General features: G+C 48.5%; 2 protein-coding genes and 3 pseudogenes across 2 annotated transcripts; all 5 read right to left on the minus strand.

The window, feature by feature from the left end:
- Nucleotides 1-10,462: 10,462 nt before the first annotated feature.
- On the minus strand, nt 10,463-19,681 carry LOC144274976 (von Willebrand factor A domain-containing protein 5A-like; annotated as a pseudogene).
- Nucleotides 19,682-19,693: 12 nt separating this feature from the next.
- LOC144274977 (von Willebrand factor A domain-containing protein 5A-like) lies at nt 19,694-20,789 on the minus strand (annotated as a pseudogene).
- A 3,252-nt stretch (nt 20,790-24,041) lies between these two features.
- On the minus strand, nt 24,042-33,092 carry LOC144274978 (olfactory receptor 6F1-like; annotated as a pseudogene).
- Nucleotides 33,093-48,303: 15,211 nt separating this feature from the next.
- On the minus strand, nt 48,304-49,233 carry LOC144274246 (olfactory receptor 14A16-like). Its single transcript, XM_077832905.1, has one exon. The coding sequence runs from the start codon at nt 49,231-49,233 to the stop codon at nt 48,304-48,306; it is 930 nt and encodes a 309-aa protein (XP_077689031.1).
- A 15,191-nt stretch (nt 49,234-64,424) lies between these two features.
- LOC144274430 (olfactory receptor 14A16-like) lies at nt 64,425-65,384 on the minus strand. The gene has a single exon (XM_077833258.1). The coding sequence runs from the start codon at nt 65,382-65,384 to the stop codon at nt 64,425-64,427; it is 960 nt and encodes a 319-aa protein (XP_077689384.1).
- Nucleotides 65,385-71,625: the final 6,241 nt, after the last annotated feature.

Here is a 71,625-nt window from a genome sequence, read left to right on the forward strand (position 1 = left end):
GAATCTACTTTATTAGATAGGAAAGGTGACAATGAGTAAGCTTAGGCCCTAGTTTGTGCTTTATGATTTTGTTTTCTATGTAGCCATTTGCTTCTGTCACTCACTCTTGTTTCTGTGTGAATCTCTGTTCTTTATTAAATAAATTCCCTTTTGTTTTACTGTGACTGAACTCAAGTGCTGCGTGACAGAGGACCAGGGGCGGGGGTGGTAAGGTGAAACTAAGGAACCCAGCGATCGGGGTGGATATCAGAAGGGGACACTTTGAAGGGACTCAGGAGCTGGGGTGCATCGACTGTGAGGCTGCAGGGCTGGTGGAGACCAAAGGAGAGCATCTGAGCGGCCAGTTGTGTCCGGAGCTCTCACTCAGTCAGCACAGGCAGGACTCCCTCGTGCTGGAGGCAGGGGGTAACAAGGTGACTCCCAACCCTGGGCTCCCCGAGAAGCATCATAGTTGTAAAAGTCTGGTTACATTTTACAGGGCCTGGCTCAGCACTGAGGGCCAGGCAGCTGTAGATATACCCGTCCATTGCCGTGACAAGGCAGAGAGGCAGCGTGTGTATTATGGTCATGGGGGAGGGGCAGCACGCACTGAGGGCAGAGTTAAGGTGACTTGGGCTTTTACCTTACCTGAAGTTTGAGTTTTGCTGAACACAATGGTATGGAAGGGCACAAGCTTTCCCCTTAGCCGCACGGTTGCTCTGTGATTCCGCAGTGTTCCTCCCCATACTTTGGTTATAGTGAAGTGGCTTTCAACCTTTATTCATTGCAGACTCCTAAAAAATTTCCAAGGAAGGTATGCACCCCTGTGGAAATCTTACGCAGACTACGGACCCCAAAGGGGTCTGTGGACCACAGGCTGAAAACCACTGGTTTAGTGCAATAGCAGTGCCTCGCAATGTTTGCAGTTGCTACCAGGACTACCATGGCAAGTTTTAACACAATCTGCATAAGCATGTGAATTTTAGAGCACTTGGAGTCATCCACTTAACAAGAAGGGCTTCCCAACCTTGGCTAGGGCGGAGCTGCCCTGGCACTCCATTACTGTATGAAGCAGGGGGAGAATGAAGGAGAGAGAATCCACCCATCTATCTGCAGCAGATTGGGCTCAGAGAGGTGGGAAGTGGCCCACTCATCTCCCTGAGAGGTTCTCAGCTCAAAGAGAACACCCAGGAGGGCTCAATACAGCCTGAAAGCACAGCTCTGAGGCACGTGAACTGCCCCTGTTCACTTTAGTGGGGGTTCCCCTCCCCCCACCCCAGGGCTGGAGGGTTTCTGGTGTGTCAAGCACCCCCCTTCTCAGCAGTGTGTCCTTGGTACATGCCCCAAGCCTGCCTGTTCTCAGCTCCCCCATCCAGAGGTGCAAGGGCTCCCCTGATCCTGGCCCACAGAAAGGCAAGCTCCACTTGAACCTGATTCAGGTAGGAGGAGACTAGAAGAAGGGGTCAGTCCCCCATAGGCAGGCAGGCAGGGCCCAAAAAATACTGCAGAGCTGTGTGGGGACCATAAATTGGAGTGACCAGGACATCTCTGTAAATGCACATGAGCTAGCCCTGACCTTAGTACAGACACACACAGACTTTCACTGCCATTCAGCTGGTTGTGGACATCCAAATCCCCTCAGCACTTTTGAAATCTCAGCCTGATCTCCCTGGGAAGGGAGTGACTCAACACAGGCACACCTCCTCCTAGCTGGTCTGGGAATCAGTTCTCTCCCCATCTGGTGCCCTCTTCCATGAGTTGCTCACATTGTTACCCCTCCCTATAACTCAGGGTGCTCCCTTCTTGTGACTCAGCCCTCCGGCCAGGTCACTATGTGGCACCTCAGGGTAACGCAGTCCCACCCGACAAGCTATCCATCTGCCTTCTCAGGCAGCTTCTGTCCCAACGCCAGGTCCTGAGCCACTTTACCGGTGGGGGGACCCAGGCACCCTCTGACTTGCAAGCTAGGCCTGCTCAGTCTCAGACCTGGTTGCTGCACCCAGCGCTCTATCTCCTTGCCTTCCCCTGGGTTCACCCCTGGAGTTTCCTCCATGCCCCTTTGCTACTTCACTCCTCTAGATCTCTTGTCAGACTCCCTGGCTCAGAGCACAACTCCAGGGCTTCTTTATCCCCCTGGATCTCCTCCTTGTCCCAGGCCAACTCCCTTTCTCTCCAAGGAACAACTGCAGACATCCTGCCTCCCAGCAGCTCGTTCCTGCATGGGCTTCCTGGCTTGATAATGCTCGCCCAGCTCCTCCCACAGCTGGGCTTCACCTGCCATTAGGCCCTATCAAGCCCTGGTTGCCCTCCAGGTGCAGCATCGAAGGTTAATTGGCCCCTCCCAGCCCACATTAACCCACTCAGGGCTTCTGTGGGGTGGACACCCCATCACACCCACATACCCAGTGCAATTTTCTTGAGCTCAAAGTCCTTACAAGAAAGACAAGCATGGCTAACCCCCTTTTGCAGATGGGGAAACTGAGGCACGGAGGAGTCATGTGATTTGCTCAGGGTCACCCAGCTGGTCAGTGGTAGGCATGGAAATAGACAGCAGGCTCCCAGCTCCCCAGCTACTGCCTCCCAGGATATAAACACCAAGTTAGTGAAGAAAATGATAGAGCCCAGGATTGTCAAAGGGCCTCACGGGGGCCAGCTGAAATTCCAGGGGAGCTGGGCCTCTATATCCCTCTCAAAGCCCTTTTAAAATCCAACCCTAATAGAGGGGATATTATGTCAATGTTTGGGTTTGTTTTTCTTTTTTTTTTTTTGCATGTGTTTATTCTCCTTGACATGAGACAGGAGAGATTCTCTTGCCGTGAGCACCCTGACAGTGCTATGAACTAAGGTGAATGGACGTTAACTAACAGAGATACATGTGTGGTTAATTCAAAAGTTGACATGGGAACATGCAGGTTTTTGGGGGGGTTTCCCCAAGGTCAGACTGGCAGAGAGCCTGGGGGGTTTTTGCCTTCCTCTGCAGTGTGGGGCAGGGGTCACTTGCTGGCTTGAACTAGTGTAAATGGTGGATTGTCTGTCACTTGAGGTCTTTAAATCAAGATTTGAGGACTTCAGTAACTCAGCCAGAGGTTGGGGGTCTATTCCAGGAGTGGGTGAGGTTCTGTGGCCTGCGATGTGCAGGAGGGCAGACCAGATGATCATGATGGTCCCTACTAGCCTTAAAGTCAACGTGATCTCCGGGGGGAAGACAGAAGCAGCACCCAGCAAAGCCCCACTCAGCTGCAAGGGGTGCTGCAGGAGGCGATGGTGACCTGCTGTACAGCCTGGATCCATTTCATTTGAAACACATTAATTTCACTGACGCTCTGCTTAGGACAAAAATATTTAAAAAAACAAACAGAAAAACAAACCAACCCAAAAGGCTGCTTCATTCTGTGCTCATTAAAACCATTCCTGTTAGCAAAGCTCCTTCTAAAAAGAACTCTCTCCAATTAGCCTTGCAGCGTCTGTGAGTGTACCAAGACCGACAGGAGGACACGCTGGTCATTAAAACTTTGCTTGTCTTAATGAGCACTCGGAGAAGGGCTCAGCCCAGCACAGGGCTGGGCCCGGCCTGGCGAGCTGACAACCCTCTTGAGGAGTTATGGGCCAGCAGCAGAAACAAAGTTACTCGTTGCTTTAATGGGTCCCGCCGCGGGCCATTAGAATGGCAACACTGCGGGAAATGCCAGTCTCGGTGGCAGTCTCGTGGGGGCTGATTAGAACAGAAACTCAGAGGCATTTATTAAAGTTAGACAAAGGAAGGGACAGGCCTGTTCCTATGCAGATAGCCCTGATGGGTAAAGCCAAAGGAGTCAAGACGTTCATTCCCAGTGCCTGTGACAGGTGATCCACCCCTTCGTAAATTCCATCAGACCCTCAAGTAGTAAGGGAATGTGAGGGGCTTGCTGGGGGGTGGGGTGGGGTGCAGTGAAACAGACATGTAAACAAACCTCAGTTTCCCACGAGGTTAGCAAAGGCGTCACAGCCCAGGGGCATTGAGCAAAAGGCAATTCCAGGTTTCTAGGCCTCAGTGACTGACGGGCATTGCTGTCCTGCCCGCAACCCCTACCTCTGCCGACGTCCTCGGTCCTAACCCACAGCCCCCTTCTCCCCCCGCCCCCCGTTCCATCTCTGGGCTCACACACACTCTTAGGGTTACAGAGTAACAGCCGTGTTAGTTTGTATTCGCAAAAAGAAAAAGAGGACTTGTGGCACCTTAGAGACGAACCAATTTATCTGAGCATAAGCTTTCATGAGCTACAGCTCACTTCACAGTATGCATCACATGTCTCTAAGGTGCCACAAGTACTCCTTTTCTTTTTGCAAATACAGACTAACACGGCTGTTACTCTGAAACAAATACACAGGAGATCCCACAGCCTCCGGCAGGGGGAACACCCTCACACACATACTGTCCCAGATCCACAGGATCCATGCTGCGCCCCCAGCTTTGGAACAGGCCCTTGGCGGATCCCCTTCAATGGACCAGACCCCCAAAGGGTCTCACTCTCTCTTCAGGGGAGGCCACGTGGTCTCACCACCTCCTGGACTGACCCTCTGGGGCTCCAGCCCCCCTGCTTCATCCCGTGAGCTCTGTCCAGCAGAGCCAGACTCCTGAGAGAGACGTGTCCATTGTGCAGGGACCCGGGCGCCTCCCCCAGGATTCGCGGTGACATTCGGGCAGTGTGTGCAAAACAGCCAGGTTTATTAGTCACGTGGACACAGCCTAGGAAGCTCTTAGGTTAGCACAGAGAAATGAAAGTGAAAACGTCGTCCTTTCTGGTCAGCCCGGGGTCCCAACCAGCCGCAGTGAACCCCATGTCCAGGCTGTGTCTGTGTGTCTGTCGAACCTCTGTAGTCAGTTCCCAGGAAAGAGAGCCTCCGGAAGTCACCTCTGACCCCCCAGCTCACCCCTTCCCAGTCCTCCGTTCTCCAGCTGGCAGGTGGATGTCTTGGCTCAGCTTCCCTGCGAGAAGGGGGGTAATCCAGGCAGCGCTGGCATTGTCTCGCTGGCCCCCTTGTTCATCTGGGTCAGTTTCAACCAGTTCCTTAAAGACTCTTCGTGCCCCCCAGACAGGGAGCTGACAGGCACACTCCTCTGTCTTTTAGCCTTTCCTGAAAACACACTCTGACTGTCTTTGCGACCTCAGCCAAATCACTTAGGCAAAAGTTTTCAAACTCAGGTGCCTAAAGTTAGCCAGCAAAAATCCCTACTAATCAAAGTGGCCAGACTTGTAGGTGTGTTGGGCACCTGCATTTCTCAGTGACCTCTCTGGGAGCCAGGGCTGCCCAGCAATCCTGAAAAAACACACCCAGACTAAAACAGAGACGTTAAGGCTAAGATTTTCAAACTGCCGAAGGGATCTGGATGCCCAATTTCTCTTCATTTCTAGGGGAGTTAGGCATCTAACTTCTTTAAGCACTTGTGAAAATTCCACAAAGCACCTAAATACCTTTAAAAACCCGTCCCTCTGGCTACTAGGATTAGATGCTTTGGAAAGTGTGACCCATCTCCTCCCTGTGCCTCAGTTTCCCCAAATGGGGCTGAGGTCTACGGTTGGGCCAGATGAGAGCGAAGTTTGGCACTTTGAAAGCAGCTTTATAGAAGCTAGATGTCCAAATCCCATTGAAATTCAGTCGGATTTAGGTGCCTAATTCCAGCCTAATTATTATTAATTTTAGGTCCCCCAATTTGAAAATGTTGGCCACAAATCAATCTTCCTAAAGCTGTTCATTTGGGAAAAGCAGAGGTTGCAATTTTCATTGAGGAGCAGGACGCTTAGTGCTAAACGATTCTTTTGAACAGCCATGGATCAGTTTCGCTAGGAGACGCATAGGTTCCCAGCTGTTCCAAGGCCGGAAGGGACCCCTGGGATATAGTCTGTTCTGGGCATAGCACAGGCCAGAGACCCTCACCCACGGACCCCAGCGTGACGGTGACGGCTGAGCGTGTGTTGGAGGCATTGGACTGGCCCTCGGAACTCCCAGCTCAGTTCCTGGCTTTGCCCCAGACTCCCTGTGTGGCACTGAGCGCGTCGCGTAGGTTCATGTTTTCAAACTAAATGTGATGGGAATTGTGTGCCCAAATCACCTTGTCAGGATTGGAAAATATCAACCTTAAACTCTGGCTCCAGCTGAGGATCTGGCCCACAATCAGTCGTTGCTCCATTGGAGTCACTGGGCAGATCCCCAGTTGCTGTGACCCGGCCGTAGCTCCACTGGACTCATCTCATCCCTGCGTGTGCTCAGACATGACAGTGCTCAGAGGCATTTACCTACCTAGATAGACAGTGAGGGCAAAACCTGTCCTCACTGAGATCAAAGGTCAACCTCCCATTGGCCCTGTCTCACCAGGATTGGGGCCTACGTGCGTTCCCTGCTGGTGATTTAATACAAAGGCAAATCTCAGCGGGTGCCTGGGGAGCTGCGATCCCATCCACAGTCCAAGCGCCCCAACCAGCCCTTGCTGCTCAGGAGTTTTGACTGACAAATGGGAAGCATTTGGAAGTGAACCGGTAAAGAGAAAAGATGGAGAATACAGCAGATCTCCATGAAATTCTGGCTGCTTCATGCGGTCGCCAGAGGGCAGCAAAGGATAAGGAATGAGAGGGAAGCAGCATTATAGGGACTGGACGGGAGGGGATGACTCCCTGGTCTCTTCTGGCCTTGGAAACTATGGGACCATCTCATCTTCCCTCGTGTGTAACACAGGCCCTAGCACTGGTCGCATTCTGGGCTGTATTAACAGGAGGGTCGTGTGTAAGACGCGGGAGGTAACTGTCCTGCTCTACTCGGCCCTGGCGAGGCCACAGTGGGGTACTGTGTCCGGTTCTTGGCACCACACTTAAGGAAAGATGTGGACACATTGGAGAGAGTCCAGAGGAGAGCAACAAAAATGACCAAAGAGTTAGAAAACCTGACCTGTGAGGAAAGGTTAAAATACTGGGCATGTTTCGCCTTGAGACCAGAAGACTGAGGGGGACCTGCCAACAGGCTTCCAATAAGCGAAGGGCTGTTCTGAAGAGGACGGTGATCCATTTTTCTCCATTGCCACTGAAGGGAGGAGAAGCAGCAATGGGCTTAATCTGCAGCAAGGGAGATTCAGGTTGGATATTAGGAAAAACTCTCTCTCTCTCTCTCTCTCTCAGGGTAATCGAGCTCTGGACCAGGCTTCCAAGGGAGGTTGTGGAATCCCCATCACTGGAGGTTTTTAAAACCAGGTTGGACAAACACCTGTCAGGGATGGTCTAGGTTTACTCTCGCTGACTCAAAGATTAAAGGATTTATTCCAAGAGGAGGTGTGAAATATACATTTGATAAGTGAAGTTTCTTGCTCAGAACTATTTCTGCTGCAGTAACTGACCAAGATGTTACCCTTCACGTATCTACCCTAGGCATTATACCGCACCCAGCACTGTCGTATCTGACTCCCAAGTATTTTTCGAGTTATCCTCATAGCACAGCTGTAAGTGGGAATATCATCATCATCCTCATCCCTATTTTTCAAAGGGGAAACTGAGGCACTAAGCAATGAAGTGACTTACCCAAGGTCACGCTATAATTAGGTGATAGAGCTGAGAATTGAACTCAGCACCCATGTTCCCCAATCCAGTGCATCACTGGGATACTCTCCGCAGGTCAGTCTTAGATAGTGCACCCCATCAATATTTTGGTGACCACACTGTACTAAGTTTATGTATCATTGTGGGCCAGGAATTGTACATAACTCCACGAGGGAGGGCTATGCCAGCTCCTCCAGGAACCAAAAATACCAGGGGAGGGGTGAGTAAAGCAAAGCAACTCACCATCTATGTCTACACTGCACCCTATGCCCGGGCTCTGACTCATGTCTGAGCCCAAGGCCCCCTTCTGCGTGCACACAGGTCAGTCTGACTCAGCGCAGGAAGCACTCAGGGCCAGGGTCCTAGGATGCTGCTCGGGGGATGGGTCAGAACCTGACTCCCACTGAGACTCGGGTCCAAGCCCTGTCATTGTGCAGTGTGGACGCGGCTCAAGCCGCAGACCCAAGTCAGAAGGTCTGCACAGTGCAGTATGGACATGTTAGCACAGCTAACCAAGACCCAGGTCCAGCACTGTAAACCCAGGCTTCCAATGAAGCCTGGACACTCAAGCACGGGCTTGGAAACACCGAGTCCACAAGCATGGGTTTAAAATGCAGTGTAGACACCCCACCGCAGACTGATCCGCTCAACAGAAGTTCCACGCCCTCAGGGGGGTTCGCACACATTGGGTCAAGCTGGCTTTTCCAGAAACGAGGAAACAAACAAAGGACTTTTGCTCTGAAAGGATGAGCTTGAACTGACTCGGACCCATCGACGGACAGGACCTTCTGGGCTGGCGGAAGCGTTGGAAAGACTCTGACCTGCTGGGGCCCCATAAGACTGACGGGTGACTCCTGCTATGCTCAGTGTGTTTACATCGGTTTCTTGTCTTTATTATGGTTTCTCTGTGATGCTTTTACCACAGTAGAAGCCAGAAGTCCTGAGTCCCAGTCCCCCCTACTCAACCCACTAGGCCACATTTGCCTCCAGGAACCAAAACAGAACCCGGGAATGCCATGGGCCAGTCCCCTGCTCTCGTCGCTAGCATGCCAAGTCCAGCCAGAGCCAAGGAGAGGACCTCGGACCCAGGACCAGACAGGAACGGATGGGGCATTACAGGCTGGAGAGTTCATACATTAATGGGTGTGCTACAGTACGTGAGGCTGTTTATGGTCACATATGTTTGAGTACAGATGGTCGTATGCTTTTATTTTGTTATTCTGTGTGTGGATTTTCTATCTATCTAAAGGCTCAGGTATACAGACTGGCTCTGCTTCAAAGTCCACTGGAGTCAGCTAGAAGCTGGGATATCCAAAGGCGCCGAAGGGAGCTAGGCAATCGGCTGCTACCAACGGAGTTTATCTAAAGACCACTGGAAAGACTTACTCCGGCTGGAGTTTCAGAGAGAGCTGGGGAACAGCTCCAATTGAAAAGAGCCTTTCCTCTGACTTCATTGGGTTTGGAACAGGATAGTAGGTTGGGATTTTCAAAGAGGACAAATCCCCTGGAACTGGGTGCCTCAACCACTTCTTCCAAAATCCCAGCCAAAGGGTTTAATTTGCAAAAGCCTCGTAATATGGGCTGAAATACTGTGCCCGTTGAAGTCGAAGACAAAACCGCCTTTGATTTCAATGGACCAGGGTGTCACTGCTGGTATTCAAGTTCAACTATTCATAGCGGGAAGTGAGAATTAAGATCTCTGAATTCCGTCTGGCCTTTGGGGAAATCTCCATCCCAGGGCAGCATTCCTTCAGGCCTTAAGGCAATTAATCCATTACCTGGTATCTTAATCCTTCCCTGGAGTCGCTGCGCAATGTGGCTGTAAATTGAATTTATTGAGTTGCCTTCTCGGACACAGAAAGACTGAAATAGGGACACCACCCAGCACAGAGTCATATGCTGAAAGCTGTTCAAAGGAGGTCAGTACTGGCTAACATGAAGTGGGAAAACTGTTTGCTTCTTCCTTATGTTCCTGCAGTTTCTTGATAAAAATAGCACTTTCTTTCCAGGGAATTAACCAGCTGAGGTCTTTCATCTTTTGCTTGAGTCCCAGGATGTCCTGAGAAGGGCCCGGTGCTGCCCAGGATGGACACAGCGTGAGCATTAACCATCAAGATGGACGGTCAGGTTTTGAAGCATTTCTTCCTGTGGTAGAGAATTCAGCAGCTGGTGAACGGGGAGGGATTCACAACACGCAGCACGGGGCAAGCTTTCTCCATCTGCTGCCTGATTCCACCTTTCAGCCTTCACCACAGAATTGCACTTGCCAACACAGCACTGTTCAGCTGGAAAATGACTGACCAGCTCTAGTCTGGACCTAGGCAGAGAGGAAATGAAGAATTAAGCCAATCACTGTGCTCGTGTTTGCGTTCAGGATTGTCCAGCGAAGAGAAAACTGCCATTACGACAAAAGGAGGTCGTGTTTGGACAAGCAAAGATCCGGTTGGTCTGGCTGGCTGTCCAGTAGCTGAACTCCGTGCAGATGGGACTAGGTTGACACTGGATGGCTCAGGCAGGGTGAGGTCAGTGCAGCCACCTCTGGGGTAGGGGCCGGGGGCTGTTTACAGAGGGACCCCTCAGTCATTTGTAAAAAGCGAAGAGATGTGCAACATTGATGCAGGCGATCCCGAAGACTCTCCCACAATGCAGAGAGGAGGCGGCGGCTGTGAGCAGCGTGGGGGTTACTCAAGAGTGGGTCGGAGTGGGGTGGAGCTGGGGGGCAGCCCTCGCTCCTCTTCAGCCAGTGGGAGGCAGATGCATCCGAATTGGTGGCAGTGGTGGGATCCCAGCTGGGGGTTTGCTCCGGGCTGGGCACAGGCCAGCCAAGTGGGTCTGCACCCCGTGTCCCCGGCTGGCCCTCCGGCTCCCAGTTGGACGCCCAGGGTAGTTTGGGGAGCGGGTGTGGGGATCCTGGAGGGGGCTCAGAGCCCGAAGATGGCAGGGCCAACGATGCAGCCCAGCAGGGCATTGGCAGCTTCCAGGGACTCGCTCAGCTGGGCCCCTGAAATGAGAGGGGGGCACTGGAGAGACACCAGCCCAGGGAACGAGGGGAGGGCCTGGGGGCAAAGGGAACAGAGCTCACAGCATGTGGGGGACTGGCGTGGCGGTTGGGAACCTGGGAAGTAAAGGTGCTGGGGGGCGGGGCACGGAAACCCCAGAAGGGTGCTGGGATTGGGATGGGGGCTCTCGAGGGCTGGGCTGTGGGGCCCTCGGGGGCAGGAATCTCAGGAATGGGGGCCCTGGGACCCATGGGGCACAGGCTCTCAGGGCCCTGAAGGGGGCTGGGCTATGGGACATGGGGGGCAGGCTCATGGCTCTGGGCCGTGAGGATGGAGGTTCCTTGGGCCCAGGCTTAGGGGCCCCATGGGGCAGGGGCTCTCAGGGTCAAGACCCTGGATCCTGTCCCTGCCCCCCACCCCCCAGGGCCCCTCTCACCTGCTCAGTCCCGCACCCAGCCCACAGCCTTGGCCTCCAGCAGCTCGACTCGTCGCACTGCCCCACGGCCTGGCCGTGCAGCCAGACCATGGCCAGCACCGTAGCCCAGATGCTGGGGGTCACGTCCTGTGGGGGGCAGGATAGAGACAGCCTGAGTCAGCGCCCAGCCTGGCCCACTCCCCTGACCTCCATCCCTCACCCAGCCCTCCCCCTTCCCTTGGGACCCCCCCACTCCATCCCCCCACCCCAACTCAGAGGGTTCCTATCACCCCTGCTCCAGCACTGTGGACCCTCTACCCAGATGCCCAGTGCCATGTCCAGGGAGTAGAAAGATGGCCTGAGACAGGGCCCAACCTGGGCACCTCCATCTGGCCCTGGGCCCCCTCGATCCAATGCTCCGATCCTGTTAGGGGGTTCCCAGCCCCCCGATCTGGGCCCGTCTCGCCCACTGGGCTCCAGGTTCAGGAGTCCTAGAATCCAGCCACCCTCAGACTACCCCCTGCCCCCGACTGGGTCACCCCCAATCTCATCTGGGAGCAGAGAACAGGCCCAACCCATGGCACCTGCCCCTGATCTCTCCCCTCTCCACTGCACCCCCGCTCACCTCACTGGGTATCCTCCCCCTGGCGTCGGTCTCGCTCACCCCCAGCACAGCAGCCAGCCAGGGGTCCAGGTTCCACGAGACGTCGGCATTTTGCAGAGACACCAGCCTCAGCAAGGGAGACTCCTCCGGTGCCCGCTCTGGGGAGAGACACAGGAAGATGGGGCTGGCACAGGGTTGTGGGTACAGAACAGCGACATGGCCTGTCCAGGCTGGGGGACAGCCAACAACCTTAACTGTCACCCTCTGTGTGGCCTTAACTCTGTCCCTCCATGGGTGCCCTTAACCTGCTCCTCTGCACACTTTACCCCACTACAGACATCCTTAACTCTACCCCTTCTTGCACCCATGGGATGATAATTAACTTTCAGTTGGAGATGGGCACCCAACTCCCTGTGACTGTTCCTGCCCAGGCATTAATTCCACAACCCCACAGTGTTTCTCAAACACAGTCTGTCCCCGGGACCATCCCCCACTACAACCTGCGATACAGACCTACATCCGCAGAGAGACACAAGAGTCTAAAGGGGTAGTGGGGGATGGGATGTTAGAGTCTATATCATATTATAGCCATGCATGGGCCAGGGTTACGGGGCAGAGTTAAAGTTATCTGGGCCACAGTCACTTTGTATTTCCAGACTCTCAAATGCAGGTTTTAAGGTAACCTTCACTTGAAAATTTCTGCCTTTTGTGGGTTTCTTCGTTTATAAAGCAAAAGGTGCCAAGAAAGACTTTTGCCCCTGAACTCGCCTGTACAAACCTCCAAACTCAGACCCAGCTTCACAAAGTTTTTTTGCCTGGGAATTTCCCTCTGGCTTTATTTCAGAGGGAACTGCTCAGGGACATTCCTGTTACGAGAAACTACTGATCCCCGCCCCCCCCACACCCTCTCAGCTCACTGACACAAACTCACACCCCAAATTCCACCTTCACAGAGTTTTTTGCCTGGGGGTTTCCTTATTTTTTTATTCATTTTCTTTCGAGATAATTTGCTTCATGACACTAAAAAAAAACAGCCAAGAATTCCCCCTCCCTCAGCGACACAAAGGTTTTTCACCCAGGAATTTCCTTCGTTTTCTATGTCGTTTTTAAAGACTTGCACAGCTCCGTGACCTTCAGGGCACATGGGTCTCTAACCCGATGAAGCGTCACCCTGGCGTTTGCCCACCCCCGGAGTCCTGACTCCCAGCCCCCTTCACCGTTCTGGGGTGCCGTCTCCGGTGGGGCCCCCTGATTGCAGGACTGTCTGCCCTTGTGTTGGGCCCCCCCGGCTGAGCTTTGGGAGGCCACGGAGCCAGGACAGGCGCTTGCGAGGGAGGAGATGGCCGGTGCTGGACTTTGGGAGCTGCAGGCATGCGTGGCAGAGGTACTCACGTGCCGCAGCCAAGTCACGGGACAAGCGCCCGAAGATGCTGCGCTGGTTCGGTTCGTCCAGGCGCACTCCGCTCGCCGGCCGCTCGCAGATGGGGTCTATGAGACCCAGTCTATCACCTCCATATAGTCCATGATGAAATCGAAATTTAGCGAGTAGATGGACAGACACAGAGACAGACGGACACGAAAACAGACCCAGAGAAGCAAAGGGAGGGAAGAGGATTCCGTCCCCCCCCCAGACATTTAGAGCCAACGCACCGCTGGGACCCCTCCTCCATACCCCCCAGCCCCTTTCCCCGAGCTGGGACCCCCCCACACCCACACCCAGCCCCATCCTCCTCTCCCTGCAGCTCCATCACAGCCAGGATCTCCCAGCTCTTGCCCCTTCCCCCCTGGCTGTGACCCCCAGATCCAGTCCACACAGCCCCATTCTTCTCCCCCCAGCCAGGACGCCTCCTCCAGCCCCAGGGGATGCAGGGGTGGGTGCTGCACTCCATTGGTGAGGGCAGGATGCTGGGGGGCGAGAGGCCCCTACTAGCCAGGTCTGCTCATGACAGCAATGTGCCCGCCCCTCCTGTCCCTGCATCTGCCCGGGTTGGTCTGTCTGTCTGACTGGGTCTGTTTCTCTCTCTGCGTCTCTCCGTCCTGTCCCCGTCTGGGTCTGTCAGCTGATTCTCGGTCTCTGTCCCTGTCTGACTCTGGGTATCCGCATGCCTGTCTACTTCTGTCCGTCTGTCTGGCACAGACCCCTCTCTTCCTGCTGGGGTGGGGGGCGGTGCTACTCCCCGTCTCACCATGCTTGTGCCCCTGCTCTCCCCATGCCCCGGAGGTATGGGGATTGGGGTCGCCGTCACCCTGGAGCAGGGAGGGGGCAGCACAGCCCCCGGGAGTCAGGGGGGCAGGGAGAGGGGCAAAGGGACATTACCCCATAAACATGATGCCCCCTGCATGCCCCTTCTGGGTCCCCCCCTCTTACACTGGGATCCCCCTGTGCTGGGATCCCTCCCTGGCGCCAGGTTCCCCCCACCTCCCCGTACTGCCCCCAGTGCCAAGTTCCCCCTCCCACCAGAGTTCCCCCCACATGCTGAGTCCCCCCCTGGCGCCAGGAGCCCCAGCCCCTTTGGGGGTTACCTGCCAGCGGGACATCCCACCTCACCAGCTGCCCCGGCTCCATGTCCACCCCCATGTAGGCCGTGAGGGAGCAGACGACCCTCGAGCTCAGGCTGGCCTCCAGTGCCCGGCGTCCGTCCCCCTCCGACCCCACGCGCACAGCCCCCTCCAGCTCCAGGAGCAGCGACTTGGCGGCCAGCCGGTGAACGGGCAGCCTGTGCCAGGGAAAGAGATTCACGGGATCAGCCTGGACACCTGGGTTCCAGCCGCTGCAGGGAGGGGAGCAGGGTCTAGTGGGATGGGGGGGGCAGGACGCCTGGGTTCTATCCTGGCCCCAGGAAGGGAGTGGGGTCTAGTGGTCACAGAAGGGGGGCTGGTCCCATCCTGTCTCTGTTCTGCTGGGGTGAGGACGTGGGGGGGCAGGACCCAGCAGCCTGGGGTGGGGGATGGGAGCCAGGGGAGCATTGCTGTCACCTGTCTCCATCCTGTGGCTGCAGGGAGAACTGCGGTGTCTCCTAGTAGGTCTGGTCCTGGATGCGATACTGCAGGGTGATGCCCCCCACGGGAATGTCTGGGGGCTGCAGGGAAAGAAAGGTGGTCAGAGGTGGAATGCAAGCGGGGAGAAGATGCCCTGGGACCCCTCAGACCCAGCTTACAGAACAAAGGGGGCAAATACACCCAATGAACACCACTTGGGGGGCTGGCTTAGTAAGCCCAATGGCCGTCATTAGGGTCCAGAGATAACAATCCCTATTGAGCTCAATGGGGCTGGGGCAGCTCAGAGACTTCCAGCCCAGTGGCTATCATTAGAGGTCAGAGTTATCGATCCCCACTGAGGTCTCGTCTACACTACATACTTTGGTAGAACTACATCGCTCAGGGGCATGAAAAATCCACACCCATGAGTGGCGTAGTTATACCGACCTTAGCCCCCCGTGCAGACAGTGCTACGTTGGCAGGAGAGCTTCTCCCGTCGGCTTAGAGCGTCTTCTCCAGACGTGCTACACCGGTGCAGGTGCACCGATGAAAACTTATAGTGTAGACCTGCCCTGAGATCAATGCAGCCAGGCTGGTACAGAGACCTGCCGCCCAATGGCCATCGTTAGGGGTCAGATTTATCAATTCCAACACAGATCAATGGGGCTGGGGTAACACAGAGATCCCTGGCCCAATGGCCATCGTTAGGGGTCAGAGTGAACTCTCCCCATTCAGAACAATGGGGCTGGGGTAGCTCAGGGAGCTCCAGCCAATGGCCATCATTAGAGGCCAGAGTTATCACCCAGGAGGGGACCGTGGGGCTCCTGCCTCAGTCACTGACCCCGAGCCCTGGGGGCACCCCAGTTCGGGGGACCTCGCTCTCCCACCTGGGGCTGCCCGCGGAGCTGGGCGTAGACAAGGCACCGCTGCCCAGCAAAGATCACCTCGGGGTCCCAGTGCAGCAGCTCCGCCTGGATCCCAGGGGGCAGATCCCAGCTCAGTGAGATCCCGGTCACCGACAGCTGCAGGGCCCACTTCAGAGACTGAGGCACCTGGCAGGGGACCGGCACACACATGGTGGGCCAGGACTCCTGGGTCCTGTCACCAGCTCTGGAGGGGAGTGGGGTCTACTAGGCTAGAGTGGGGGAGCTGGGAGCCAGGATTGCTGGGTTCTCACCTTGGGCTGCATGCGGTCCTGTCTGGTGATGAACTTGGCGCTGCCCCCGACTGCCCGAGCAATGCCTTTGATCAGAGCCGTGGAAGCCCCATCCCCGATGCCGAAGGAGAAGCACCTGGGGGGGGGGGAGGGGGCAGAGACCGGAGGGGGAGGGGCAGAGCTGGTGGGGCCCATCCAGTGCTGGGTGGGGGCAGGGCAGTTGGAGGGGGGCCAGTAGGGCTGGCTGGACTGGGGGGGGGGCTCCCCATGCTCGTGGGGCTGGGAGGCAGGGTGAGGCAAAGGGTTGGGCAGATGTTGGGCACTATGGTGGTGGGGGTCCACATGATGGCAATGCTAATGGGGGCAGGGCTGGGGGGGGTTAGGCACCCCCAGTTACCTGTGGGTCCTCTGCGATGATGTCCTGGGTGTTCTCTACCTCCCCATCCGTAAACACGAACAGCTGAGGGGGGAAGAGATGCTGCCAGAGCCAGGGACCCCAACCCCCTCAGAGACACCCCCCCCATGTTGGGAACGGGAGCAGCCCCCTGGAGAGTCTGCCCCACTGACCTTCCCAGAGACCCCCAGCCCCATCCCTCCCCTCCCAGAGATCTCCCCTGAGGGGCTGACAGACGGGGACTGCTGACCTCCCCTATCTCTGTGACCCCCAACCCCGAGGCATGACCCCAAACCATCACCTGTTCACCGGCCCCTGGAGACAAGAACCCACCGACTGCTGTGGCCACTTTTCCAGGAGCTCCCTCCTGACCCCCCACCAGTGACCTTCCTGCCCCTCCCGGCTGCAGGGCACCCCCCAGAGCTGGGCACAGCACAAAGCGCTGCCCCTCCCAGCTCTATACAGAGGTACCTCCCCCCTGGGGTTGCTACGTGCCACGCCCTGCTCACACCCCCAGGGGCAGTGGCCCCCCATCTGGCCCAGAGCCCCAGACCCACTCCGAGCAACCCCTTGGCCCCGCTCGGCTGCCCCCCAGGGCCCCCAGCCCCTCTCCGATCCCCTCTCCCAGGGTCTCCCCCTTGAACAGCCTCTGAGGGGAGTGTGGGGGGGAAGGTGGGCAAAGAGGGGCCTGTAATGGCGTATGGCCAACAGCGACAGCTGGGAGCAAACACCCCATGGGCGGCAGCGGGGCACTGGGAGTGGGGGGACGCTCAGAGTTATTGCAGAGAATCCTTCCCAGGGGGCTGGCTGGGGGGGGGTCTTGCCCCCATCCTCTGGGCAAGCTGACCCCCACGTTTGGGGTGGGGAAGGGATTTTCCCCTGGCTCAGACTGGCAGAGACCCGAGGGGGTTGGTCTCCCTCGGCAGCCTGGGGCACTCACTGGTTTGAACCGGAGCAACTGGGGGAGTCGCTGTGATCTGAAGCCTGTAACTCAGGGTTTGGGGGTGCCGGTGACTCAGCCTGAGGGGTGGGGCTGTCCCCGGGGGGAGCGAGGAGCTGGGGCCTGATGAGATGATCAGGACGGTCCCTTCTGTCCTGAAAGTCTGTGAGTCTGTCCCCGCAGGCCCGCATCCCTCTCTGAGACCCCCCCCGTCATTCCTCGGCCCCACAATCACCCTCCAGGCCCGCTCCAGGATGCCCCTCCGGCTGGCCCCAGCGCCCCGGTACCTGGCGTGGGTGCCCGTCCCGGCAGGGGCTGCGGTAAACGGCTCGTAGCGGCTCCAAGATCTCGGTGCCCCCCAGGTTAGCCTGGAGCAGCTGGAGGCTCTGCAGGGACTCGGCCTTGGTCTGCTGGGTATTCTCCACGCTCTGCCTGCGGGGGGCGCCGACAGGTCTGGGGCTGGGACAGCCGGAGCCAGGGACACCCTGCCCCCAGCCAGCCCTGCCCCCTCACCCACCGACACCCCTGTCCCCCAACCAGCCCTGCCCCCAACAAACAGACATGCCCTGACCCCCAACCCACAGACACACCCCGTCCCCTAACCAGCCCTGCCCTGACCCCCAACCCACCGACACCCCTGTCCCCTAACCAGCCCTGCCCCCAACAGACAGACATGCCCTGCCCCCTAACCAGCCCTGTCCCCAACCCACCGACACCCCCTGCCCCCAACAAACAGACATGCCCTGACCCCAACCCACAGACACACCCTGCCTCCTAACTAAGAGACACCCTCTGTCCGCTAACCAGCCTTGCCCCCTAACCCAGACAGCCCCCTCCCTGCCCTTCGGACTCACGGGTAGAAGGACTCGAACTCAGACCCAAAGCCATAGATGTTGAAATAACAGCCCAGGGGCAAACTCTTCAACAGGAGGACCAGGGTCTCCTGGGGACAGACAGACGGATGGAGAGCCAGCCCCACGGGCCCAGCCAGCCTGGGCTGCTCCCCCGGCACGGCCCCACGGGCCCATCTAGCGCAGCCTCCCGCCTGGCCGTCCCTTGGTGCTGTTGATGCGCTGGCGGGACAGGTCTCTGCCGTCCATGGGGCAGGCCGTGCTGCCGGAGCGGCCCAGCAGGAGGACGAACTCCCCGGCTGGCTCTGGGCCGGCACCACCTTGGGCACTCTGGGCAGCAGGGTCATCATCACGGCCGGGTCGCCCATCAGGGAGCCTGCGGGGAGATGGGGGCCAGCCCCCTAATAGGGTGGGCATGGGGTCGAGCCCATGAGCCACCCCCTCAGAGCCCCATGACTGTCCCCAGAGACCCACCCCCACTGCTCTGTCCCTCCCCCACCCCCTCTCCCCTTAAATCCCCCCCACCCCCGTACCCAGCCCCCCAGGGCCTGCTCTCCCATCCCCAGTTCTCCCCCATGCCTCCCAAACCTGCAGTGCTCCCCAGTGCCCGCCTGCTCCCAGACACCCCGTCCTGCCAACACCAGCTCCGCCAAGACCCCCCGCTCCTGTCCCCCCACCCTCACCTGCCTCCAGATTTCCCTAGCACCCACCTACAGCAGCCCTAGGACTCCCCATTCCCCCATCATCCCCCTCATTGCACCATGCCCCCCCCGATCCTATGTCACCGCTCAGCACCTACCTCACCCTCCCCAGATTCCCACCCTATGGATCCCCCTCTGCGCCCCCGCCCAGGGGTAGTAGGGTTCAGGATCCCCTCCCGCACCTGGCTCGGCTCCGGGCAGTCCGGCCTCCAGCACCGCGCTGGGTTTGGGTGGCTCCGTGTAATACACCAGCAGCTCCAACTCCCTGTCCCACGGGGGGGCCAGGGCCAGCGACACCTGGGGGGCGACAGACACACAGTCACGTCCACACGATTCCAGGGGGAGGCAAGGTCCCGCTGGCTCTCGCGCCCGGCTCGGCACCCCCCAATGGAGACGGGGTGAGGGGCAGACCCTGGGAACGCTGGCTGGGCCACCCGGGTTAGGTGGAGAAAAGAGAAGGAAAAACAACCCCAAAGGCCAACGTGGGAACATGGCTTTTCCTGGTGAAAAATTGCAAAAGTTTGACATTTTGGGGAGTCTAAATCTTTCCAATTTGGGGGTGACATTTTCCTGGTCCCCCCACCTCCATTTACTTCCATTGAGAAACAAGGAGAGGGAAAATCCCAGACACTAAAGACTTACAGAGCCCAGCAACTGCCAGGGATTTCATCCCCAAACTGGCAGATTTCTGGGAAATTCCCCAGATCCGTTGCTGTCACTCGATCCCCCACCCCCTCAATCACCCAAAGAGTCTGGCCCATGCTCCCCCTTTCGGGACCCACCCCGCGCCCTACACCACATCTCTCACCCCCGGGACCTTCCCCCCACCCACAGCCCCGTTCCCTGGAACCCACCCCTCAGCCCAGAACCCTCCCCCTGCCCCACCCCCAGCACCCTCCTCCCAGCAGGGATGGCTGGGACCCAGGTGTCCAGGTGAGCCCTTACCTGGGCAGTGGTTAGGTTCCCGGCTGTATAGCTCAGGGGGGTGAGGGGGCAGTTGGAGAGCACGTGGTCGATGCCGTGGGGCGACTGCAGCATGGCGCTTCGGCTCAGGGTGTAGGGCAGCTCCCCCTGGAGGACCCGTGGGACCTCCTGGATCATGTTCTCCCCATCCTACCCTGCTGAGAGAGACACGGGGTGAGGGCCAGGGGGCTGGGAGAGTGGGGGGAAGATGGGGGGTATGAGTTTTTTGGGGGGTATTGGGCTTGAATATCAGGGGATTTCAGGATGGCTGGGGTGGGTCATATACCCTGGGGCGGGGACTGCAGACCTGGGGGGGGGGCACTTACCGCAGGGAACACAGTAGTGGCCTATGGGGCATTATGGGGGCTATATGGGTCTTTCACTGTGGGGTATGTAGAAGGGGCTATGGAGGTTTCAGGGGGTACAGGCTGGGGGGTCACTCACAGTGGGGTGTGTAGCTGGGGTTCTGGGGGCTATGTGGTACAGGGAGCTTTGCGGGATCTAGGGCACCTAAAGGTCTGGTCTCAACATGGGGCATGTAAAAGGGGTGCAGCATGGTTGGAAGCACACAGCTGGGGTACAGGAGGGTCTCACCATGGGGCATGTAGCAGAGGCGCAGGGGGATCTGTGGGTCTCACTGTGGGGCGTGTAGCGAGGGTGTAGCATGGTCAGCAGCACGTAGTGGGTGGCCCCGTCCCCGTACAGCTCCTGTGCCTGCCGGGAGAGACAGGGTCACTCCGAGATCCCTGTCCCCCAAGATCCCCTGCCCGCCCCCGACCAGCACATCCCTGTACAGCTCATGCACCTGCTGGGAGAGATGGGGTCACCCCGAGATCCCCTCAGCCCGGTCCCCTCCTCTCTCCCCCCCGGGACCCCCGCCCCCAGCACCTGTCTTTTCTCCTGGAGCTGGGCCTGGATGCAGGCCCCCCGCAGCCGGGCCTAGAAGGCGTTGACAGCCGCCTCAGCGTCCACGGGGAATTTGAACACGGCCTCCACGGGCCCCAGCTCCTCATTCCTGCAGAGCAGCTGGCAGCCCACGTCCGCCACAAAGCCTCGGATCAACACCGACACCGAGCTGTGGTGCAGGGGCACTGGGGGGAGGGGGACATCAGCCACAGGCCCCCCATGGGCACCGGGGGGAGGAGCCACGTCAGCCATGGGGCCACCCTCCCCCTCAATGCACCATCCCCCGCAGCCCTGACTCACCCGGCTCCTTGGAGCTGGTCAGGAGGCCGCAACTCATCATCTCGGCTCCAGGGTCGGGGATCTGTGTGAGGGGAAGGTCGGGGGGTGAGATACAGGGTTCCCATGGAAACTGATGGGCACAGGGTGCCCTGACACCCCCCCCCCCCCACACACACACACACTCGGCGATGGCTCTGAGACCCCAGCCCCACCCCTCTGCTCAGCCAGGTCCTGTGGAAGGGAGTCCCACAGGCCCAAGCTCCTGAGATCAGAGTCACGGCTCTGCTCCGACTTTGCCAGCCCCCCACAGGGAGGGGCAGGCAGGGACTGGGGTACAGCTGGCAGTTGGGGGATGGAGAGAGAAACATAGGGGGATGTATGGGGATGGATGGACAGACGGAAGGAAGGAGAGGTGCAGGGGTCAGACGGACAGACGGAATGAAGGGGGATGGCGGACTCGTGCGTTAGAATGAGGGGGCTGGGAGCCAGGACTGCTGGGTTTTATCCCCAGCCCCTGGGAGCGGGGCCCTGGAACAGCGACAGAGGTTGCAGGGGACTCGGCTCGGTCACTGGGGGGTTGTTAACCTGGCTAGGCCCTTCTCCCCACTGTCGCCCTGCAGAGAAGCAGAGGTTTGTGGAGCAGGCTCCAGCTCCTGGCCATTCTTGGCAGGGACACGGCCCTGCTATTTACTCAGCTTTCACCCCAGGCTGGAGCAGTCGCCATAGACCCCCCCGCCCCAACGGGGGTGAAATCCAGCCCTTGGCCATGCCCAGGGGCTCCCGGCATTCTTGTTCCATGCCCCCGAGCCGTTTGGCCTGGGCCTTGGATTTGCTGCCTTACGATGGGGTAAGAGGGCGGCAGCCGGTTGATTTCTCCCGCAGCAGAAATCTGGCTCTGAGGCGTGCAGGGAGTCTCCGCGGAGGAGCGGGGAGCTGAGGGTGGGATGGGGGCGAGGAACGCCAGAGCTGCCGTGAGCGAGAGGGGCTCCCAACCCCACTCTCCGAGCCTCGTTTCTGCTCGCCACCACTCCAGCCCCCTGGAGAATTCCCAGCTGGAAGGTGGGACGGGGAGACTGGGATCACCTGGGGGGCGGGGGGGGCGGGAGGGGGGAACGTAGGCAGATTTCTAGACAAACCTCCTGCCCGGCTTCACACATGGCCCAGGATGGAGAATCCAATGGAGCTCCGGGGAGTTGGGCCAGCAGCTAATTCCCCCCCCATCCCTGCCAGACAGGTGAGCCTCCCTCCTCCCTGAATTCATCTGCCTGCAACTCCCAGCCACAGGACAGGCCACGTTCCCCCCGCAGGTATTTACCGCCTCTCTGGGCTGCGCTCCCTAGGCTGGGAAAGGGCTGAGGCCAGGGCAGGGCTCCAGCGGGGCGCGGGGGCGGGTCGGTTGGTCCGGCACTGAACTCTGATGCCTAATTCCCCGCCCGGAGGAAGGGAGTCGGCGTGAAACTTCGGCCGATTCACAGGCGGCGGCTCCTGCTGCAGCAGCTGCTTCTTGGGGTGCGAGGGAGCCGCAGGGCGGGGTGGGCGGGGAGCTCCGACCCCTCATGGGACCCAGCGGACCCCAGGAGCCTGTGGGGAGCAGGTCAGGGCCGGTGCCCCCCCGGTGCAAAAGGGGAGGGCTGAGATTTGTGTCGTCACACCGGCCGGGCGCCACGGGGATGGCCCCTGGGAAACCCACGTAGGGAGAAGCGCGGGAAGGGGGGTGGATGGGGGGGGGGGCGGAGCAGAAACGTTTCGGGGTCACCTCCCTCCAAACACCCCCAAACCCGCCCCGGCACGCAGGGCCCCGCAGCCAGGGCGGGGAGACTCTGCAGGGGCGAAGCCCTGAGTCGGGGGATGGGCCCAGACCAGGGGGTGGGGGGCCCTGGACACGGAGGGGAAGGGGGGACCAGGCCCCCGAGGGGAGGGGGCTCGACTGGGGCCCGATCCGCACCCCCGGTACCTTCTCGCTCGGTTCTGAGCAGCGAAGCCCTGAGCCAGGCTGGGAGGGAGAGTGTCCCCGCGAGCCCCGCCCCCGCCAGGGAGCGTCTGCAAACGCCTCACCCCCCACCCAACCCAGCCAGGGAGCGTCTGCAAACGCCTCACCCCCCACCCAACCCAGCCAGGGAGCGTCTGCAAACGCCTCACCCCCCCCCCACCCAACCCAGCCAGGGAGCGTCTGCAAACGCCTCACCCCCCCACCCAACCCAGCCAGGGAGCGTCTGCAAACACCTCATCCCCCACCCAACCCAGCCAGGGAGCGTCTGCAAACGCCTCACCCTCCACCCAACCCAGCCAGGGAGCGTCTGCAAACGCCTCACCCCCCCCCCCACCCAACCCAGCCAGGGAGCGTCTGCAAACGCCTCACCCCCCCCAGCCAGGGAGCATCTGCCAGCTCCCCGTCCCCAGCTTCTATAACCCAGGGACCGTCTGCACAGTTCGCCGCCCGCCCACCCGGGAGCCAGGGACTGTCTGCAAACTCTTCGCTCCACACATCCTGCCATATCCCCCCATTGAACTGGGGCTGGGGAGGGGGTTCTCCAAACTGACCCTTGCTCCTTCCTGCCCCTTTATGGTGCAAAAAGCGGGGAGGATTGTGGATGCAAATGTTTCAACTCCAAGATACCCCTTTCCCATCAGGGTATTCACCCCACACTCTCCATCCAGGGGCAGTGGTGAAAGAGGGGCGAGAACCCGTCAGTTGACTGTCACACCTGCCTCTCAATAGCGAGAAGGCATCTGAGAGACATGAGGAAGCTCGGCCAGATGTGGGGAAGGGAGGGGGGAGTTTTTCCACCCACCGCATTTCCTCTGGGGTCTCTGCAGAACCTGCTTTTAATGTCCCGCTGGATGGTGCTGGATCTGTCCCCCCGGCCCTGAGTCCTCTGTGGGTGGGAGCCCAGAGCTGGGGCAGAGAGAGGCCCCCCCTCCGCACACAGCCCCACCCCCACGGACCTCTGGCCAGGGGGGACTCATTGTAATGGGGAGGTGGGAGGTCAGTCTCCATGGCCCCTCCAGACCTCTCTCTCACTGCTGAGGCTGTCAGTGAGGTAGTGCCCAGGGGGATGGGGGCATCTTCTCCCCTACAGCCAGAGCTGGGACCCACCAAATGGACCCCACAAGCAGGCATCAGCTGGGGTCGCTCTTCCACCCCCAAGGAAGTGGCTCTGGACCGTAGCTGCTGCTGGGGCAGGTTCATAGGAGGCACCTGTGAACGGGGCAGCCTGACCCACCCAGGGGATGGGGATCCCCCCTTCCTTGCAATTTCAAACATCACAGTGTGAGAGGAGGGGGATCCCCACCCCCACCCCCCGATACCCCCTCACCCTCGCTGTGAGCCTTTCAGCAAGGACTGCGGGGGACTCCGGCCTGGGGAGAATCTGGAGAGAGAAGAGAAGAGAAGAGGAGAGAAGAGAAGAGAGCTCCAGGGAGGGGATGGGGGTGCAGAGGGATGGAGGGATGCTGGGCGGGGGTATCTCCAGATAGACAGACAAAGGGATGCGGGCCGAGGGAGGTCATTTACCCAGCACAAGCAGAAGGAGAGTTCGTGCCATCCTGAGCTGATTGCTCTGGGGTGGGAGCTGGGTTCTCAACTCAGCCACCGGACCCGTCTGGGTGCAGGGAGGGGGACGGGCCCTTCCCCTCTGATGGAGGCAGAGGAAGTCACAGCCTTAGGCGCAGTCACCGCTCAGCTCAGAGGGCCATTGCACTGTAACTGCAGTCCTCTTACTTTAAAGTGTAATGTGTATCCCTCTTTTGTATTTATATAGGACTCATGTTGAAGGAGTTTTTTGTCCACCCACTCTGTTCCTGTGAGACTCTAGGGCAAATTCTCCAAAGTCAAGTGAGTTACACCAGATGTGAATTTGGTCCAATGTCCCTTTGTAACATCAGTACCCAAGCTTGTATCCCAACTTGATAATCACTCCATAGGAAGGATAAATAAGTCTTTAATTTAAATACTCAGATCCTCAAACCATGAGCCTGGGATTTATATTGCATATTAGACAAAAAGCGCACAATAAAAATCATATCGTATGAGGTGATCAGGTCCCTCATTCACATTAATTGCTGTGTTTCTGTGTCTTGCTATCACTGTACGCTGAGTTGAGTATGTTGTGAAATCAGTAACTTGAATTATTCTTTTATCTTGTGAACCATCAAATGATATTTCCCGAATTGTTTCAGGTGCTCCGATGGTCCAGTGAAGCACAATCTAGAAATTCCATTTGAAACATCCATGTTTGCCAAGAGAAACCAAAGCTACCAGTAAAATTCTATTCAAGTATCAGGGGAAATGAAGGTGTATTAACTGTATGGAGATCACAGTTAACAAAAATTCTCTCTCTCTGTGTCCCCAGACACAACTATCTATCTAATCTAATTTATCGTACTATCTAGGTATTCCAACAATAAATATATTCAGACTAATCAAGTGCATAGTGTCTCACAAAAGTAGAATTCACAGAATAAACTAAATTGGTTGAGAACGATTTGGGGACATAATCTTCCTTGTACATATCACTTTCATAACCTTTAACATTTTGAAACAGCCTCCACCAGGCCCAAAGTGATATTTATCCACAAAAGCACCACATTTCGGAGGCATTTCATGATTCTAACACCTGTGAGTGCATGGAAACGTTAGAATTTACACTCACGAAACTCAGTGGGCTCAAGATTCAATGGAAACATGGACACTGCTTATGTGAATCAGTGAGTGACCACTTACAATGATCTTTATGTGAATATTAGGTAAATCAGATGGCACAAAATCTTAACCAGTTCCATGTTATTTTATGAAGCGATATTAATTATACATAGCACATCCGTATGTTTTAAGTACATTTGGTAGACTGGATGCTAATCTACTGTAAATTGGCAGTTGAAGGTCTGGCCCAAGACAGCAGGCAAGCCTCAAGGGGTTTGAATGTTGGGTTAAGATAAAATTCTGGACAATGTAGGGTGAAATCCTGGCCGCACTGAAATTAAGTTCTGTCGTTGACGTCAGTGGGGCTAGGATCTTCTTATGATTTTTAATGTCTGTCTCACAATATTTGTTGTTTTTCTTCAAATCTCAACTGCTTGAATCAACAGATCAGCTTTCATATTTTCTTTTACATAATCATTATCCCTCTCTCTTCGGTAGTTCTTTTCATCCATAGATCACAAAGCACTATATAAAGGAGGTGAGAATCATTATCCCCATTTTACAGATGTGGAAACTGAGGCACAGAGAGAAGCCATTTGTTAGGGGGCTTATTCCTTCACCCACTTACTTCCCTGGTCCTTCTCGCATGAACAGAGAGCAACAATACCCGAAGTCCAAAGGTGCAAACAATTCGATGTTTATTGGGGTGAACTTCCAGCAAGCATGATTCCAGTTTCCTTCCTTAGTGTCCCTCTTCCCAGCTCTGATACCACAGAGCCTTACACCTGTCTCCCTCTTCCCATTCCTGCCGTTAGCCAAACATGATTCCAATTTTCCCATCCACAGTTCCCATTTCCCCCTGCCCACACACGCACTCACTTCCTGATTGACTGCAGACTATACAGCCCCCTAACACCATTACTTGCCCAAAGTCATCCACCAAGCCAATGGCAGAGCCAGGAATAGAACTAAGAAAAGGAGGACTTGTGGCACCTTAGAGACTAACCAATTTATTTGAGCATAAGCTTTTGTGAGCTACAGCTCACTTCATTCTCCTAGTTACGGTCCAGTCCTCTTGCCACCAGGGCACACTCATGGTTACAGAGAAAAGCATAAAAACATGAAGTGCACCCTACAGACTCAAAAACCGGACAGCAAATCAAAAGAACCCAACATTTATTATTTAAAGCCAATCTCATGATTTCTAACAACGTCTCCTCTCCTTGCTGAGATGCTCGCAGCGAGGGTGAGGGGGTATCAGGGAGTGGGGGGTGGGGATCCCCCTCCACTCACACTGTGATTTTAAAGGTGAATCAGGACTAAGATTCTGGATTCAGTTTTGACATCATCAAAATTTTGTAAGCTATTCTCACATATTTTCAGTCCAAACCGGCAGAATCCGTGTGAAATCAATCTTTCCAAAATTTTGGAATGCCCGTGTACTAAAAACAAAGAAAAAAAGAAGCCTACAAAAATACCTATCTGGGTTTTTACCCAGTCTGGAACTGGAACCGGAACTTTATTCTGAATCCCCTTCAAAATCCACTGGGGTCTTGATTTGAGGTTCCTGTGGGTTTATCTTACCTCGGTTTGGAAGGTTTAAATTTTTATCAGTAAATGTCAGGAAATGCCAGTTTCGCCACACAGAACGTCAACCGCCCCCCCCCCCGAAAAGAAAAGGTCCAAAAAACCAGTTGTCATTAAATAATTATTCTCTGACCCACCTTGTTGTCTGACATGCCACAGTAATTTCCCACAAGTGTGAAAATACAAATAGACAATTTTTTTTAAAAAAAATGCTCACAAATAAACCTTGATATTCTCTGTCAAAATTATAAAAAATAAAAATTGAATTCTGCCAAGCCTGTCGATATCTCTAGCCTCTCCACAGGCCAGGCCTTAATAGAAATAAATAATTGGCACATGTGCAATTTGTTTCATTTTAAATTAAATACAAAGTAAGAGGATAATAATGCATAAGGGCTGGATTTTGAAAGGTATTTAGGTGCTTAGTGGGGTTTTAAAAAGTATCTAGGCCCTGAAAACTCATAGAAAATCCCATTAGGCACCTAAATACATTTAACAATCTGGCTGTAAATGTTCAAGGATGTGAGACACTAAGGACCAGATTATTAAAGGTATTTAGTTACCTAACTCACACTGATTTCCATTGGAGTTGGGCAGCTAATTATCTTTAGACTTCTGGCCCTCAGGGATTGTTGTTGTTTTTTCAGTACCCTATCAACTTTGGTATATCTTCCATGTGCAGACTCATTTTTCTTTCACCACATTTTCTGTGACAGCCAATGACCTCCAGCACATTTTGAAAAACATCGCTTCCCTGAATACATGTCTCAGGGCTTCTTTTACCTCTGGGTTCCTCAGTGTGTAGATGAAAGGGTTCAACAGGGGTGTGACAATAGTATTCAAGACGGTGACTATTTTGGTCAATTCCAATGAGTTCTGCATGGAAGGGCTGACATGTAGGAAAATGGTCGAACCGTACCAGATAATCACAACTGTGAGATGGGAAGAGCAAGTTAAAAAGGCCCTTCTCCATTCCTTATGTGATGGGATTGTCAGTACAGTGGAGATGATGTAAATGTAGGAGAGCAAGGTTATGACACAGGAGCCCAGGATGACAATGAAGGAGATGATAAAGGCCACCAGATCAATAAGGTAGGTATCTGTGCAGGAAAGAACTATCCACGGTGCTAGATCCCCAGAGAAGTGATTGATGACACTAGGGTACAGAAGGACAACCAGGTGATCAGAAATGCTGGGACAAAAATAGCCAGGAAACCACACAACCAAGAGCCAACAGCCAGCTGAGCAGTCAAGGTGCTGTTCAGGATGGAGCTGTAGAGCAAAGGATAGCATATAGCCACATGGCAGTCGTAGACCATGACAGCCAAGAGAAAAATCTCTGTGCATCCTAGGGAGAAAACAAAATACATCCGTAGGACACAGCTGACGAAGAAGATGGATTTGCTTTGCGACACAAGGTTGGCAAGCGTCTTTGGGATACAAGCTGTGGTCTGCCATACCTGCGGGAAGGAGAAATTGCAGAGAAGGAAGTACATTGGGGTGCGAAGGCGACGGCTGGTTGCCACTAGGACTATGATCGCCACATTTCCTGTGACAAGGAAGAGCACAAAGAGCGAGATCTGCAAATATTGGGTCCCAGGGAATCCCAGGAGAATAAATTCCTTCACACTGGTGTGATAGCCCTTTTCCAGTGCGGTCAGCTGTTTTACCTGCCAAAACAAATGAAGACATGAAATTAAACTGATTAAACACAACCATGGCTTTGTGGGTTACAGATGATTTTGATGCACAGAAAGAGCAGATAAACCATTATTTCCTGCCTCTTTTAATTAAGGCTGAAAATATCCTATTGCTATTACATTTCTGGAGCCTTCCTGCTCACAGGGTGAATTTAAGCTTGTCCTAAATTTTCCTGTGGAAACTTTTTTTCCAGTGGAAAGTGGCTTTTGGACCAAAAAGAAACTTTCAGGATAGAAATTCCATTTTCTGGTGTTCCTTGAAAAACACAATTTTTAGTTTTTGTCAATGAAACATGTTTTTTCCACGGTCAGCATCCAAAGCCCAAGATTGATTTTATTTTAATTGATATTTTTGAAAATTTTCAATTTAAAACAACAAATACAAAGTTGTTTTCTGGGTGTGTGTGTGGGGGGGTGGGGGTTGTCCTTTTGACAAAACCCTGAAAAATTTCAACAGAAAAAACAACATTTTTCCTGTAAATTCTTCAGGATTCAGGAGCCAAATCATTTTCAAATGAGACCTATGGGTGTTAGGCATTCAGCATAATCTGTGATTCCTTTAGAAGTGAACAAAACCCCATTGTCTCTTTTGAAAATCCCTGCTAAATAGGGTGAGCTTTTCAAAAGTTCTCAGTATAGGCCTATTTCTGCTCCCGAGGAAGGAAGTCAATAGGATTTTTGTCATTGAGTCAGTGGGAGCAAACTTAGGTCAATACTGAACACATGAGATTTATACCTGTCAATTTCCTTCCTACAATGCAAGAGGACCTTTAATTCTTTTTGTGCAGAAAGTTGCAGGTTCTAAGCCTGCTGAAGTCCCAGGTTGGAATGGGGATGTTATACAAAGTTGCAGTTCAGAGGACAGCTACTCAATTTTGGAGCATAAATAACCATTTACATCTATAAACCAGCATTCATTTTGGGTGGTTGAAAATGAGTCAGTTGCAACCTCCTTTGACCAATTGAGACTGAGGTGTGCAAGGTCATGCAATGCACCAATTACAGCAAAGCTCAGGGCCAGAGAGGACCAAAGAACAAAAGGAAGCAATTTTCCTAAAAAAAAAAATAAAAAAATCAAAAAATGCATCCCTTTTTTATCAGAATTTTAAATTCTGATGAAGAATTTCCTCAAAACTGTGAATTTCAAACATTTTTGACCAGCTATGCCAGGAGTCTGCAATTCTTCTCCCCGTTTAGTCATTCGAACATACTTCTCGACCAGAACCGTTAATAGAACCCAGGAGCCCTGATTCTCAGCCCCCGCTCTGCTCAAACCACAATCCTAACTCCCCTCAAAGAATGGGAATAGAACCCAAGTGTACTGATTCCTGGTCCTTTGATACAACAGCTATTCTACGCATCCCTAATAGAGCTCAGCACAGAATCCAGGTACCCTCACTCCCACACAACAGACCGCAAGCCCCACAAATACAGCAAAACTGTAATATGCCGAGTTTCTAAAACACCTTCAGAAAAAAATATCAGGTTCCCAGAGCTGGCCAAAAGTTTCCTTCACAGATGGATTAATGCTGAGGTCTCAAATTTGCGGCATTCAGAATTAGAAGCCACTTTTGAAAAAGTTGTCCCTACCTTGAAATCTGTCAATGACTTTTACAGTGAATGTTCTGAATTTTTGTTTGATTGCTTGTTTTGGGTGTTCTGATTTTTCATAACCTAAATTTAGTCCTCCTCCCTATTTGGATTTGAATTTGCAAAGGATCCGAAAGGAGTTATGAAATGTAATGGAGTTGGGTGCCTAACTCCCTCAGACACCTTTGAAAATCCCAGCCTTAAATATTTTGTATCGAAGTCTAATCAACACGGGCAATCAACAATTATATTTTCTCCCTCTTCAATATAAACCATTTATTTTGTTATGAATAATATCCTATGAATAACATCTAATGCCCTGATTCTGCAAACAGTTAATACATAAATAAACTTGCATATATAGACATATATAAAATAAAAATGCCTAAATTTACTCACATGAATGATTCCTTTGAAATCAAGGGTTCCACTCACATGAGTAAAGTGAGGAAAATAAGTAAAATTTTTAAACATTTTTAAACAATGGAACTTACTGCAACTCATCATTCAGCAAATCTTCTCACTGGGCAAACCTTCAGCTGGTGTGAATTATCAATAGACAGGGCTGATGAGAGAGGGAAGGTGGAACAATTGTACTGAGGTCCTGAGCTCAGTGCCCCTGCAAAACTATCTATTTAGGGTGAAATGGGAGGGGGAAAACATAATTTACCGGGCCTCCAAATTTCTCTCAGCAGACCTGTCAATGGAGCTACGATTATTTAGACCAGCTGAGGATCTGGCTCTTTGTATTCAGTCTCCACTGATGGAAAGAGCAAATTTCCAGAACAGTTAAAGCACCTGATTGACAAAATCTACTTGCCTGCCCTTTATCACGATGAAAATGATGAAAAACAGCCGTGATATTCTATTTTCTCCATAAAAAGAAGGACTCATCTCAGCTGAATGGTAGAGTTAATCTTTTCAAGACTTTCCTTGTACCAACGAGACCTTATTGGCTTGCAGGGAACTGTATGCCTTTCACAGTAAATTATGTTCAAAATATGGAATTCCTTTAAAAAAATACCTCGTTTGTCAGGTAGTGAACTGTAAGCACTCAGAACCAAGTTGGACACTAAGATGATGATTGATTAGATAGATAGGATAGGATTAAAGTTCAAAATGATCTGGACAAACTGGAGAAATGGTCTGAAGTAAATAGGATTAAATTCCATGAGGACAAATGCAAAGTACTTCACTTAGGAAGAAACAATCAGTTGCACATATACACAATGGGAAATGACTGCCCAGGGAGGAGTACTGTGGAAAGGGATCTTGGGGCCATAGTGGGTCACAAGCTAAACATGAGTCAGTAGCGTAACACTGTTTCAAAACAAAGAGCAAATATCATTCTGGGATGTATTAACAGGAGTGTTGTAAGCAAGACACAAGAAGTAATTCTTCTGCTCTATTCTGCGCTGATTAGGCCTCAACTGGCGTATTGTGTCCAGTTCTGGGCACCACATTTCAGGAAAGATGTGGACAAATTGGAGAAAGTCCAGAGAAGAACAACAAAAATGATTAAAGGTCTAGAAAACATGACCTATGAGGGAAGACTGGGGGGAGGGGGAGAGGGAAAGGGCTTGTTTAGTCTGGAGACAAGAAGACTGAGGGGGGACGTGATAACAGTTTTCAAGTACATGAAAGGTTGTTACAAGGAGGTGGGAGGTAAATTGTTCTCCTTAACCTGTGAAGATAGAAGAAGAAGTAACGGGCTTAAATTGCAACAAGGGCAGTTTAGGTTGGATATTAGGAAAAACTTCTGAATTGTCAGGGTAGTAAAGCACTGGAATAAATTGTCTAGGGAAGTTGTGGAATCTCTATCTTTGGAGATTTTTAAGAGCAGGTTAGACAAACACTGTCAGGGATGGTCTAGATAATACCCTTTTAACAAAGTTAAAATAATTTTCTAACCTCAGATCAGGTTAGGTGGTTGCTTCAGATATTGATGGAATATACAAGGTCTTTGGGAGAGGAAGAGTTATTTTGTAGATTTGCCAACTCCCTTATGATTAGTTCTCCACAGAGTGTTTACGTCCTTTCTGAAGTCATATGAAAAAGTCACACATGAGGTACTTTCTGAGGAACAGTTTATGATCCCATGGGTGGCTGAACATTCTGTTCAGCTCACAGTTGCTATCATGCATTACATTTGTTCTTGTTCACATTTGCTTGTACTAACAGAAGAAACTTCCAGTATGGGCAGGCTGTTCCCATAACTGCTTCTGCATGTGGCCTCTTACAGCTCTTTCTGAAGGACGAGCATTTGGTGAGGATTACCATACACTCGAGACTGAGACAATCAGGTTTATTCATTCAAACCTTTCTTTGAACCAAAAGCAAGGCCCTGCACATTACAATTACCATAAAAGCAATGAATGACAGATATACAGAAAAAGGTATTGCCCAATTACCTTCTCTTGGGGGCTTAGTCGCTCTCGATTTCTCCCATGAGGGTCTGACTATTCCCTTACACTCTAGCATATTTATACCTTTACACGTTATCTGACCATCCAATTAACATTAAGCATTGTGTCTTACCTAACCCATAGTATATACATGTGCAGGCTTCAGTTTACAAAACTTTGTCTGTCCAGGCTACTTTTATGTCATCGTGTCCCTTTTCCAATTGGTTTATTTACTTGGATCGTACCACTCAAATATAGGGACTTTTCTGTTTTTCACAATACAGGGACGTTTTGGCAATACCTTTTATGTATTCTACTGATTAACTTCCTTTTATCTATGTCCTTCAACACAGTACAAAACACCCTTGTCTTACCCAGCCGCTGTAAGCATTCTTTAAAGAAGTCTCTCCACACGGACGAATTTCGCAAGCAACACTCATGTCAAGCAAAGACTTGGCTGAAGCCAGTGAGCTTAGCATAAGTATTACCCTGGCCTGTCCACATTTCTTCACCAGACTAGACCCATGTGTAGGACTCTTCCAACACCAGGCACTGGTCACTGTTACAGATGCTTTCCTTAGACTCCAACAACAGGGTGCAAACTGGTAACAAATGCAATGTTGATATTTTTCCACCACAATGTGAGCAAAGACTTACTAATTCATATGATACAGATCATCAACTCACTATATCAGCTGTAGATTTCTATCAACCTATGTCTTTGGTCCTGTGTCCCATGCTGAGATGAGGAATCAAATTCAGTCGGTGCACTACTGAAGACCTCCTTAAGTGATCCTGTGAGGGTTAGGTGTAAGGTAAGTACTTCTCTGCACAGGATGATTTTCACCCTAAGGCGTACGGAATCTGCCCACTGGCTCTGAACTGGAACAAGTCACAATTTCTGTATTCTAGCCACAAACACATGTGCTCTCATCTTTGCAGCTCATTTACATTTAGGAGCTCTGACCTATCATTTAGAATGGGGTGTCCATGTTGCCAAGCCTAGCGATGTTATCATGAATCTCTCACGGAGTTGAGGGCCATAAAGTCACAGATCCTGATTCTCTTCTCACATGTATTGCACTATTATGGGGAGTAGCTTCTGCTTTAGGGGCCAGTCCTGCCTCAATTAAGTCCATGCCAAAGTGGACTGGTATTTTCAAATGTGCCTAAAGGAATTTAGGTGCCCAAATCTCATTAATTTAAATTGGAGTTGGAAACCTAACTCCCGTAGTCGCCTTTGAAAATCCCAGCCTAAATCTCTGGAAGGGGAAGGGAGATCAGGTGCATAATTTCAGCAATTATTTTACTCCTGACTTAAATTTTATTCAGTCCTTAGCCCAGCAAATTCCCATTGTATTTACCGGGATGATGCCTGATATTGCTCAGTAATTTTCACACCCATGTGGATGGCAAATGCTCTGAGCAGTTCAGGATTTCATGAGCACAATGACAACCCGGTGGAACTGGATAGCTAAGCACTAGGGCTGAGCTCCTCAAAGGTGTAAAGGTGCTAAAGAGACAAACAGGTGCCTAGCAGGATCTTCAAAAGCACTTTGGTGTCTAACTTCCATTGAAGTCCCTAGAATTCAAACTATATTACATTCAAGCACACTAGGGAGCCTTAGGGTAAAATTTCCTAAAGCACCTAGGTGACTTAGGAGCTTAAGTCTCATTGGCTCTTTAGTCAATTAGCTGCACTTGAAAATTTAACTGTCCATCCTATTTTCAAAAGTGATTTAGCACCAGATTAGTTGAGCTATTGTCAAGGTTCCTTCCCCACTCTGAACGCTAGGGTACTGATGTGGGGACCTGCATGAAAACCTCTTAAACTTCTCTTTACCAGCTTAGGTCAAAAACTTCCCCAAGGTACAAAATATTCCACCCTTTGTCCTTGGATTGGCTGCTACCACCACCAAACAAATTCTGGTTACTGGGGAAAAGCTGTTTGGAAACGTCTTTCCCCCCAAATACTTCCCAAAACCTTGCACCCCACTTCCCGGACAAGGTTTGGTAAAAAGCCTCACCAATTTGCCTAGGTGACTACAGACCCAGACCCTTGGATCTTAAGAACCATGAACAATCCTCCCAACACTTGCACACCCCCCTTTCCTGGGAAATGTTGGATAAAAAGCCTCACCAATTTGCATAGGTGACCACAGACCCAAACCCTTGGATCTGAGAACAATGAAAAAACATTCAGTTTTCTTCCAGGAAGACTTTTAATAGAAATAGGAGTAAATAGAAGTAAAGAAATCCCCTCTGTAAAATCAGGATGGTAGATACCTTACAGGGTAATTAGATTCAAAACATAGAGAATCCCTCTAGGCAAAACCTTAAGTTACAAAAAAGATACACAGACAGAAATAGTTATTCTATTCAGCACAATTCTTTTCTCAGCCATTTAAAGAAACCATAATCTAACACATACCTAGCTAGATTACTTACTAAAAGTTCTAAGACTCCATTCCTGGTCTATCCCCAGCAAAAACAGCATATAGACAGACACACAGACCCTTTGTTTCTCTCCCTCCTCCCAACTTTTGAAAGTATCTTGTCTCCTCATTGGTCATTTTGGTCAGGTGCCAGCGAGGTTACCTTTAGCTTCTTAACCCTTTACAGGTGAGAGGAGTTTTCCTCTGGCCAGGAGGGATTTTAAAGGGGTTTACCCTTCCCTTTATATTTATGACAGGTATTTAGGCACCTTGATATCTAAAACATTGATTTCAATGGATGTTAGGCAACTAGAAGGTTTGAAAATTCCACTAGGTGCCTAAATACTTTTAAAAATCTGGCCCTAGGGCTTGTCTATACAGAGAAGACACAGCAACTTAACTTCAATATCTTTATTTAGGCCACAGCCACTTTTGTGCCTTTGTGGACTCTTAGGTTGAAAACTGGTTATATCAGTTCAATTTGCACCTGAAAATTGGTATACATGAGGTTTAAACCAATATAATATCCACACACAAAGTTGCACTCTTTTAGCTAAATTGGTATAAAATCACACCTTTCATTATGTCAGTACAACTTTTTGTGTAGACTAGAGGCAAATATTTCAAAAGCACCAAAGTGTCTTAGAACCAGATTTTCAAAGGTTATTAGGTGTCTAGTGGGATTTTCAAAGGCCTAGGCCCCTAAACCCCATTGAATTCAATTGGAGTTATGTGCTTAACCTGCGTAGGTACTTCTGAAATTCCCACTAGGTGCCTATCTGCCTATCTTCAGACGTCTGAATGTCTTCAGCCTATGGTGCTTTATACTTCCGTATCTTAGATCACCTATTAGGTTGTCTAAATGTGGACGTAGTTGCCTAACTTTGGGCAGCCACTTAGGGCCAGATTTGAAAAAGTATTTAGTCACCTAGTGAGATTATTAAAAGGACATAAGCACCTAACATCCACAGAAATCAATGAGTTGTAGGTTCCAAGGTGCTTCTGGAAATTTCAATAGGCATCTAAATACCTTGAGAAATCTGGCCTTTTGTCTTTTACAAACGGAGAAACTGAGGAACAAAGAACTTAAACAATTTCACAGTGGTCATTCAGCAAGTCAATGGAGACACAGAACCAAGGTCTCCTGACTTCCAGTGCTCTTCTTTAAACAAGGACACCGTCCTTACTAAGCCAGGGGTTTGGCACATTCTTGAGAAGACAGTGAAATTCTGTTGAGACCAAATCCCAAGAGCACTTCTGAGGAACATAAATTCGTCTTCTTTCTTGGACCTGTTGAGTTGCCATACATAAACAAAGCAGGTAAGGGAAAAAGACAGCAGGGTGATGATAAAATGGTAATGCAATGAGATTCTAATCAATATAGAAATTTATGCAATAAGTAGGAGGATTTTGTGTATGAAACCTTTAAATGTTTGATTTATAGCTGGAGGAAAAAATATGGCTCGCAATGCATTTTTTTCCTCAGAATCCAAGAACGCCTCATTCTAAGGAGAGAATATAATGTGTGAAGGGAGTCTGTTCTGGCTAGTTCTGTCAGCAAAAGCTAATAAGTTAGGTCCACTAGAGAGAGAGAGAGAGAGAGAGGGAGAGGATCCCAGAAATATACTTTAAACCACTTGTATTAAGACCTATTTTTTGTATACTTGGTAATGTGACCTAGTGGGCCATATCTGGTCGGAAGGAATAGGTTTCCCAGTGAGTAATTGGTTCATCTGTAACATACTTCCTTCTCTCTCACTTACTTTCTCACTTTCTAAATTTCACTCATCTTTTTCAACTCTTGAATGCAGAAGAGAAAATAACTATATGATAGATCTGTGGAACTCACTGCTGCTGTAATTTATTGAGTCGCATAGATAAGAATGTAAAAATGGATTGGATATTTCTCTTAGAGGTAGACTTTAGGTTTTCATAGCTACAAATGCCACATGGATGCCCACTCCTCATTAATTTTCACGGGTATTTCTTTGTTTAAAAACCAGATTTTTAAAGGTTTTTAGGCACCTAATGAGATTTTTAGAAGCATCCCGGCACCTAAAAATCCTTGATTGCAATGGGTATTAGACACCTAGCTGCTTTGAAAAATCCCACTACGCACCTAAAAGCCTTTAAGAATTTGCCCCATAATCCCTTAGGCAGCTTTTGAACTCTCAGCTGTAGCCTGGTCTGGTAGATGGGAAATAAGGAGTTGGAGTTTGTCCCAGCTCTGTCACTCATTTACTGTGTGAAAGTCAGATTAACTGTCTGTGCCTCAGTTTCCCCATCTGTAAATAAATGAAATAATACTACTCACCCACCTTGGTAAAATGGTTTGAAATCTACAGGTGAAAAAGCACCATGAATTTCTTCCCAAGTCTACTAGAGTGAATGAATAGAATAACTTTGATTTCCTCTGTCATTGGATCAGGCCCTCTGTAACTATGAAGTTTACGGTATTAGAAGGCAGGAGATCCTGGTCTCTGTTCCGGGCTTTTCCCCTGACTTCCGATGCATCCCTAAGCAAGATCCTTTACCCCTCTGCCCCAATTTCTCCTCAGATGGCAGAGGATTGATAATGCTTAATTATTTACTACAGAGGGGCATTGGGCCCATTCCAAACAACACTGAAGTTATGGCTACAAAGGCAGTTCTTTTCAACCTGTTGTAGAATAAAATAGCTTAGGACTTGACAGTGATTTGAAGATGTAAAGATGTTTATAAGTACAAGGTATTATTATCTTTGCCAGACTAGCTCAGATTAGCATAAGGAGGATAATCACTATGGGTGCGATTTTTAAAAGAGTCTGTGGGAATCAGGCATTTACATTCCACTGAATCACAATGAGATTTGAATTTTTAATTGTTTTGAACTCCTTTGAAAATCCCATTGCACAGTAATAATCAACCGTTTATCCTTCAGGGCAAAGTCTTATTTCCATCTCAGCTGAGCATGGAATGTGCCTCTAAGGTCCAGCACTGCAAAATCAGATACATTTATTTTGGTTTATAATTTCTTCTTTTGTAAAATGGGGACAATGACCCTGACTCCGGTTGTAAAATGTGTTGAGATCTACTGATGAAAAGCATTGCACAAAAGCTAGGGATTATACTTAATGAGCACTGTCAATTAAGCACTGTCTGGTACATAATTCTTTATGAAATTCTTGTTCTGTTCTCACTTGTATGTTAATATGTCATGGATAGGCTTGGCAGCATTTTATTTTTATTATTTATAATTTTGATGGGTACTGTCACTGTTTATTTTTAAGCATTTTCTCCACTTTTTATTTATTTCAGTGTTCATAGTTGTACAAAATTATGGGGGTGGGGCGTGGGAGACTGTCAGACAAATGATAGTTAACACTGAGATTCAAAAAGTGAAAGCTCTATAAACCATTAAAACACAAATTGTCAACATCACGTGTTAAACGATAGAAAGTAAATATCCTTAATTCAACATATCATACCTGTTTTCACTATTCATTCACTAATCCATTTGTAAGCCAAAATCAGAAGTCTAAATCACTGGATTTTGACTCTAATAAGTTCTCCCGCAGTATTTTTCTTACTTTGCCTATCTGTACATTTTGAGTATTATCAATGAAAATACATTTTCATCAGTTTGCGTGTGTGTGGTGGAATTGACATTTACCAACGTTCACCAATACAAATCTAATCTTTCCAAGCCTAGTCATGATGTCTGTTCCTTGGTTGTTAGAATTTGATCCTGGGCAAAATGTACAATCAGTTTTAATGTTCAATACAAAGGGGGAGATAGTCAAAGGATTTTCAATGGGAGTTGGGCCACAGAATTGCCCACTTTGCCTCTGAAAATCTTCACCAAAGACAAAAATCATGGTCCTGGACTCAGAAGAAGACACATAAATAACCCCAATGTTCCAAAGGTGTGTATTGGGAAGGGTAGCTGAGTTCTGAAATGAGCTGGAGAATGGAAAATGAGGGAGGATCTAGGAGAAAAGATTAGGAGTTCAAGTTTGGCAATGTTGTGCTGGAACTAGAGATTAGGATTCTCTGCCTTGGAATATACCAATGTAAAATGTTCATCGTAGAGCCTTTGAGGAACAAAGACAAGTCCTGCCTGCCGCAGAGCACAGCAGAGATTCATGAAAGAGAAAATAGCAGAGGACAAGACTGACCCATTTACCTTAATATTAGAAGAAAGGAAATTTTCAGGGAAACTGGGGTATTTTTCTTCCTCTTCTTCTTCATGCTAAATTCCGTAGATCTGTTAAAATGGGATTTGCATATCAGTGATTCTCCAGAGTGCAAGTCAAGATCATCCCTTAAATATGGACATCCAGAATCAAGGGAAATTCTACATGCTGTGTGTCCATAACCTAATGGAGTTCAATGGGTATTGGGTACCAAACTCTCTTGCGCCCCTTTGAAAATCCCAGCTAAGAGCATGGAGGGACTTTTGACAAGGAATAGCACTGGATGAAGATTGAATGAACAATTAGTAGATCAAAAGTGCCATCAACATTTCCAATGTCAATGGGAAAAATGATGAAATGATCAGGATCCCCTTCCCTTCCCTTGCCCTGTTTCTTGACAAACTCTAGTTGCAAGTAGTAGCTGATTGAGGCTTCGGGAGATAGGGGAGGTGGTAATAATTGTTCAGGCATTAGGATTCTGACTTGAACATTCAAGGAACATCCAGTAATGTATTTTAACTGTTTAACTCCATGGGTATCTCTTGTGACCTACAGAAATCAAGACTGGGGTAGAGATGGAGAACTGATTCGGTGCGTTGGTTTTCACCCTCTGAGTCAGCAAGGTATGCAGGGACCCTGCCTATGGACAGAACGCTGAGGTTTTTCTATGCCATGTGCTGGGCAGCTTGTCTTGAGGACAAAGAAAGCGGAGGCCAAATGACAAGAGACTATAAAAAGCTGCTGCAGCTCCTCCATCTGGTCTTCAATTCTGCTTCTTACGTCTGGAGGAACTTGGCTGCACACTGAAGCTCTGAACCAAGGACTGAAAGACCCATCCCAGCTGTGGATGTCCTCCAGAGACTTGATTTGAACCTGCAGTTTATTCTCTCACTGCTGCAAGCCTGAACCAAGAACTTTGCCATCACTGTATGTCATTGATTCCATTGAACCAATTGTAGCTTTCATCTATATCGTTTTCCTTTCATGAATAAACCTTTCGATTTTAGATCTAAAGGATTGGCAACAGCGTGATTTGTGGGTCAGATCTGATTTGTATATTGACCTGGGTCTGGGGCTTGGTCCTTTGGGATGGAGAGAACCTTTTCCCCTTTACTGGGGTCTTGGTTTTCATCACCATTTGTCCTCATAACATGTGGCACTGGTGGTGATACTGGGAAACTGGGGTGTCTAAGGGAATTGCTTGTGTGACTTGTGGTTAGCCAAAGTCTTCTCTGTCTGGCTGGTTTGGTTTCCTTGGTGTGCACAGAAACCCCAGCCTTGGGCTGTAACTGCCCTGCTTGAAGCAATTTGTCCTGAATGGGCACTCTCCGTTGGGTCCCGCCAGAACCAGCATCGTTACACTGATAAGGGACTCAATTAATAAAGAAATAAAGTAATATAATTAATGTCATTTAACGTGGGTTTATGGTAAATAGATCCTGTCAAACTAACTTGGTATCATTTTTAATGACATTACAATTGTGATTGATAAAGGCAATAGTGCTGATATAATAGACTTCTCTATGGCATTTGACTTGGTACTGCCTGACGTTTTGACTAAACAACTAGAAGGATACAAAAATAACATGGCACACAATACATGGACTAAAAGCTGGCTCACGGTTAGGTCTCAAAATGTAATTGTTAAAGGGAATTGTTTTGGAACAGGTATGTTTCCAGTGGGGTCCAAGAGGCTTCTGTTCATATCCTAACGCTATTAAACATTTTTTCATGACATGGAAGATGACATAAACTCATCACTGATAAAGTTTGCAAATGACACAAAAATGAGGAAGTAGTTAATAATGAAGAGGACAGGGTTACAGAGCGATCTGGATTGCTTGGTAAGCTGGGCGCAAGCAAACAATATGACTTTACTATGGCTAAATGTGAATGTCTACATCTAGGAACAAAGCATGTAGGACATACTTGCAGGACGTGGAACTCTATTGTGGGAAACAGTGATTCTGAAAAAGATTTGGCAGTCATGGTGGATAATCAGCTGAACATGAGCTCCCAGTGTGATGCTGTGCCAAAAGGACTAATGTAATTCTTGGATGCATAAACAGGAAAAAGACTATGTCCAGTTCTCGTGTCAACAATTCAAAAAGGATGTTGATCAATTGGAGAGGGTTCAGAGAAGAGCCATGAGAATGATTAAAAGTTTAGGAAGCACGCCTTATAGTGACAGACCCAAGGAGCTCAATCTATTTAGCTTAACAAAAAGAAGGTTAATGGGTGAATAAACCACAGTCTATAAATTCCTTCATGGTCTCTTCAGTCTAGCATAGAAAGGGATAACACCATACAATGGTTGGAAGTTTAAGCTAGGCAAAATCAGACTGGAAATATGGCGTACAGTGAGAGTAATTAACTTTTGGAGCAATTTACTAACGGTCACGGTGGATTCTCCATCACTGAGAATTTTTCAGTCAAGATTGGATGTTTTTTCTAAAAGATCTGCTCTACAAATTATTTTGGAGAAGATCTATGTCCTGTGTTATACAGAAAGTCAGACTAGATGATCACAATGGTCCCTTCTGGCTTTGGAATCTATGAATCAATGAACTCAATCAGTTTAGGTGCCTTGGTGTTTTTGAAAATCCCACTACATGCCTAAATACCATTTAAAATCTGGCCCTGGGTGACTTGAGAGACTACATCCAATTTTCAAAGGAGCTTTAATCTTTCAGAGCCAGATTTTCAAAAGTATGAAGATGTCTAAAGCTTCAGATAGATGCTGAGTGGGATTTTCAAAAACCCCTCACCAGATTAGGTGCCTAACCTGCTTAAGCATTTTTGTCAGTCTGCACCGTTGACATCTAAACACTTTTGAAACTCTAGCTGTTAGGCTCCTAAGCAACTTACATGATTTTGTAATGGGATTTAGGCTTCTATATCATGTGGGCACTATCATAAATATAAAGGGAAGGGTAACCACCTTTCTGTATACAATGCTATAAAATCCCTCTTTGACAGAGGCAAAACTGTTTCACCTGTAAAGGGCTAAGAAGTTAAGATAACCTTGCTGGCACCTGACCAAAATGACCAATGAGGAGACAAGATACTTTCAAAGCTGGAGGGGGAGGAACAAAGGGTCTGTCTGTCTGTCTGTGTGATGCTTTTGCTGGGAACAGATCAGGAATGCAGCTCAGAACTCCTGTAAAAAGTTAGTCAGTACTCTAGCTAGAAATGCGTCAGATTTCCTTTTGTTTAATGGCTGGTAAAATAGGCTGTGCTAGATGTAATGTATATTCCTGTTTTTGTGTCTTTTTGTAACTTAAGGTTTTGCCTAGAGGGATTCTCTATGTTTTGAATCTGATTACCCTGTAAGGTATTTACCATCCTGATTTTACAGAGGTGATTCTTTTACCTTTTCTTTCATTAAAATTCTTCTTTTAAGAACCTGATTGCTTTTTCATTGTTCTTAAGTTCCAAGGGTTTGGCTCTGTGTTCACTTGTACAAATTAATGAGGATTTTTATCAAGCCTTCCCCAGGAAAGGGGGTGTAGGGCTTGGGGAGATATTTTGGGGGAAAACGTCTCCAAGTGGGCTCTTTCTCTGTTCTTTGCGTAACACGCTTGGTGGTGGCAGCATAGGGTTCAAGGACAAGGCAAAGTTTGCACGTTGTGGAAGTTTTTAACCTAAGCTGGTAAGAATAAGCTTAGGGGTCTTTCATGCAGGTCCCCACAGCTGTACCCTGGAGTTCAGAGTGAAGAAGGAATCTTGACAGGCACCAATGAAAACTGTACTTGTGATGTCTAACAATCCATGTAACAAAGCTTCTCCTGAATTATGGTCTCTTGTGTCTTGACAGATGGAGCCTGTGACTGGAATAGAAAAGGAAAACCAGTCCAGGATATAAGAATTTATCCTTCTGGGCTTCCCCCGTAGTCAATATTTGCAGATCTCTCTTTTTGTGGTGTTTGCCATGATGTATGTCCTGACAGTTGCAGAAAATGTTGCCATCCTAGTCCTAGTGAGGGCCAGCTATCAACTCCGCACCCCCATGTACTTCTTCCTTTCCCACCTCTCCTTGCTGGAGATATGATACAGCACAGCCTGTGTTCCCAAGATCACTGCGATTTTCCTGGGGAAAAGCAGAACCGTCCCCTTTAGTAGCTGCATCCTGCAGATGGACTTCATTTTCTCCCTGGGCGGCACAGAATATTTCCTCTTCTCTGCCATGGCCTATGACTGCTATCTGGCTATTTGCTACCCATTGCACTATAGCACCATCATGAACAGCACCTTGTCTGCTCAGCTGGCCCTTGGCTCCTGGGTGTGTAGTTTCCTGGCTATTTCTATCCCAGAATCTCTGAGAGTTAGATTGTCCTTCTGTGCCACTAATGTCGTTACTTGTTTCTCCTGCAGCATAGATTCCTTCATCATTCTCTCCTGCCCAGACACCTATGTGATTGTGATGGCAGCTTTTATCATCTCGATCATCGTCATCCTGGGATTATGTTCAATAACTCTGGTCTCCTACATTTACACCCTCTCCACCATACTGAGAATCCCGTCAGCCCAAGGCCAGCAAAAGGCCTTTTCCACTTGCTCTTCCCCCCTCACTCTTGTGATTATATGGTACAGCTCCACCATCTTCCTGTATGTCAGGCCTTCCAGACAGAATGCCTTGGACATGAACAAGACTGTCAACACTTTGAATACTATTGTAACTCCGCTGTTAAACCTCTTCTTTGACAGTCTGAGAAACAAAGGTGAAGGAGGCTTTATGGAAGGTATTCAGTGGGACATGAAGTTGTTTTTGAATGGCTTAGATGTTACTGGGTCTGATTCTCAGCCTGTGCTCATGTTCCCTTTGGTAGTAACTGTCCTTGTTGTTGTTCTTTTAATCCTGGTTCCAGTTTTACATTGACAACTTTTGTATTTGAGTAAAATGTTCAGAAGTGCCTAAGGGCCAGATTTGCAAAGGAATTTAGCCACCTAAAGATTCAGATAGGCCTCTAAATATGATTAAAGATCTAGCTTCTAGGAGCTTAATTTTTTTGAAAATCTACCGGACGTGAGCTCCTAAGGGGCATATTTTCGAAGATATTTAGGTATCTAAAGATGCAGATAGTTTTTTAGTGGGCTTTTCAAAAGCACTTCAGCAGATGAGGCACAAAATCCCATTGATTTCAGTGGTAGCTACAAATACTTTTGAAAATCTGTCCCTTAAAATCTATTGAGAGATTTCATCAACAGCCCATTGGCATCAATGAACATCTTTCAACTGAATTAAATGGCCTTTCGATCAGGCCCTATGTGGACATTACTTTTAGCAATTCACATTTAGGCCCCTGTCATAAATATAAAGGGAAGGGTAAACCCCTTTAAAATCCCTCCTGGCCAGAGGAAAAATCCTCTCACCTGTAAAAGGTTAAGAAGCTAAAGGTAACCTTGCTGGCACCTGACCAAAATGACCAATGAGGAGACACGATACTTTCAAAAGTTGGGAGGAAGGAGAAAAACAAAGAGTCTGTGTCTGTCTGTGTGATGCTTTTGCCAGAGACAGAACAGGAATGGAGTCTTAGAATTTAGTAAATAATCTAGATAGGTATGTGTTAGATTATGATTTCTTTAAATGGCTGAGAAAATAGCTGTGCTGAATAGAATGAATATTCCTGTCTGTGTGTCTTTTTTGTAACTGAAGGTTTTGCCTAGAGGGATTCTCTATGTTTTGAATCTAATTACCCTGTAAGGTATTCACCATCCTGATTTTACAGAGATGATTTTTTTTTTTTTACTTCTATTAAAAGTCTTCTTGTAAGGAAACTGAATGCTTTTTCATTGTTCTAAGATCCAAGGGTTTGGGTCTGTGGTCACCTATGGAAATTGGTGAGGATTTTTACCAAACCTGCCCCAGGAAGTGGGGTGCAAGGGTTGGGAGGACTTTGGGGGGAAAGACGTGTCCAAACTTTGTTCTTTCAGGAACCCAGATAAAGTTTGGTGGTGGCAGTCAAAATCCAAGGGCAAAGGGTAAAATTAATTTGTACCTTGTGGAAGTTTTAACCTAAGCTGGTAAAAGTAAGCTTAGGAGGTTTTCATGCAGGTCCCCACATCTGTACCCTAGAGTTCAGAGTGGGGAAGGAACCTTGACAGCCCCCATCCTGAGATCCTTACTCAAGTGCTAAATTATATTTTTTTGAGTCGTCCAGTTGATTCTAATGGGACTACTCACATTAGGAAAGAAAGCTTGTGCATAAAGCTTGTGCAGGATCAAGACCTTAGTGACACTGAATCTGCACTCAGAAGTTTGTTCTAAGTTTAAATTTGTAGCAACTCCAGAGTTTTCATTATCTGTGATCTATAACTGGTTGGCCAACTCACACAACATTGTGTCTGTTTCCTGATTCAATAGCTGAAAAATTATTAAACAGTAGACTAAAGAACAACATGCAGGAAATACAGAATGATGAACAACGATGGTGGATTTTTTTTTAATTAGTGAAGAATTTCAAAAAATCAAACTTATTTCCCTTTTTAAGTGTTCTAAGTTTGGGGGTCCTACATGTTGGTAAATGGAAATAAGTCAATAACGTTTTTTATAAAGTTTATAAAGTTTTTATAAATGTTGTCAAAAATTGAAATGAAAAAAATAATTAAAAAAAGAAAACAAAAATTCACTAAGTCAACAGTTCTGTACAAAAATTTTCATTTTTGAAAATGGTCATTTTTCAACAAAAAGGAATTACAAGGGAGAAAGAAGTTCAATTAATGGTGATCAATATGTTTTCACAGAATGTTTTTTATCAAATGAACTTAATTTAACTGTGACATTTCTGATTGATAAAGACAATGGTGTTTATGTAATAAACTTGCATTTTTCTAAAGGTTTGATTCAGGGTTACATCACACTATTTAAAAAAAAACACAACACAAAACCAATAGTAAATTGATTAAAAACTGGCTAACTGATAGTTCTCAAAACATAACTGTTGATGGAGACTGTTGATTTTAATGGGTGATAGACACCTAGATGCTTTTGAGAATCCCACTAGGTTCCTAAATACTTTTACATATCTTGCCCTTGATGCCTGACTTATTTGTATTTTTGTATATTTGTATCTAGACCAGTCTTATCATCAGAGTGTAAATAAACTTTAACTTTTACCTTTGTATCCCCCTACCTTTTGGAAAGTGTTTTACTTATTGAGGCTGGGGATTTCAAAGGAGTGTAAAGACGTAGGCTGGGTTTACCAAAGGAACCTGAGAGAGTTTTAATAGAATTTTTGCACCTATGTCCCTTTGGCATCTTTGGAAGTCCCAGCCCTAATTAGAGCTGGTTGGAATTTTCATTGTAGAGGAAATTCCAATATTTTGAAATTGGTTTTTATCCCAAATCTGGATGAAAATTTAAAACGTGCTGATACAGACTAATACGGCTACCACTCTGAAACTTGTATTTAGCTGTGACACCTTTCCCAGACCCGAAGAAGAGCTCTGTGTAAGCTTGGAAATCTCTCAACAACAGAAATTCGGCCAATACAAGATGTTACTTCACCCATTGCTCGGAAAACCCCATCAAGGCGATGACATACGGGCATCCCCGATAAATGAGAAAATACTGACAACACTGTCTACCCAAACATTCAGCATCTCCCCAGGCAGAGGAACCAGAATGGAGATGGGGGGGGCAGGGGGCCATGGATCCATCACTCTTAAAAGTGGGAGGGCTGTGTGCTCCCACTTTTTACTTTTTTTTTAAGGGTGAGCGATGGTGGGGAGGGGGCAGAGAAGAGCAAGCATGGGGAAGGGCCTTAGGGGGAAGAGGTGGCACGAGGCCAGGGCCTCGAGGAAAGAGGCCGTGTGGAAGTGGGGCCTGGGATCAGGTGTCGGTGCCCCCCCCCCCCGACTTCTAGGGAGCTTCCAGTGCTCCTGTGCCCAGGCACTCCCACCTCATAAAGAAACAAATCAATCCACCGGTAAAAAAAATAAACAAAAAAACCCTTAAAATAAAATAAAAAAATCTGAGAAAGAAGCAGGAACCAAACAATTGCACTGATACCACAATCATATTTTTTACCCTGAGGGGAAGAACAAAAAAGGGAATGGAGTCTCTGGCTCCTCAGGGTCTACTAGGGGCTTTGCTATGGCTCCTGATTTTAGGTGGAAGGTGCTCAGATAGCATGTTGATGTGTGACAGTGTGGAATCCTGAGATAGATAGATAGATAGATAGATAGATAGATTAGATTAGATTAGATTAGATTAGATTAGATAGAAGGAACTCCTGCAAGTCCTTCTTACATGGGATTATGGTTGGCACCTGACACAGGGTAGGATTCTGCACTTAAATAGGTCCCCTGTCTCTTTGTCATGTGCTAAAATTAAGACTTCCAGACCCACCAGCCATGCCCCCCGCCCCTCCCTCCGGCGCATCACTTGCAGACTCCCTATACAGCAAAAGACTTGTTCCATGCTGCAGGGCCTGTAGGTGAAAGGCAACAAAAGTCAGTCTTGATTTCTCTGAGTGATAGTCCTTCAGCAAAGTAACAGGCACCTTTCTCAGGTAGGAGGAGAGCTGCCATGAACAAAGAGCGATAGACGGCTATTGAGCAAGCCCAGACTTCTGCAGTCACCATATCAATATTTACCCAGAGAGCAGAAGACAGAGTTCATGATCTGATGCTGCCGTATCCCACTCTGTCACATCAGCAAACAGACACCCAAAAGCCATCATACCCCAAGCAAAGCTTTGACCCCAAAAAAGAAGAAGAACCAGAGACTCCATGAAGTCCACTGGGTACTTTCTAATGGCTACTGATTTTATTTGGAAGGTACTCAGATAACATGGTGAGGGGTGGCAGTATAAAAGCAGGAGATAGATAGATTTTCATCTTACTTATACTGGTATAAACCTGGAAGAACTCCACTGACTGAGTGGAGTTAGTGTGGATTTACCACTATACAGACAGCATTTTGCATAAAAAAAATCACACACCATATTCTTATGGGGACAATAATGTCATCAGTTGATTGTATTTGTAAAAAACCACAGATAAAACCATGTTCATAAGAGAAACGCAGACATTTTATTCTAGTTGAATAACCTCCACCCAGTCAGTTTCCTCAGGGAAGCTTTGATTTCCTTGTTCCTTATGCTGTAGATGATCGGATTCATCACTGGCGGCAGCACGGAATAGAGAACAGCCACCACGAGATCCAGAGCTGACGGAGAGCTGGAGATGGGTTTCATGTAGGCAAAGACAACAGTGGAAAGAAACATGGAAATTACAATGAGGTGCGGAAGGCATGTGGAGAAGGTTTTATGTCGGCCCTGCTCAGAGGGGATTCTCAATACCGTGGTCAAGATCTGAACATATGTCACAATTATAAAAACAAAGCAACTTACTGTTAAACACACACTAAATCCAATAATCCCAACTTCATTGAAGTATGAGTTAGAGCAGGCGAGCTTGAGTAGCTGGGGGATTTCACAGAAGAACTGATCCACCATGTTGCCTCCACAGAAGGTTATCGAAAACGTGTTCCCGGTATGCATTGAAGAATAGAGAATTACACTGATCCAGGCAATGGCTGCCATTTGGACACAAGCTCTCCTGTTCATTATAGTCTCATAGTGCAGTGGTTTGCAGATGGCGACATATCGATCGTACGCCATGATGGTGAGTAAGGCGAAGTCGGCTACAGCAAAGAAGATGAGGAAAAAGACTTGGGCGACACATCCAGAATAGGAAATGGACCTGTTGTTCATAAGGGAATTGGTCATAGGTTTGGGGATGGTGACAGAGATGGAGCCGAGGTCTAGGATGGACAAACTCATCAGGAAGAAGTACATGGGGGTGTGAAGGTGGTGGTCAAGAGCTATGGCTATGATGATGAGAAGGTTCCCTGTCAGGGCTGCCAGGTAAAGCACTAGAAACACCATGAAGTGCAAAATCTGCAGCTCTCGAACATCAGAGAATCCCAGGAGAAGGAACTCGGTCACGGTGGTTCGGTTGAACATTATCTTTCTTAGTTCATTGTGTGATGGCTGTGGAGGGAAGGACAAGAGCAATGGTCAGGGTTATAGTGAGAGAGGGAATGACACAGATTCCCCTCTCCATGATATCTCATGGTGTGAATGTCAAAGGTGCACAGCACTTGTCACTTCCATTGTCTGGAGTAGTGAGGGCTCCTCACTGCTCACAACCAGGGCACTACTCTGGTGCGTTATTACAGGAGTGTAAATTGGCATCCCTTAAAGTCACTCCCTTAAAGTCACTGGAGCTGGGTCAGTTTACACCATCTGAGGATCTGGCCCAAGATGTGGCTTGATCAAATGCAGGATGAAAGATGGAACAAAGTACAACCCAAATCCAACAATCTGAGCCAAAATTATGCCCCTATTGCTATAGACAGCAGGCTCACAACTTGGCCAACTAAAATACTAAAATGCCAGCACAGTCTGATTCCCACTTATCTGAGAAACACAGCACAGAATCACCCAGCTTCCCGCCTGGCAGCTTTTCTGTGATGATTCCACCCCAACATCCCACATACCGCCTGATGCCTACTTACACGTTGATTTATGGCACCAGATCCCAGCTGCACTCCCATTGCTGGGTGATGATGGGCTGGTCGCATCGCTCAGTTGCTGCTAGGTTGTGTGGTTCCCCTCTGTGACTTTATTTCTGTGCTGTGTGAGTCAGGAGACTTCGGTTCTAGTCTTGCCTCTGTCACTTTGTGACCATGGAGCAGTCACTGCTGCCTCTCTTTCCTCCCCTTCCCTGTGACTGTCTTGTGTACTTTGAATGTGAACTCTTTTGGGGATGGATTGTGTCTTCCTATGTGCATGTTCTGAGCACATGTTGACAGTATTTTTGTTTAGCAGGCAGCAGTGTGGAACAGAGGCTATGATGGTAGAAGTGGAGATCTGGGTTCTAGTTCCATCAACCTCCTGCCTGTCCTTGGGTAGGATAAAGAGAGACAGCCTTTGTCTGGGAGCTTCGACTCTCAGGGCTTTAGTTTAGAGAGGTTAGTATGTTTAAAACACATTCTCTGGGCGACCAACTTTGCTACTTACTCAGTTTTACCATCCTGCAGCTACCCCTTTGAAACAGACAAACACGGTTGCAATAGAGGGAATGGGGTTGGAAATTATGGTGTTATTGGACAATATTCATGTTCCCCACCCTGGCAAAAAGCTAAGTTTCCAGGTAGGAGTAGTCAGACAATTTCTACTTTATTTCAAAGGAAAATTCAGTTTTCAGTTGAATATATTTTCATGGAAAATCTCTGATATCCATAACAATGAAAACTTGTTTTCATTATGGCTAAAAATTTTCAGGTTCCAACAGTTTTCGGCTGAAACTGTTTGGTTCTCACAACCTCAATGAAAAGTCAATTTTTTCTGGTGGAAAAAAAATCTGATCATCTCTAGATATCTGCATAATTTGATAGTAAAAGTCTTCAAGAGGTCTAATTGCAATTCATATTTGTGATATTAAATTTGCCCCATATATTAATACTCTAACATATGTAATTGAAATAGAAAACTTACTTTGTTGGTCTTTATTCCAATTTGCGATGCATTTGATCCGACTGTGTTAGGAATCATTGGTCATTATCTATCTATCTATCTATTCACCCACTGCCAGGATTGTTTGGTTCTCTCTCTCTCTCTCTCTCATGCCCCCATCACTGTCATATCCACCAGCTGTTGTCAGATCCCTTCGCTGGATGTCCTGAGTTGCAGGGGTCTCTCTGCAGTTCCTAGCACAGATGGGCGCTCCCTGCTTCCCTCCTAGGGCAGCTTGGGTGAAAGGTGATGGACTAAATGGGATCAGGAACTGAAAGACAGTCCCAGCTCTCGAGCTGATCCTGGTTTGTGACAGCTTCAAATAAGGTCACAGCCCAAGATATCCCTGCTCTGGGGCTAAATAGCTGAATCTGGTCTCCAAAGCTGTGAGCCCAGCTCTGCTCTCACCTCAGGAGCAAACCATCCTGACAACCTGCCCTAGTTGACCCTAACTCCCCAGAGGGGGAACAGCACCTGCCCTGCATCTCACATGATGACAGCATCTCTTGAAGGACCTTTAGCTAAAAACAAGGCAGGGCTGGATCAAAAAGGGGGTCCCCACAGGATGGCAAAATAAAACGTATATTTGTAGCACAGACATGGGATCTACAATAGCTAAGAGCCTCTTGGCACCAGAGTCTCAGTTGGCCTGGAATAGCCTGTTCCTTCATTAACTCCACGTAGTCACCTCTAGGGGAGCAGAGATGTTTTTCTCCTGCATTGCACCAGCAGCTCTTGGGATGCAGCCACCAGAGGAACCCACAGCTCAGGCTGCCCTGGCTGCTTCAAGTTCCTCACTAAGAGACAAACACTAAAAACTAAGGACCAGGTCCTGGGCTGGTGTAAGTTGATACACTTCCATTGACTTCAGAGTATTGAGGGCTATTTACACCATTTGGGGATCTGACTCATTGACTTCCAGGGAGCTACATCCATTTACACCAGCTGGGGATCTGGCCCATGACGCAGTTTCCAACACATATCCTTTGCCTGTGAAACTGAACCAAAGAAGAGTCAAACATTCGTAACCAGGCTCCTCTTTCCTAGCTCTTTGTCCACTGGGATGAATTACAAGTATAACTTGTAAGGGTGACAGAGCAATTCATTCCCACTTGGGACAGAACTGGGGACAGTGTTGTGGAGATTTTCTGCATCTGATCTTCAACTTTTATTGGGATGAATAGCCCAGGTCTTTTCCTTTTTTCCTTTCTTCCTTTCTTTCTCAGTAGTAACATTGTTTTCCTTCTGGCAGACAACATTAAAATAAAAGGCTCCTTTGGCTACAGATGCACTGTTTAAAAATGTGTAATTTACACGAGACATTCATGTCAGAGAAACTGATGAAATACAAAGAGCCAGAGAGTAGAAATCAGCCCGAGACCGATTGGAATCAGTGGTTCCGATCCTCAGCAAGTTCAAATCAGGGTAGCTCCACTGAAGTGAATGGGTCAGTGCCCCAGTTTCTGTAAATCACCTCTAGCTGCCTTGGACTCAATGGGTCCAGACCCCCAAACAGCTGTTGTGTAAATCAGCCCCAGCCCCACTGAAGTCAATTAGACCAGTTCCTCAGTGAATGTAAATTGGCAGAGTGCTATGGAACTCGGCCAGGTTACTTGAGCTAAATATCTGTGCCGTGATGTCGAGTTTTTTGTTTGTTCCTGTCTCTGAGATTTTCATTGCTGAACATCACAATCCCATCTCAATGCTCCTGGAATATTCCAATAGCAGGGTTCATAGAAACCTGTAAGATGGGTACCCAACCAGTAAATGAACTGATGAATTTTATTACCATCACAGCAACGCCCTTCTAGTTAAGGTTGCACCATGACTTCTGTTTAAAGGTCCTCCTTTTTTTTTAAAAAAAGGAAAAAACAGAAGAGAAGCTAAGTCAGATTCTTTTGAAACTTAATGTGCCTTAGGAGGGTGCAGGGTAGGATTAGTGACCTAAATTTGGGGTCATCTGAGAGAGGGTTGTGGAGATATGAGCCCAGTTACAAGTTTCTAGGTTTTGTTTATTTTGCTCAAAGCTAGAGATCAAACTATTGATGTGATGCAGCTCAAAATGGTCTCAATCTGTCTCATTTTACCCAAGGTAGTGCACGGCCCCCACTAAATCTTGGGGGACCCGAAATGAGAATGCAATTTAAGAAAGTCTGCGTGTTGGATTGTGTGCTTGTGCCAATGCAGAAGGAGGGCTAGCGGATTTCCATTCCCACCATTTCGTATGGTTTAAAGCTCAGTTTCTGGAAGTGCACTAGAAGCTGAATGGTTACTCGGATAGCTTTGAAATTTGGGTGCCTCAGGCAGGCCCGGGGTAGCATTCGAGTTCCATATTTGTTGTCATTTGACCAAGGGCTTCTGGAGTTATAAGCCCCTCTATAACTTCCAGTTTCCTTCTGCTGCCTTGTATTGTTAAACTGCGAGGTACTAATGGCTGGATCAATCACAGACCTCATTGAGATTGACGGCTGTGAATTCATCCTTCAATTAACATAACTAACAATAAGTTAACCAAAAGCCCCCACCTTAAGCTTTGTCTACACTACCAATTTTGTCGGTCGGGATGTGAAAAAACCACCCCGACCAACAAAAGTTTGACCGACCCAAGCGGTAAAGGTAGTAAGATCCGAAGGGTAGACACGGCGGTAAAGGGAAAAGCTGTAAGGTCCATAGTGTCAACATGGCCTAACTCTGTTGAGTTACTCACTGGGTGAGTAAGAGGAGAAACAGCTCCATTTCCTCAACTAGAGTTACTCTTTATTTACACCAGGCTGAGGGAGAGAAGAATGAGTCTTACTGAATCCAGTGGAATCACTCCTGGTTTCCCTGGGGGGAGCGTATCCGCACCAATGACCAGTGGGGGAACACACAGGGATGCCATTAACGTCTCTCTGTTTGAACTGGGATAAGACAGCTTGGAAGCCCCAGCCCATGTTTGTAGCTCTCTCCGTTCCTAACTGTGCAACCCTGGACTAGGTCACTTCATTTTCTTCCCCACCTACATTTCCATCCATACAAATATCCTTTGCTTGACGTGGCCACCTCTCCGTGGAATGGGGAAAAAATGAAACAAAAACCTGTGAAGTGAAGAAATTTCCTTGGAGAAATCTGCTCTAATGAACACATGGCGTGAACCTCTATGATCCACCCCTGGAACTGCTGAAGTCAGTGGGAGCATTGCTCGTGACTGCAGTGGGATCAGGACCGGGCCTTCCCTGCTATGTCAGAGCTGAGGGTTGTGTGGCTGACAGAAGAAGACTATTTCTATCAGGAAATTGCAAATGAATTTGAGATGGGCCCAGCTCAGACACTGGGCTCCTTCTTGGGATCCTCACTTCCCCAAAGCTCAGGTGAGGGGGCTTAGGATCTGAGGTTCTGGTTCCACACTAAAGCCCATCCCTACAGAACCCACCTTTACTTTGACTGGCAACAACTGGCTTCTTTGATGGCTATCGCAATCTCCATGGAGAGACCATGTAGTGAAGGGGACTGGGAGCCTGATCTACCCTCTCCCATTTTGAGATGATCTCTTCAGGTCCGCGCTGGTCCATGGTCTCTGCTGAGGCTGCTCACAGGGGATTAACGCGTTCTAGTTTGGATGGATGAGATGTTTGGTGGGTGCTTTCATGACGTGTCCAAGGAGATGAGGCACAAAAACAATTTTTCATGGAGCTCAGAAGGGGAGGACACTGGGGCACAGCTCACTGGGGCTGGGTTGAATAGGTGACCTAGACATGAAAGCAGCCACTTCATCGGTTATCTCCCAAGCCAGCATGTCCCATCCTGCGCCGAGATGGCTATAGCATTCATGTGGACATGGGGTGTGAACTGAGACCTCCTCTCCTTTCACATGTCCAGTGCTGGAAGCGAAGACCAGGGACTGTCCTGCTCTCTAAAGATGGCTTTTCCGGGAACAGAGAGACAAGGTGGGCGAGGTAATATCTAGTGAGTAGAAAACAGCTCAACAGAATGGGCACCATGCATCCTCGGTACTAATTGCTGATTTCAATGGAGAGGCCCCAGGAATGGGCTTGGCCCTCTGGGGGGACCTGTAACCGACTCTGCAGCATCCTGTGCAATTAGAGCAGAAGCAAAGGGGTGTGGGTGCTGCAGAATCTGGAACAATACAGTGGACACTTGCTCCAGGATGTGAGCTATGACAGGGATTTTCAGAGTGGTTTCAGGGAAACAGGTGCCCAGTGCCCATTGTCTGCACAATGGGAGTTAGATGCTTAACTCTCTTAGGATATGTCTACACTACGAAATAAGGTCGATTTTATAGAAGTCAATTTTTAGAAACCGATTTTATTCAGTGGATTGCGTATATCCACACTAAATGCATTAAGTCAGCGGAGTGCGTCGTCAATACCGTGATTGCGTCGACTTACAGAGCGGTGCACTGTGGGTAGCTATCCCATAGTTTCCGCAGTCTCCGCTTCCCATTGGAATTCTGGGTTAAGCTCCCAATGCCTGAAGGAGCAAAAACATTGTCGCACGTGATTCTGGGTACATGTCGTCAGGACCCCCCCCCCTCCTTCCCTCCCTCTGTGAAAGCAACAGCAGACAATCGTTTCACGCCTTTTTTCCTGGGTTATCCATGCAGACGCCATACCACGGCAAGCCTGGAGCCCGCTCAGCTCACCGTACATCTCCTGGGTGCTGCTGGCAGACGCGGTACTGCATTGCTACACAGCAGCAGCTCCTTGCCTTCACGGCAGATGGTGCAGTAGGATTGGTAGCCGGCGTACGTCTCCTGGGTGCTCCTGGCAGACCTCGGTGAGGTGGATTGGGGCGGCTGGACAGACATGGCGCTCCTCCTCTTAGAGCACCGAATGGGAGCCAGAGACTCCAGGTCATTCTCTTCTTTAGGTTTCGTCTCATGGAGATTCAGTCCTGCCTGGAATATCATGCGAGCTGGAGGCTTCTGCCTCAGGCTGCTCTCCCAGCCCGCAGCACCGTGCGGTCGCACCTACCCAGCTATAATGATTTAGACCAACTGAGAACCTCTCCCTTCACTTTTAAGAAACCTGTGTAGCCCTTCTGCCAGTTGGAGTCGGCAGCAACAAGGGCCGGGTTCAATATCTAGGGGGTCCTTTTCAACAATGCAACACAACACCGGCTTGAGCCCCCAACTAGTGACCTGGGACAATTACACATCCCCCGTTGGGCACCTCTAGAGGTAACACTTCCCCTCTCACAAGCACAGAGCCCGAGTGTAGCAAAGAAACTTTTAACAATGTAACCCTTCTGCCAGGCCGAGTTGGTAGCAGCAAGGGCCGGGTTCAGTACACAGGGGTTCCCTCTCAACAAAGCAAACGCAAAACTGGCTCAAGCCCCCACCCAGTGCCCTGGGAAAATCTAACACACAACCCTGGGAGCCTCAAAGAGACAATACTTCCCCTCTCGTAAGCACAGAGTCTTGGTGTAGCAGAAAATCTTTAATAACATGAGCTAAACGACATCAGCATTAAATTGGGAAAACACCACAACTAGGGTTCATCAACCAAACCATGAGCAAAGACCCACCCCAGCAGATTGGGCAATGTCCTTTCCCTCTGGTTCTTGAGTCCAACAACCCAAACATCTCTTGAGTCCAGCAACCCAAAGATCACCCAAAGTCCAAGAACCCAAACGCCCAGCCCCAGAGTTCAAAAGGTCATCTGCAGAGTGTTACTCCCCAGCCTGGGGTGTGTGTGTGTGTGTGTGGTAAGGGGAACCGTACATGATCCGAAGCGGACTGCCCCGCCGCTCCATAGGGCTTCGCTCCGCTCCGCTCTACCAGCCGTCCCACGAGACACTCTGCTCTGCTCCGTCCCACTCCACCAGCCATCCCGCAGGCAGCTCCTGCCGTCCTACTCCACTCACTGCCCAGCAATAAATATCTTCAGGCTCCCCACTACTTAACACAGTGCTCAGTAATTTTAGCTCTTTAGTGACCTCATCTTGTAGCAGTGGGAACCTCAGTGCTGATGCACCATAACCCCAAAGCAAATTCAGCTCAGCACCTGTAGTTAGACTCCTAATAGACCCAAAAGTAGCTCTGATATTTCACAGTGGAGAAAGAGGAATGTGCAATTGATGTTTCAGGCCCTCTCAAAAGGCCCACAAGACCAGGTACTAACACCTGTCCCCAACCTCTCTCAATTCACTGAGTTTTGGAACCCATGTCCCTTGTCTACCCTTGTCCCGAGTGCTACTTCGTTGATGGCGAGCCCCTTGTCACGGAGTGTGGGGGAGTCCGGGGCCTGCACCCCTCTTCCTGGGATTCACTGTGACTCTCAGCCAGCCAGTAAAACGGAAGGTTTATTGGACAATAGGAGCACAGTCTAAAACAGAGCTTGTGGGGACAACCTCAGGACCCCTCAGTCAAGTCCTTCTGGGGGGCAGGGAGCTTCGACCCCAGCCCTGGGGTTCCCCGTGTTCCACCACCCAGCACCAAACTGAAAACAACCCCCCCCCCCACCCAGCAGTCTCTCTCCTGCAACCTTTGTCCAGTTTCCCAGGTAGAGGTGTTACCTCCCCCTCCCCGTCCTGGCTCAGGTTAAAGGCGCTCAGGTATCCCATTCCCAGTGAAACTCCCCTGCCACATTCCCAGGTCAGCACTCCCCCCTCCCTGCTGCGTCACACCCCTCCATCATAACAAAAGGCCAAGTACAGTTCCATTCTCCTTGAGTCACATAATCAAGATAATAACAATTTATTCTTCCTGCCCCAATAACAGAAACACTGGGGATCCCATAGCAGCCAAAGTGACCATTTGGGCAGCTATGGGCTCATGCTAGGCGGGGTGGGTGAGCCGATGCAAATGAGATCAGCCCCTGAAGTTCTTTTCCACAACTTGCCACACCTCACCACCAGGTGTCAGGGTGGAGCTCATCCTGACCCTGCTTCCAGTAAAAAGGGGGAAAGGAACCTGGCATTAACTTGGGAAAGCACTGCAAGCAGGATTCATAACATAAACCATGAGCAAAACACCCACCCCAGAGTATGTTGGGCAGTGTCCTTTTGCCTCAGGTTCTTAAGTCCCACAGTCAAAGATTCCAGTAACGTGCCCATCCCTTCACCGCACCCCACGCACAGCTGTTGTCTTTGGTCAGTGAAGACCCAGAGTTCAGAGGTGCATCTGTGGCGTTCACTGCCCACCCTGCTGGACGGAAAGAAAGGCACCTTGCTCTCTCCACTGTCCGGGCATTTGCTCTGCCCCTGCCTCTACTCCGCCAGCCCTCCTGCACCTTCTGGGATGTCTTGAGGTCTTGCCACATAACACAGCTCTCAGTGATTTCAGCTGTTATTGGGGGAGCCTCACTGATAGTGCAGACTGGGCAGCCTTGTGCACCAGAGACACTGTCCTAAAGCAAGACTCATGCTTAGACCTGGTTATTAGTGGCTTTAGCTCTATGGGTCTGCAACAAAACTCTCCATTGAGTCGTAATCAGCTCTGTTATTACACAGTGGAGAGAGAAAGGGTCAAATCGTGTCCAAGAGCCCTTACGCAGTGCTCACATCAGCCGGCCAGCAGGCAGGCACACACGCACCCATAACTCCAGAGCTTTTGAGGATGTAAATTTTGGACTTAGGCACCAAAATGCTTTTGCTCATTTAGCCCTGGGCTCCTGCTCAATGGGGCTGGGTTTGGACAGGTGACTTAGAGGTGAAAGCAGCAACTTCATCTCTTATCTCCCGAGCCAGCCTGTCCCATCCTGCTCGACAATGTTTGTAGCTTCCACATGGAAATGGGGTGTGAACTGAGACCTCAGCTCCTCTCAAATGTTCAGGGGCTGAAGGCGAGGGACAGTCCTGCTCTCTCAAGTTGCCTTATTGGGGCACAATCTATTCCCAGGCCCTGCCGCAGCGTGGTGCACCCAGCATGGTGTGCCAGGGACATAACATCAGCCCAGGGATTCAGTTACTGAGAGCAACCAAAGCAATCAGACCAAGTGGGACATCCCCTAGGAAACCCCTGTGAGGAGCACAGAGCTGTGATTATCCCCAGGGGGCATTAGCAGGGGAGAGAGTAGAAAACAGCTCAGCAGAAGGGACCCAATGTATCCTGGGTGCAAAATCACTGATTTCCTTGGAGAGACCCCAGGAATGGGCTTGGCCCTCTGGAGGAACCAGTGACCGACTCTCCAGCATCCTGTGCAATTAGAGCAGACACAAGGGGCTGTGGGTGCTGCAGAATCTGGAACCGTACAGTGAACTTTCACTGCGGGCCATGAGCTGTGACAGGGATTTTCAGAGTGGCTTCAGGGAATTATGTGCCCATCTCCCATTGACTGCACAATGGGAGTTAGGCAACTAATGTCCTTAGACCCCTTTGAATATCCCAGACTTAATATACAGAGATTTCTGTCTTGTCCCCTTGTATCCTAAGTTTCTTTGCACCACCCTAACCCTAAGCGGCCAGATGATTAGCCCAAGGTTCTGAAGTCTGACATTTTTCAGTAGTACATATAGAAGCCCAGGTGGCAGCTGTGCGATCTTCCCTCACTTTCCACTCCCCGGACATGTGCTTCTACCCTGCCGTGGAGGGACCCTTGCTATATAGGACAGAGGATTCCTTTCTGCATACTTCTGGACCTCTCTATAGTAATGGAGCACAAGGATGCAAATCTATTTCCAGTGATGCTGATGTTTGTGTGTTGGGGACACGTCTTCTAGAAACCACACAAAGACCCCCAGTCCATTTCTTAAGGCCACCATGAAGCCATCACAAGGCACAAACTTTGATGCTTATGCCAACATAGTCACTAGCGGCCTAGCGGGGGAATGGTCCCTGTGCACCCCTAGGCAGTGATGAAGGCAAGGCTGGATGTTGAACACTGCAAAGCTCAGGGATGGATGTTTCTGTTTGGCCAATGATGAAGAGAGGGGCCATTTGTAAAATCTGACAATAGATCATTTTGACTTGACAAAGCCCTCAGCTGGCATTTTCAAAGAGGCCTCATTTTCAAAGCTACCCAGTTACCACTGACTGTCAGCTATCCAATGAATATCAACCTTTCTCATGTACCCTGCTGGGACCAGATTGTTATGCATGATCTAGAGGTGAGGTGGTCCCTATCTCAGCTGAGATGGGAGCAGCCTTATATTTTAAAACCTCAAACTCATGAGTCTTTGGTCCTGGGGTCTGTGTCTGGCTCATTTTAAAGGGACAGGGCCATTTGTAGAACCCATGTCTGGATACGGCTGCAGTTTACAAAGCCCTTCAGTGTTAGGAAGGGCTCAAAAATACGGTTTTTGGATCTGTCTTCAGTCTTCTGGGATGATATTGTTAAAGCCTCTTCTGGGATATCAGACACTCAGGGCTAGATTCACAGAAGGAATTAGGGCCTGATTTTTTTAAGGTATTTAAGCATCTAGTAGGACTTTCAAAACACCCTTTGATTTCAATTGGATTTAGCTACCTAAATGCTTTTGAAAATCCCACCAGGCACCTAAATACCTTTCAAAATCTTGCCTTTAGGTATTCTAATGATGAGCATTGCAGCACCTAACATTTAGGCACTTAGAAAATCCCCATGATTCCTAAAGCCTGTGTTTGGAGCCCAGGCTCCCTGTTCAGTGAATGGGGAGAGGTAAACACCTAAATGGGATCCACAGTTGCCAGGATGCGGTGGGGAGGTGCCTAACCTGACCACTGGGAGATGATGACTAGACTCGGGTGTGCCAAGCTCCACCCCCTCACAGAGATAGTTGCCTATGTCGACCTGTTGGGTGGCGCCTATCCCTGCTTGTGATGCATACCTGGGAACCCTCTCCTTGGGTCAGGCCCCTCCGGTGTTTTGTGTGAGAAGGAGAAGGCCCTCCTGTTCACTTTTAGCCCAGTGGTTAGGGTACTTACCTGGCCATGGGGAAACCCCCAGTTCAAGTCCCCCCTCTGCCTATGAAGGAGAAGGGATCTGAACGGGGATCTGCCACCTTTTGGGTGAGTATCCTAATCACTTGGTTGTGGGATATTCCCATGTGGGGCTCCCTCAACCTCTCCTGTTCAAGCTGTTCCACTTTGGATTAAATCATTAAAGAATCATTGGGTCAAAGAGGGAGAGAGAGCACATGAGAATTGCCCTGTAGCCTGGTGGTCAAAGCACTCACCTGGGAGACCCCGTGTCCAGACCCCCTGCTCCAATAACTCTTTAATTATTTTTCCAGACTGGAACAGCTTCAACTGGAGTGACTGTGGGAGCCTCACATCAGAATACCCCTAACACTGATGACATGGACAGTGGCACAGCGTCCTTTCTCTGTGCAAGTCCTTGTCAATGTTGATCTCTCTCTCTCTACTCCATTCATCGGTGTGGTGCCGAAAGTCACTGAATCTTCCGACCTGTCTGTGATACTTCCAAGCAAACCAGAGTATGTTAAAAATATATCCGGTCAAAACAGATCAAAGTTCAAACACTAAGTGCGTTAGGATGAGCTGTTTGTAAATGAGTGATGGAGTAAGATATAGTCATACAAAATCTTTGCGAAATAATGTGTAATAAGGAGTACTTATAAGAAAATCATGATCTGGACATAGACAATCATTATCAGGAAAAGAAGCACAGTAATTTGCACAATAATTTCCATAGATTATTCATTATCTAGTGTGACAGGGTCGAGCCAGATGGCTACAGGAGAGTAGTAGAAGGCAGATATATTAGCCCCAGGTTAAGTAGGTCCCTTTCCCCTGGGTAAGGTAACAGGGAAGGTACCAGAACAATCAGGAACCTTCTGGAGACAATTAAGACAGACAGGCTGATTGGCTGCAGGTGTTCTAATCAAGAAGCTGCTAGAATCAATTAAGGCAGGCTAATCAGGGCACCTGGGTTTCAAAAGAAGCTCACTTCAGTTTGTGGTGCACGTGTAACGAGCTGGGAGCAAGAGGCGCTAGGAGTGAGAATGTGGACTGTGGGAGGACTGAGGAATACAAGCATTATCAGACACCAGGAGGAAGGTCCTATGGTGAGGATAAAGAAGGTGTTGGGAGGAGGCCATGGGGAAGTAGCCCAGGGAGTTGTAGCTGTCGCACAGCTGTTCCAGGAGGCACTCTAGACAGCTGCATTCCACAGGGCCCTGGAGTCGAGGGTGAGCCCGGGTTCCCCCCAAACCTCCCAACTCCTGGTCAGACACAGGAGGAGTTGCCCTGGACTGTGGGTTCATGAAAACGGCCAAACTGAGGGCTGCCATGAAGCTCAAAGGCAAACAAATCCGCTAATAAGCGCAAGACCCACCAAGGTAGAGGAGAAACTTTGTCACACTAGCTAGCTAGCTCATGTAATTTACAATCAAATAGAAATCTATCATTATCACTCAATGAGATTGTGGGTTAGGACAAGGAATGGTCCTGTCTGTCTGTCTCTCTGGCTAATCACATACTCTGCTTTTGTCTGTCATATATGAAGTGTACACAACCATGCACAAAGATGATATTCTAATACTACTAACAGGCCAACTTCTGAGATCCTTTCTCAGCTTGGGTGTGAGTACATCTACATGGGAAGGCGTATGGAACACCAGATCAGTGCACGTGATGGCACTTGTCCACTTACACCAGGGCTAGAACAAAATGACCCCAGACAAGAAGACAAGAAGACCCCAGACACCAGTGTTCATGTCACTTACTTTAAAACAGTCTTTCCACCATAGCAAGAATGACACTGTTTTTACATCCCCACAACAGAACGGATGTGGACAAATTGGAGAGAGTCCATTGGAGAGCAACGAAAATGATTAGTGGGCTGGGGCACATGACTTATGAGGAAAGACTGAGGGAACTGGGGTTATTTAGTCTGCAGAAGAGAAGAGAGAGGGGGGATTTGATAGCAGCCTTCAACTACCTGAAGGGGTGTTGCAAAGAGGATGGAGCTAGGCTGTTCTCAGTGGTGGCAGATGACAGAACAAGGAGCAGTGGTCTCAAGTTACAGTGGGGGAGGTAGAGGTGGGATATTAGGAAACACTATTTCACTAGGAGGGTTACCTGGGAAGGTGGTGGAATCTCCATCCTTAGAGGTTTTTAAGGCCTGGCTTGACAAAGCCTTGACTGGGGTGATTTAGTCGGCATTGGTCCTGCTTTGAGCAGGAGATTGGACTAGATGACCTCCTGAGGTCTCTTCCAACCCTAATATTCTATGATGCTATACTCATTTAGGTTAAAATAATAAAAAGATGCCTTACATATTGTCAAGATTCCTTCCCCACTCTGAACTCTAGGGTACAGATGTGGGGACCTGCATGAAAGACCCCCTAAGCTTATTCTTACCAGCTTAGGTTAAAAACTTCCTCATGGTACAAACTTTGCCTTTGTCCTTGAACCCTATGCTGCCACCACCAAGCGTGATACACAAAGAAGAGGGAAAGAGCCCACTTGGAGACATCTTCCCCCAAAATATCCCCCCAAGCCCTACACACCCTTTCCTGGGAAAGGCTTGATCAAAATCCTCACCAATTTATACAGGTGAACACAGACCCAAACCCTTGGATCTTAAGAACAAAGAAAAAGAAATCAGGATCTTAAAAGAAGAATTTTAATGAAAGAAAAGGTAAAAGAATGACCTCTCTAAAAATCAGGATGGTAAATACCTTACAGGGTAATCAGATTCAAAACATAGAGCATCCCTCTAGGCAAAACCTTAAGTTACAAAAAGACACAAAACCAGGAATATACATTCCATTCAGCACAGCTATTTTACCAGCCATTAAACAAAAGAAATCTAATGCATTTCTAGCTAGATTACTTACTAACTTTTTACAGGAGTTCTGAGCTGCATTCCTGATCTCTTCCTGGTAAAAGCATCACAAAGACAGACATACCCTTTGTTCCCTCCACCCTCCAGCTTTGAAAGTATCTTGTCTCCTCATTGGTCATTTTGGTCAGGTGCCAGCGAGGTGATCTTAGCTTCTTAACCCTTTACAGGTGAAAGGGTTTTGCCTCTGGCCAGGAGGGATTTTATAGCACTGTGGAGAAAAAGGTGGTTACCCTTCCCTTTATATTTATGACACATATCATTAATAATACAATAATATCCCAACAATCTACACATAATCATGTCAGTAGGAACTAAGCCATGCATAATCCTCTTTTGCACACTTTTGTCATTGTGGGGAGCAAACCTTTAGTTCGCTCAGAAAACCCCATCAAAGAGATGACATATGGATACTCCCAAGAAGGGACAAACATTGAAAATCCCATCTCACCAAACACTCACCATCTTCTCAGGCCTTTCCACCTCCAAAACCTCCTAAAACAAACAAACAAACCAAACCACCAATCCACCAGTTAAGCAAAAATAAGCTAAAAATCTGACAAACAAACAAACAAAAAACACAAAAAACAAATGCATTGATACTTCCATCTGAGTTTTTATCCCAAAATATAAGAAGAGCCAAAGACCTCACCAGGGACTCTGCTATGACTACTGATTTTATAGGCAAGGGTCTCAGGTAGTATGGTGATCGGTAGCAGTATATGATATATTCCAATCTTATTTCCATTGGTGTAAACCTATAGAAACTCCTTTTTTTCCTGAGTCATGTTTGTCTGTATCTGTACTAGTGCAAATACCCAATTCCGCATAAACAGAGTGCACAGTATTTTCTTATGGAGGCAATAATGTCATCAGATTTTATTTATAAAGAAATACAGAATGAAATTGCTACCGAAGGAGACATATGGACATTTTGTTCTTAGTGAATAACCTCCAACCAATCTGTTTACTCAGTGCACCTTTGATCTCTTTGTTTCTCATGCTGTAGATGATCGGATTCATCATCGGTGGCAACACAGAATAGAGAACAGCCACTATGAGATTCAGACGTGAGGTTGAGCTGGAGGTGGGTTTCAGGTAGGCAAAGGCAGCAGTACTAAAGAACAAGGACACCACGGTGAGGTGAGGGAGGCAGGTGGAGAAGGCTTTATGCTCACCCTGCTTAGAGGGGATTCTCAGCACTGCTTTGAAGATCTGAACATATGACACAATGATGAAAAGAAAGCAGCTTAAGCCTAAGAATGAACTAAAGATGAGAAACCCAACTTCAATGAGGTACAAGTCAGAGCAGGCGAGATTGAGGAGCTGGGGGATTTCACAGAAGAACTGATCCACCGCGTTGCCTCCACAGAAGGAGATTTCAAACGTGATCCCAGTGTGCAGTGCAGAGGAGAGAATACCAGTGATCCAGGCACTGGCTGCCATTTGGACACATGCTGTCCTGTTCATCACTGTCTCATACTGCAGTGGTTGGCAGATGGCGACGTATCGGTCGTACGCCATGATGGTCAGTAAGGCAAAATCTGCTGAAGCGAAGAAGAAGAAGAGAAAGACTTGGGCAACACATCCAGAATAAGAAATCGATCTGGTGTTCGTGAGGGAACTGGCCATGGATTTGGGGATGGTGACAGAGATGGAGCCGAGGTCTAGGATGGACAGATTCATCAGGAAGAAGTACATGGGGGTGTGAAGGTGGCGGTCAAGGGCTATGGCTGTGACGATGAGAAGGTTCCCCAGCAGGGATATCAGGTAAAGCAGTAGAAACACCACAAAGTGTAAAATCTGCAGCTCCCGAATGTCAGAGAATCCCAGGAGAAGGAACTCGGTCACGGCAGTTTGGTTGGACATTTTCTTCCGCAGTACACTGTGCAATGTCTGTGGAGGGAATGAGAAAGACAATGGTCAGGATTAGAGCGACAGAGGGAATGGCCCTGATTCCCCTTTCCCTAATATCTCATTCTATGAATGTCAAAGGTGCACAGAACTCATCACTTACAATGAGTAGGTGTTGTTAGTGCTCCTCGCCTCTGACAATCAATGAGTCACGTTACCACACTAGTGTAAATTAGGTCAGCTCCTTTAAAGTCAATGGAGCTTCGTCACTTTATCTCATCTGAGGATTTGGCCCAAGGTGTGGCTTGAAAAAATGCAATATGAAGGATGGAACAAAGCACACTCCAAACCCAACAATTCTCACAACTTGGGTATGAAACTGATCAACTAAAATTCTAACACAGCCTGATTCTCACTTTGCAGGGCAATATGATGTTGACTCACCCAGCATCGTAAATAGCAGCTCATCTGTCATTTTTCTACCCCAAGCTCTGTGCATAGAGGCTGGTTGGAAATTTTCAGCTGTGTTCTTTTTAATGGAGATTGGTTTTTAAGCTAAATAACACATCTCAGAATCTGTCTGCTTTTCTCAAACATTTTGGGATTGTTTTGTAAAAAAAAAAAAATGAAAACTTAAAAAAACAAACTATATTGGTTTTGGAATAAAAAAAATCAGTTTTCAGCAGAAAGTTTTCATTTGCCAAAAACTGGGGTGGTGGTGGGGGGAAATGGATTTAGGGTTTTCAGTGAAAAGTAAAAATTTTCCTCATGGGAGGAAAAATTCCAGTCAGCAGTAGGTATTTGATTAAACTGATGGGAAAGGTCTTCACCAGTTCGTATTGTAATTCATATTTATCATCTTAATTCTTCCCTGTATGTTGATCCTCCAACACATTTAATTGAAATAGCAAACTTCCTGTGCTAGCCTTTGTGGATTTTTTCCCAACGGAAGACACATTCAGTCATCCAGCACTAGGATTTTTTTGGTCACTATCTATCTATATAGCAGAATCTAGAAGCTAAAGGCACAGGTATCTGAGAATCCTTTCAGCCTCATTCTGCGATTGAACTAGGCTCAAACCGATTGCTCTCTGCAGACGAGCTGTGAGTAGCTGGCGTTGAGCTGCACTGACATTAAAGGACTGATGCTGCGGGAAGGTGATTTATCCATATCTATTTCCTGAGGGTTAGCAGGACTCACGCCCTGGAGCCCTGCAGAGCTCAGAAGCAGAGATTCAGAGGCAAGGGCACAGAAACAAAGGTGATAACGCCAAAAGGGCCATTCAGACCCTCTAGTCTGACCCCAGCATAACACAGGGAGTACAATCGCCACCAGGGTTCCCTGATTCCAGCCAAGCTTCTGTGTTATCTGTGGGCCAGCATTAAAAGATAGCACCTAACCTGCTCAGATGCTATTGTAAATCCCCAAAGGCGCCTTGCTCCTTCTTTAGGTGCTTAAACCCTTTGTAATCCTGGTCCTGTGTCTATCTTGTTAACTTCCAAGGAAATCCTGGAAATATGGGTTCTAGTCCCATTTACCTCCTGTATGTCTTTTGGCAACATTGAGATAGACTGGCTTTAACTGGTGGTCCAACTCTGAGCCTAAAGGTGCTGGTGTGCATAACATATCAACTGTGGCTATCAGCTCTGCTGCTTATTCAATTTTGACCTTCCAGTAATTATCCCTTTGACACAGAAACAAACCCAATTTCAAGAGAAAAAATGGTTTTGAAATGATGGTATTATTGAACAGTATTAGTGTTCCCCTCCCTTGTTTAAAGCTCCATTCCAAATTAGAGATGTTTGGAAATTTAGATTTTTTTTTGTAGTAGTAGGAAAATGAGTTTTTTGTAGGAAAACGAGTTTTTGAACGAAACAAAAATGTTCAGGGAAAGTATCTCCTATACTCAGATATTTGGTTTCATTTTTTTGAAATCTGCAAATCCCAATATTCTTTGGTTTGCAATGTGCAATTTCCAGTTTACAGTAGTTTTTAGCTGAAAAGAAATTAGTTGTTGCTTGCTGAACCCTGCAAACATTTCTGATTTCTGATGCAAAGTCATTGTCCACCTTCTTTTTCTCTGACTGGATCTAGATGTCTGACTAGACTGAGACTTAATTCCTTAAAGAATTCAAATTGTAACTTATATTTCAGTTCTTACATTCTGCTGAAAAGAAATCTGACAGGCTCTAGCTGTTTGATAATAAAAGTCTTTAAAAGTTCCAATTACAATTCATATCTCTATTATTAAATTTGTCTGTACATTAATACCTTCACATGTAGAATTGAAAGCAAAAATGTAGTCTGTTGGTCTTTGTGGATTTTTTCCCAACGTGCAATGCTTTTGATCCTCCAGTACCAGGATTCTTTGGTCATCTCTCTCTCATGCCCCCATCACTGTATTATCCAGCAGCAGTTTCCATGTCCCTTTGCTGGATTTCCTGAGTCTCTCTGAAGTTCCTAGTAGACAGGGATCCGCTCCACAGAGGGGTGCTCCCTGCTCCCCTCCTTGGACAGGCTTGGCTGGGAGACGAAGGACTAAATGGGATCAGAGACTGAAAACTCCCAGCTCTAGAGCTGATCCTATCTTGTGCAGGGTTCAGATATTGTCACAGCCCAGGATGTCCCTACTCTGGGGCTAAACAGTTGAATCCGGTCTCCAAGGCTTTACGCCCAGCTCTGATCTCACCTCTGGAGCAAACCACCCTGACAACCTGCCCAACTCTAACCCCACAGAGGGAGAACAGTACCCGCCCTTTATCTCACTTGATGGCAGCATCCCTGGAAGGACCCTTGGCTAAAAACAAGGCAGGGCAGAGGCCCAAAGCATGTCCCAAGGTGTTTGTAGAATGAATCATAGAATGAATGAATCATAGAATCTCAGGGTTGGAAGGGACTAAAACAGCGATTTCTAACAGAGACACATGATCCTCAATAGCGAAGAGCCTTGTCGCAGCAGAATCTCAGCTGGCCTGGAATAGCCTGTTCCTTCATTAACATCACGTAATCACTTCTGGGGGAGCAGAGACTTTTTTTCCCTCCTGCATTGTATCAGCAGCTCTTGGGGTGCCTCTGCAAGAGGAACCCACAGCTCAGCCTGCCTTGTCTGACTGAAGTCAGTCACCAAGAGGTACCCAGAGGTGAAGACTAAAAACTAAGGGCCAGGTCATAGGCTTGTGTAAATTGTTACACTTCCACTTCCATCCGATGAAGTGAGCTGTAGCTCACGAAAGCTTATGCTCAAATAAATTGGTTAGTCTCTAAGGTGCCACAAGTCCTCCTTTTCTTTTTACTTCCATTGAGTTCATGGTAGTTTGGCCTATTTACGCCAACTGGGAATCTGGGCCTTGGATTTCCGTCGAGCGATGTCAATTTACATCAGCTGGGGATCTAGCCCATTACACAGTTATAAATCCATATTTTTTGCCTGCCAATGTGATCTGAAGCTGATTCAAAAGTTCTGAACCAGTTTGCACTTTCTTAGCTCTTTGCCCCATGGGTTTAATTACAAGTGTAACTTTTATTGCTGGCGGAGAATGGTTCAGTCCCTCTAGGGATAGAACTTTGGAGGAATTCAGTGTTGCACAGTTTTCAAGTATCTCATCTTCAACTTCTGTTGGGATGAATGGCCCAAACTCTTTCTTTCTTTCTTTCTTTCTTTCTTTCTTTCTTTCTTTCTTTCTTTCTTTCTTTCTTTCTTTCTTTCTTTCTTTCTTTCTTTCTTTCTTTCTTTCTTTCTCAGCCATTACATTAATTTTTCTCTTGCGACAGACAGCACTAAACCAAAAAGCTCAATGAGCTGCAGATGCAACGCTGCAAGACTTTTAAAAAATATTGAATTCACATTGGTCGCCCAGCAGGTGTAAATTGGCTGTAGCTCCTTTGGAGTCAATGGGCCCTGCTGCCTATTCTGCAGAGTGTTAATCGCCCACTTCATGTTAATTGCCCACTTCATTTTAAGTGGTCTCCTACAATATGTGTGATCCCCTTATGCATAACAATCTGTCCCACCTTGTACTGATCATGGACACTATGGTTCTCTTCTCCAGACCAGAGGAAGAGCTCTGTGAAGCACAAAAGCTTGTCCCATCCACCAACAGAAGTTGGTCCAATAAAAAATGATACCTCACCTTCTTTGTCTCTCTCAAATCTTGAAAAGTCTTGCAGGATGGGAAACCCATTTTCCACCCAGCTGCATTCTTCAGGTATTCTTCCCTGCTCTGTGCCTGGTTACCCTGTAGATCGAGATTACAATACAATTTAGCTGTAGATCTCAAAGTGATTTATCAAGCTGGGTTAGGATCATCATCCTCATTTTTCAGAGTGTACAGAGAGGGGAAGTGACTGGCTAGAGGTCACACAGCAGCTCTGAGGTATATAACCCGGGTGTCATGAGTCCCAGTCCCTTCGGGTATGTCTACATGGGGATAAAAGCCCTGTGGCATGGCTTCGGCAGGCCTGGGTCATCTGACTCGGGGTTGCAGAGCTTGGACTGTGGGGCTAAAAATTGCTGTGTAGGATCCGAGAGCTCGGGCTCCAGCCTGGGTCCGAATGTCTACACAGCAATATTTCAGCCCCGGAGCCCAAGCCCCATGAGCTCGAGTCGGCGGATCCAGGCCAGCCATGGGTTTATTAATCCCTGTGAAGGCATACCTGAGTAATGTCGCTCCCTCTGGTCACGTAGCAATTGTGACACTGACAGGCCAGCTCAGGTCAGAGCAATAGGCCTGTCATAAAAATAAAGGGAAGGGTAAACCCCTTTGAAATCCCTCCTGGCCAGGGGAAAGCTCCTCTCACCTGTAAAGGGTTAAGAAGCTAAAGGTAACCTAGCTGGCACCTGACCAAAATGACCAATGAGGAGACAAGATACTTTCAAAAGCTGGGAGGAGGGAGAGAAACAAAGGGTCTGTGTCTGTCTTATGCTGGTCTTTGCCAGGGATAGACCAGGAATGGAGTCTTAGAACTTCTAGTAAGTAATCTAGCTAGGTATGTGTTAGATTATGATTTCTTTAAATGGCTGAGAAAAGAATTGTGCTGAATAGAATAACTATTTCTGTCTGTGTATCTTTTTTGTAACTTAAGGTTTTGCCTAGAGGGGTTCTCTATGTTTTTGAATCTAATTACCCTGTAAGATATCTACCATCCTGATTTTACAGGGGGGATTTCTTCATTTCTATTTACTTCTATTTTTATTAAAAGTCTTCTTGTAAGAAACTGAATGCTTTTTCATTGTTCTCAGATCCAAGGGTTTGGGTCTGTGGTCACCTATGCAAATTGGTGAGGCTTTTTATCCAACATTTCCCAGGAAAGGGGGGGTGCCAGTGTTGGGAGGATTATTCATTGTTCTTAAGATCCAAGGATCTGGGTCTGTAGTCACCTAGGCAAATTGGTGAGGCTTTTTACCAAACCTTGTCCAGGAAGTGGGGTGCAAGGTTTTGGGAAGTATTTTGGGGGGAAGGACGCGTCCAAACAGCTCTTCCCCAGTAACTAGTATTAGTTTGGTGGTGGTAGCGGCCAGTCCAAGGACAACGGGTGGAATATTTTGTACCTTGGGGAAGTTTTGACCTAAGCTGGTAAAGATAAGCTTAGAAGGTTTTTCATGCAGGTCCCCACATCTGTACCCTAGAGTTCAGAGTGGGGGAGGAACCTTGACAAGGCCGATTCACTTGTGTGTTATTAGGGCTTCCCCTACCCTCCCTTGGTTCTTGTCATGCAGACAGAAAGCAGGTAGCCAGTGTCCAAACTGCCAACAATGCATAACCACAGCTCTTTACACCAACAGAGCTTGCTCTCCCTCCTCCTTTGTAGTGGGCTTAGTTATACCTGAGGTGTACGCCCCAGTACCCTGAACCCTGGTAGCACCCTTGCAATTTATGGTCATATTCCTTTTTGGAGGGTCTTGAGTCTGGGGGCTTCGGTACCACCTCTTTTGTACCCTGTGGGAGGAGTAGGGAGTGAAGTTATGCACCGGTCAGGGTTACCTTTTTCATTGGTTTTTAGTGTTCCTTATAGCTTCCCCCATCTCCCTGGCCCCTCCCAACTGGTTACTTGACCTTGTCTTGGGAGAGGAGTCAGGCAGCCGTCAATTATACACTGTATATCAAACTCCCGCCATATCCAGCAACACTGGAACCCTATTTCTTATCTTTTCTCTTTGTATTGAAAAACCCCCGTCTGTAGGCAGAAGCAACACACAGTGGTGTCCCCCCAGCCCCTTGTTCACATATGTTGATAAGGGTATAAGACACAAACAAT

This window comes from Eretmochelys imbricata, chromosome 14, assembly GCF_965152235.1.
Source record: "Eretmochelys imbricata isolate rEreImb1 chromosome 14, rEreImb1.hap1, whole genome shotgun sequence".
In the NCBI taxonomy this organism is placed as follows: domain Eukaryota; kingdom Metazoa; phylum Chordata; order Testudines; family Cheloniidae; genus Eretmochelys; species Eretmochelys imbricata.

What these genes read in the sequence shown, in the direction of transcription:
- LOC144274430 (XM_077833258.1), bottom strand. Translation starts at nt 65,384, where the DNA reads ATGTCCAACCAAACTGCCGTGACCGAGTTCCTTCTCCTGGGATTCTCT.
- LOC144274246 (XM_077832905.1), bottom strand. Translation starts at nt 49,233, where the DNA reads ATGTTCAACCGAACCACCGTGACCGAGTTCCTTCTCCTGGGATTCTCT.